Here is a 60,948-nt window from a genome sequence, read left to right on the forward strand (position 1 = left end):
CCACATTTCACAGTGCCCAGAGGCAGGAAGATATCCTCGGCTCTCCAAGTCTTCCTCTCCCCTTCTGGACCACAAGCGGGTTGAGCCTGTGATAAAACACGGTCAGGAGAAGCCAAGTGAGCTCAGTTCCCCTAGTTGCTGCAAGGACTTCAGGAAGAGGCCAAAGGCAGGCGGCAGCTGGCTCTGTGTGAAGTAGCCCATCACCCAGACTGCTTTTGGAGGGCTCTGCAGCACAAGCAAGAAAAATTTTGCTTGAACTGAGGCTGTCTATGCAGCCAGTGAGGGACAGCAGCCTTCTGGTAGGCCTCCCAGCCTCCCTCTATCCTTTCTCTTTTGACACTGACAGACAAAGAAAGTACCTGTTGCACTGGCATCCAAGAGAGTTTATAAATACGGGCACCGCCTCCAAGATGTGGTCTCCACGCAGTGTCAACAGCAGAAGCGCTGGGAAAGGCAGAGGGTACTGAGCCCAGCATCCCATCCTTCAGGCACCAAGCAGAGCTAGGTGCATGGAGAGGGTAGCAAGTGACAGCTCTAAGTATGCAGGAGCAGTTACAGTCCTCCCTCCAGCAACATTTTCCATCCCTAAACTCCCCAGCTCTTCTCCAGCCAAACACACGCATTCTCCACGCACGCTGACTGCATCAGAGGGAGCAGACTCCTCTGCCTGCATCCTGAAGCACGCACAGGAAACAAGCCGAGCATCAATAACACCGAGCGCTTTATCAGAGGCTCCCAGTCACAGCAAGGGACTCCCATCACCTCCAAAAACCCTGGTACCTCACCGATGAATGGACAGTTGTTTAGGCAATCGAACCCGAGCCAAGTTCATCACATGGAGGGGAAGGACAGCCAGAAAACTACTGTCCAGCCTGTTAAAACTGCTGGTTCCCTGAGGTCACAAAATCCAAGCCACTTTTCACTGAGGAAGTGATAAGAGACAGTGGGATGCTAAGCTGTCCACTTCAGCCCAGCGTAAATCTCAGAGCTTCTCTAAAGCTCGGCACGAAAGGGAACAGCACAGCTTGCTTGAAAAGCAGCCACTGGCCTCCTGAACAGAAACATTGCCATCTAGAGGGCCCTTGCCTTGTTTGTAGAAGGGCTTAGGAAAACTTAGGAGGAATTTCCACCCTCCCCAGGCACCTGTGCGGAAGAAGAGAGCTGTTAGCAGGGACTGGGAACTTGAATTGAGGAGTGCAGCATGGGCCAGACTAGAAGAGATTTCACTCAACACTGGATAGAGAGTTTTAAGAGATGCCGCAACACTTGGGTCTTTTTCTCCTTGAGGGAACTCAGCCAGAGCTTTGGCATGTTTGAAGGCTTGCCTTGCCCTCGGCAACCTACTTGGAGAGATGTGAGCTGGGGAATCTTCCCTATGCTCTATGCCCATCCTGACGTGACCAAGCTGTCCTGTGGGAAGACACCAATAGAGTATTACTGGAGAGTCTACGAAATGAAGACAGTTGTGAAAGCAGCTGGTTCAGCTGTGGATCTCAAGCCTTTCGGGCACACAAGGAAGTGTCAACCACCCAGCAAAGTTCTCTGTAAAGGTGGGCTCAGGTCCCAGCAACTTAACTTTGGACCAGGCCTCTGCTCCACAGCAGAGACATTCTCCAGAAGCTTTTTTGGCCCACGCTCCTCTCCAAGCTAACAGCCCCTCATATGCTACTCCCTCTCCATCATAAAAGACCAGAGAGATCTCCCGGTCAGTGGAGAGAGGCAGGTCCTCCAGAGATGAGCATGGTTCAGGCAGCAAACAAGTGTTCCCTGCAGAACCGCCTGCAGTATCATCCACCGGCATGTTCACTGCTGCAAAGATCACACCTACACCAAAGGCCCTGGGAATCCCAGGCCCAGGAAACCTGAGGAACAGCAGGGGAGGCTGGAGGCAGCTGAGCAATGTCTGCGAGTGATCACGCAGGTTGTGAGAGCAAAGAGCATGCAAGCACAGAGAAGACGCTCCCTCTCGTGCCATGAAGGGAAATGAAAAAAAGCATGAGGAAGAGGAAGAGCATGGCAGCCTCTGTCTTTTTCAATGACACATTAGACAGCAGCCAAGGCCCAGCTTTGCTCCTGTGGCTGAGATGGGGGCCTTAACAACAAGGGCAAGCTGGACATGAAGCTGGGGGTCAGCAAGGCAAGGAAAGCAGAGGCAGACTGGCTTGCACCAGTGAAGAACAGGAGTTGGAGCAGGTAGCCTCCAAGCTGAAGAAACCTCACAGCCCTACACAGAGCAGCCTGCAAGCAAGATGCAGATCTCTGCAGGCTGGCACTTGAGCTTCTGGTCTCACCCTCCAAAATCCCCAGCAATAGCAAGGGCTGTGCCGCTACACAATCACTGTCATGCCCAGAAAGTGGCCTAGACAACCTTAACTCTGCCCCACGGCGAGTACACACCCCACTGTGATCCACCACCACAGCAGTGGGACACATCCTGGTGCTATCTCCACCTTTTCACGCTCACCTGGGAATGTCCTTCTCACATACAGTCTGCAACTTCAAGCATGTCCTCAAATCCAGACCAGTGCTTAGTCGGGAAGCTTTTGTCAGCAAAGATTAATTTCCGCGGTTTGCAGCTTTCTACCTGAGCTACCTCGGAGCTTGAGCTGTCTGGGGAGGAAAAGAAAAGATAATAAAATCCCCTGAATGTGTTGATCAGAAAGAAAGTCTGGTCAGGTGTCCTGCAGTCCTCTCACATTTTTATACTGGTGAATCACTGGAACTACTAACAAAAAGAAAAAAAGATGCTCACCCTGGGCCCCAGAAATTTCATCTAGGAAGGTGAGAGACTAGAAAAACACAGGAGTATGGGTTTTGAAAAGAAACTACTCTTCAGTCGTAATTAGGGCTTGGTCCAGGCCAGACAGCCATGAAGGTGCTTGCACAAGAAGCTGCAGTTAGTACCCACTAATGGATGAGTAAGACAACACCCCAAGATTAAAGCTACCTGTGCTTCCGAGGACCAACGGAGGGGAAGCTTCCTGCCATCTTTTTCTTCCTCTCCTCCGCGGTCAGCAGGTTGATGATGGATGTCTGAGTCCCAACCCTCCCCTCCCACAGCACATTATTTGATTTGCCGCAGACCTGGGGCTGGAGGTCCTTTGCAGCACTCTGAGCGCCAGGAGAGGTCACCGTCTCTTTGAATAACATCCTCCTGGAGTGCCAAGAAGTGACATCAAGCTTTGCCCCTTGCCACCCCCTTGGCATCGCAAGGATGCGATGCAGAGTAGGGGTTAGAGGAGGTGCGTTCCCTGCCGGCTCTGGCTGCGCCCACGCATGATTTATACCTGCTGTGTCAGACGGACATTTACATACATTGGCGGGACTGCACACGCTGTCTCCCAGCAGCGGTGGCACGGCTTACGGAGCTGCAGCCGCGTGGGGAGACTGGTCTGCACCGTGCCAGCCCAAGCCCTCTCCATCCCACCTCTACAAAGGAGAGCTCATCTCCCTTAGCCTGCCAGTGATGTTAGGCTTGCCCATGGTAGATTAACCAGTTCCTGGGATGCCGCTCTGCAATGGATCATATCAGATGGCCCAAAATTATCCTGAGCCAATGCAGGAGCCAGCAACACACCAGCACAACAGATGCAGATCACGTGGAAGGCACTTACCTCCCAAAAGCCCTTTCCCAAACTTCCCTACCCACCCCTGCACAGGCTTGCAAACACGCCTTCTGCTCTCTGACCCCATATTGATAGACACAGCTGGTCCACAGATCAGCAGATCAGAAAAACAAGCGATGGCACGTGGCTCACAGAGCCAGGGAGGAACAGCCAAAACATGTAAGAGACAGACCCAGCTGCAGGGAGAGTGCAGGGGGAATCAGCACCCTGAAAGGGGGTGGCTCTGCAGAGCAAGAACCCCAGCCATCCCAGGTCCCTGGTCTCCTCCTCCTAGCATTTTCAGTTTCAAGCTACTAAATGGTCTTACTTTAAAACAACCCTGAACATCTCGTAACAGGACAGGGTCTATGGCCCTATTTTCTCCTTCCTCCCATTCTTCACCACTGCTCACCAGCCCAGACATGAACACACGTGAGCAGCCACCTACAAATATCCCGGACGGCTCTAGAGTGAGTTAATATTTAATATCTCTGCTGCCCTCTCTAGCTGGCAGGACCCTGGGATGATGAGGATGTTGAGGGCATTGCTGCAAGGCACTCAACCTGAAATTACAAACACTGTCCCACCACTGGGTCACTCACCACAGGATCTTCCATCATTGCAGCCAGCTGGGACCCTCAGTGATTTTCAGCTAAGACGACAGCATTTAGACAGGGCTTGTGCTGCTCTTCCAGCCACAAACTGCGTTTAAAAACCAAATTGCAAATAGGGAAGCGCCATGGGGGTGGCAAGGGGGTAGATGTTCACTTGTCCTTGGCAGAACAGCACCGCAGCACCAGCAAATGCTTGGCTTTGAGGGCAGAGAAAAGCACTGGCAGCTACAAATTACTAATCAATGTCGAGTAACAACAACAGCAGCTAATAATGAAGGGCTGATCAGCTTACTACAGCAGTAATTATTCCTGACACCAGCCCTCAGAAGGAGCATCCAGGCTTAGCATGCTGTCTACCATGATGATAACCCAAGATAACTAGAGAAATTTTGTGCTGGAGAAAAGGAGGGGGAGAGAAAAAAGCCCTCAGCAATTAGCAAGACTTGTGGTGCTAATTACACTGTGAATGGTGTGCAGGCTTTGTCAGAGCTCACTTGAGCCTTCCTCATGATGCCAGGGAGGGATACAAAGTGCCAGCACACCTTTCAGAAAGCGGTGGTGGCAAACGGTTTTGGCACCTGGTTATTTCTGAGAACAACACAACTTGCTGCTGCTGACACCCAGCTCAGCACCAGCCCTCTGCCATCACAATTGCCTGGGGAAAAGCCTCTCACCTCTGTAGCACCGAGACAGCTGGGCTTCTCTTCACATCACCAGGTGGTACTGAGCCCACCTAATCCGGATACAGGACCAATTCAGGCTGGGAGCCTTTTTGGACAAGACACAGCCAGCACAAGACTAGAAATCTTAATTTACCAGTGTTTGAGGTGTGTATGTTCAAAACACCCTGCCTTCACCCACAGGCGCTCAGCATCCTGCTGTGATGGTGCTCTGCAGTGCTACCACAGCCCAGACACAAAGATCCCCATCACTTCCAGCACAATTACTAGCCCTTCTGCTGAAAAAAAAAAAAAAAAAGTTTCCATCAGCATCCATTCACCAGCAAAGGAAGAATTATTGCACCCGGTAGGGGTAGCAGCACGAACGTGTGAACACAGGCGTGCTTCCTCCATGCGCTTCTTCCTGCTAGAACAGGTGAGAAAAAATATGACAGCCCCAAAGGCTTGCGATCACACATGCCTCCTCACCCACTTCTCTCCCAAGCAGGCGTAATCAAGCACATCATCTCCTTGCACCCTTCATTCAGGAGGCTGCCAAACTGCTCTCTCAGCAACAGTATGTATTTTATAGACACAAGCTTTGCAGGAAGGCAGCTGCTTCAGGGTGCAGGTCACTGCGGTAACCGGCACACGGAATCTTAAGTTCTGCGAGTCCAGAGATGAATGAAGAGGTTGCAGCATTTCTCCGCGCAGATCAATGCGGTTACAGCAGCAGTAAGAGCACGCTTAGCCAGTTCAGACCTTGTCCTCCCAGGTTGTTCTCTCTCCTCCAAGGCTCGCAGGCTTTGGCATCTTACAGGGAATGGGGGCTTTACCTCAGCCATGGGGTCTTTGGAGAGACTCCTGCACCCTGCCAGGAACATAAACCTGACATTTCATCAGCCTGGCAAGATCCACCATCAAAGGTGCCCATCAGCTCTGTGTTCATGGCCTACAAAACTTCCCAACGTATCCCAAATGTGAGTCCTGCCCCTCTCCCTGCTTGCAAGGGTGCCCTGCGCCAGTCCAGCTCCTGCCAGCCCACTTGCAATGCTGTGATACAGCCCACAATCCTATTACAGGGCAGCGCCAGGGGGATGCAGCTACCAGCCCTTGCACAAACAAAATCCTATTACAATGGAGATCCTGATTCTAGCCTTTATTTACAGAAATTATTATTACAAGGGACCTTGAGGGAAATCACGGTTCTGGGCTTTATACACCAAATTCGTCATTGCTGAGGAAGAAGCCTGTAACGCTTTGAGACACACTCAGATGCAAACTACCTCTGAGTTGTATGTCACAGAGTGGGGAGGGGAAGGGAAAAAAAACCAACCACAGACTAAGCCATTGCAGGAGGAGAGCAAGGGAACAGCACGCGTATTTCTTTTGTCCAGCCCAAGGCAATTTCCATCTGCAAGGTGTACTAAAACCTTTGTACCGCTCGATTAAATTACGGCTGACCTAAGCAAAGATTGTTGTTCTGCCAAAAAAGAGCAGTCCAGCCTCAGCATCCTCCACAGGGCGAATGGCCACGGCCCCGAACAGGGACGTAGGCATCCCGAGGAGGGCTAGGAAGGGAAGGGGGAGAGAGATGCTGCAGGGCTGAAGCAGTTCAGAGCCGCTACCACATGCGATATCGCAAGCAGCGCCAGCACCGACACTCAGTGCTGGGCTGGAGCATCTGCTTTCGGGTGAGAGAATACAGATGAGGAAGGGGAGCAAAGTCCCACTGCACCCTCCTGAAATGCCACATTTGGATGGGCAGGGAAAGTCAAGGCATTGAGCACCCTGGGGCACCCTCCCACCTGCAACTGATGTGTAGCCCAGCAACGCTCGAGCACCAGCACGGTCCAGCGGTCAGAGCGTTCCCCTGTCACATACCTTGACTGGCTGATATGAGCAAAGAGGGAAGGATTTTGATTTCCGATAGGGAACAGACAGGAGGTCTTCTTGGGGCAGATCAACCTGTCAGATGCATGTTGTTCAGGCATAGTGCAAGCAAGGAGAAGGACAACAAGGAGGCATTTGACCTATGTGTATCTACAGAAGTGGCCCCTAAAGTTTGTCAGTGCAGAGCAAATAAGGCATCAGAATAGAAGGGGAGATGGTCTGTACAGTGAGGTCCCATGACACTGCAGCATGGGTACCATAGCACCATCAGGGTTATAAATCAAAGAGCTGGCACCAGACTGACCATAGACTACACCAGGCACCAGCAGAGTGATGTACACTCACCACAGAGAGACCTTCTCCAGCAGAAAGATCTCCCTCACCCTGCAGATGCTTGGAATAAACAACCTATCATCACTTTGCTGGTACAGAGCCAGAAATTTTGACCTTAATGCCAGTTACGCAGGCCAAGGATTCTCTGACAGCACTTGACCTGCTTGCATTTTTAACAAGATCTTTCTTCAACCGTTCCTATCTACTTGTACCAAGAGATTAGGCACTCCACTTGAAAGTATCTTACCAAGGTGAAGGACCCAGGGTGGTGTCCAGTATATCACAACATCAGAAAAAGGCAAATCCTGACAGATAACAGGAAGGTCCCACCAGCTGACACCAATGGGTGACCAGCACAGCTCTCCAGGAGAGCACTAAGAGAAATGGTGTTGCTCAGGGACAGCCCAGCTATCACTGGCACGTCACAGAGGGGACATCAGCACACGGTGCAATCTCAGATGATGAACTAGACTTCCAGAAACTGAGGCTGGAAACAAACTGTTCCTCCTTTGTATCCTCAGTCAACTCTTATCTCCTGCTGCTGCCTCCACCAGAAAGGGAGGCCGTGGTCTTTCTCACCTCTACAGACTGCAGCCAATGCAGCAGCCCTGACAGTGCAGGGTAACACGGGTGCTGGCCCCTACAAAGCTGTTCACCAGCATTTCAAGGTGAATCTGACAACACAGCTGCTCTCCTCAGTGTTAAGAACATGCTTCACTCTGGCTTTTCATCTCAAACAACACGCAGTGCCAAGGGCAGCTTGCCAAAAGCAAAAATCATATGCAGGACGAAAAGCGTCACCCCTGGGAAATCTGCATCCAAGGGAAGCTGGGAGCCTCCTCCCCAAAACTGACAGAAGCACAAGGTTATTCGGATCCCTCCCCTGCTGAGACAGTCTCTTTCAATTTGTTCAGCGGATGCATTTCATTCCTCACCTGCGGACTGGCTGTTTCCTGAAGGAGGAGGAACCGTGGAAAAGTTTGAGCACAGCACAAAGCCAAACCGAGATTGTGCCTCTTGGTTTTTTACCACTTCTCCCCCACTGAGGCATGTTGGGAGGGAGATTTCAGAGAGACCAGCAGCATTGTTAGTGTCTGAGCTGCAGGACAGCAGCCCTAAGCTGGAAGGAACAATACAGCCCTCTTCACGAACCCGTCCTGCTTATTCTCTTTTCACAGCACAATGGGAGGCTAAACTCACACTCCAGTAATAGTGCTGCGGATGAGTCATCTTCGCCGCTGCCAGGTGGAACGATAAGGATGAAATTGCATCGCTTATCAGCGACGAGCCAGCAGGGAGGCGGCTGCAGGACCCGTGAGACAGGCTGAGGCTGGCATTAGGAAAGTGAGCCCAAAACAGGGACATTCTCAAAACATTTTGCCCGATTCCTATGCAATCTCAGCATAGCTTCGAAGCCTAAAACCAAGTTAAACACCTGCTTGCAGAGAGAGAGACTGCCTCTTACACCTGCCTATGGACGAGAAAACTTTTGGGGGACTCGATGACAATTTTAGCACCAAATTGTGGCAAGTTCTTAATGTTTTCAAGCTGCGAGACATGCAGGGTCAATGGAGGTGGACTCACACATCATAATGTCTCTGACTAATCACACTCAGGTCTTGGCTGGCTGCCTGGTTAAAGACCTGGATTACTCCAATGGGAAGCTGACCCTCATTTAAAGTCAAGCCCACGTTTTAACAGCTTCATATTGCAGCTGCTAGGCTCTACCTTACGTACCTTCTTTTTGACATAGCTGTTTCCTCTCCCTCTTTTGGCACACCACCAAGAAGCAGGACCACTGGCAGGGTCTCATAATTTACAGGTCTAAGAAAGCAACTTCCAGCCAGCAAACCAGTCTGATATATTAAAGAGCTGAGCAACTAAAAACACTGGTTAAAACTGCTTGTAGCAGAACATCAGCTCTTTGAAGAGGTCTCCCTAAGCAAGCCCACATTGGTATTTATTAATACTAACACCTAAAAATACTAATGCCTTTCTACTCACACACTTTGCCCTCAAGATGCAAGAATAGGAAGCCCGCTGCAGAGAAAGAGCCACCCAATGTTTTGGAGAAGACATTTCAAGAGCACCTCCCTCAGCTCCAAAAGCAGCCCCTGATGCAGCCCTTGGCCTGCAAGACAGGTGCCCATGCTCCTGTGGCACATTTAACCCTGAAAAGTTGTGACTCACCAGCTTTTTTCTCCTATAATTCGTAATGTAACGAGCTCAGGCTCAATGATTCACGACCAAGCAGGCATGCAAGAGATCACCTCGAACCCAAATATACGTAATTTTGGCTGACAGCTGTAATGGACATCAGAGCCTTGCTCTCCATGGGAGATTCAGCCAGAGATCACCTCCACGGGATCAGCTATCTGACCAGAATATAAAGGCAGCCGTTGGCATCAAGACTGGTGATTCAGGGATTGAGAGCTGAACAAGGCAGTTGCCTTCCCAAATGGCAAAGTAAAGCAGATAACGGAGCTGCGGGTTTATTTGATGATTTAATCAATAAGATAATTATATTAATTCAATAGTTTGATACAAAGCCACTTCCTTTCTGTTTGATTTAACTGCATTTCAGAATTTTCATGGCTTAGTTGATCAAATACATAAAATAGCAAATTTGTGCTAATTAATTAATCAGATGTATCTTCCTTAACTATGAATTGCGAGAGGCCTGGAAGCAGAGCATGCTATCATCCAGTGACCATGTAACGACAGCCCATAGATTTGCATTTACAGTCACCACGCAACCCACTAACGGTGCCAGAATTCATCTAAAAGGCAGGACAACCGCAGCACAAGGGGATGTCAGAACAGAGATGCTGCTGCATCCACATCCTTAAAGTGTGTGTATATCTACGCTTAACACAGAGGGGTCCAACCACTTCTGGTAATGGAATATAGAAGGACTAGTATCAGGTATATAGTTTTTCATTTACAGGGAAGAGAGTAAAGTGTCTTCCTTCAGGAAGGTGGAAGAGTCGAGGGGGTGCATATTTTAGCTTTGTACACCAGCTAGAGAAGCCAGGCAGCAGCCCCACCACCCCTGCCCAAAGGCATGGTTACATGGTGAGCCCATCCCTAGCACTAACGCTCCCAGAGAACCACTGTGAGAGGCTGAGAAGTCATGGTAGGAACCTCTACCTGGGAGATTTCCAAATTCCCTCACTGCAGGGAATCCCTCCCCAAGGCAGGGAGCAGGTATTGGACGCTCTCCTTCTCTCAAAGGTATCTTCATGTTGCTGGGCGGCCCCCTCTGAGAAAGCCAACTGGAGAAGAGCATCCTCCCAAGCTGAGGGGACTGGTGCTGTCTGCAATGATCCCTGGGTTTTTTGCCCTACCCCAGGAAGGACAAAAAAACACATATACACCCCCTTGCCTGCTACTATAGCCGTACAGTAATTCCCAGAGTTACCACAACCCACTTTCAGGCTAATTCTCTCTTTTTTTCTCCACTTGAAAATTAGCCAACCCCTGACACTGCCAGAAGAGATGCAGTAAAGGCGATCGGAGGTGAGCCTCCTTCAAACAATTCCAGGGTCTTCTTGCCAGGCTCCTGTCTGGGTAATACCATCCCTCCAGCAAGAAAGAAAAGCCTCTAAATTAAAAAGACCCAGACAGCAATTCAGCAGCTCCTACTCCTGCCCTGATCAATGAAGCTTGCTAATTAAAAGCAGTTGACCTGAGCAAAGAATGGCTTGGAGGAGATTAGCCCAAGGGAGACAAGATTTAAGAATTAAATTACTTGACTGGTCTGTTTCATTTTATTTTACAACCCTGCTTCTCCTCCTCCCACACGCAGGTAAATGGTGGTTTTGAGGACTCAGTCCCAATTTGTAAGAGCAAAGGAGCAGAGAACCTGGTCCTGCTGTGTAATTCACTGTCAAACACCACCATCTGAGTGCTTGGGCTTGTCAGAGCAGCCACTCTGTCTGATCACCAGGTGACAACTGAAAAATGGCCAGGTGGCACCTAATTTCTCCCCTTTGATTAACTAGTCCTTTGCACTCTGTCACATCTATGGGACTGGGAACAAACACACCAGCAATGCCTCAGACACTCCTTCTGATTCCACAGCCAGGGTCTCGCTGGTGTATTTATCTCTGCTTGTAATCCCCGGGAAATTTATGCCCAGCAATCAAAAGGAGATGACCATTACCCAAAAGCAATAGTGCTCACGTCAGGTCTCCATTATCTGGCCCGATTAGCGACTCGCTGGTTTGAGTACACCACTGCTCAGGGCTACAAAGCAGACAGGAGGTCCTAAGGCAAGGAAACACGTAGCAAACACGCTGGCTCTCACATCTGGGGTCTTGCAGGATGCACTGGAATAGCAAGGAAGCAAACACAGAGCTGGGCTCTCTGGAGAGCTCTTGCATCTAATTTTCAGAGTTGTTTTGCCCTGCTCACATCAGTGGGAACCACAGGAGCTCAGCGCCTCTAGAAACTCTGTTAATGGGAGGCAAAGGAGAGGAATGTAACACTTCCTTGCTTCAGTAGAATTGGTTGGAAATGTGTGGGTTTTCTCCCCCCCCATACTATCAGAAATTCCAGTGCAAACATGAAATACATTCTCCTTCAAACACCAGTATTCGAGGGCCTTCACCACAAAATAACTTTAAGGGGATTTGCCCAGCGTACATGCATTTGCACGGAGAGAAAGAATATTCTTGGGAGAAAAGAGCAGCTACCTAACAAAACACTTGGGAATTTGTGTATGTTCCACATATAATCTTGGCATTCATTTTCTTTTTTAAAAAAATCACTGTCTTAGCAATCCAATTTGTATAACTTATTAATTCACTGCTTTTTTTTTCCTCCTGCATCCTATTTCTTTCCTCATTCCAGACCCTTCCTTGCTCCGATGCTGCAGACCCAACCTGGCTGGCTGGGGAGCTCTCACACTCCCAGGCCACGTGCTCTCTCCCACTGCAATGGTATACGTATTGCAAGTGGCTTTCACATCTCCCAGACCAGTGTCCCTTTAGAGCTTCCTCCTCTGCTCACCTTACCTTGTTCCTGCTCATCATGGAGAACAGCTGATGCAGAAGGAGCCACACATCTGTGAGAGGAGCTTTTCTCACACACAAGGAAAGAGAGTGGCCCTCTGCAATCCCAGTCCCAGATAAAAAGACGTGTGGAAAAGAGCTGCTGCAGGCCTGGCTGTTCCTTGCACTGACCCGTCAGCAGGCTACCAGGTCTCTTCTCTGCTCACGCTTCAGTGGCTGCTCCAGTGCTTCAGAAACTGGGCGCTCCACCACGATCCGAAGGCTTTCTCTGCCCAGCAAGACCTGCAGGGAGAATGAAATGGTACAGCAGCCCCATGGCACAGTCAGCTGCCAGCCCGGGCAGCAGAGCCAGCCACAGGCATGTATGCCCAACGCCTCACTGCATGTGTGGTCACCAGGCATAGCCACTCACCGAGAGCTGGCAAGCAGGGCTGCTTCGGTCCTCGGCCCACTGCCACGGCGAACTGGCTCTCCTCCAGCTTCCACCTGCTCAGAGAACTCCAGCGGAGAGCCAGTGGGGTAACCAGCTTTTTTCTTTGCGCACGAAGACATCACCTCTGGATAAACTGCTGTGGGGATCCCTGGTGACAAAGCAAGTGGTGATGATGATTTTGTTTATTGCTTCCTCCAGTCCCCTTAAAAACCTGATTGTAGGATGAGAAAGATGTGACTGCACGGCACCCAGCAAAAGGAGCTGGTCATGAATTAGGATCCTAAGGTACTATTCACCAGGAAAAAATCCAGTGCCTCCTTCTGAATGCCAGACAAAGGAAAAAAAATAATTCAGCACCTGAAATCTAAGAATAGCCAAGCTGCATCTCAGTGTGGCAGTAATCTATATTCCTCTTCACCACAGAAAGCACATAAGCACGTAGCAATAGACATGGAGTCAAACACACACCGCAAAAACCAGAGATAGATCTCAGAGGCACCCTAGGAAGGGCATAAAGCTTGTAGGGCTCACCAAGCCTACGAGGACGTCGTGGCTCATGCATTGTTTAAGCAGCATCAAGAAAGATGTCTGAGATGTTATAATAATACACTGTTACTCAGCCCTAATTCCCCAGCTGCTGTCCCTGAAGTAACCCCATTGTTTATATTACCAGGAGGGAACCAACTGCAAATCCAACCACATTTCCTTCTGAAGGGAAGACATTTCATCAGAGATGCAGCAAAACATCCTTATCTGACTTGTGTAGCAAGAGATTTCTTTAAAGAAAGTTTCTCTCTCCAGCGACACCTCCCTCCTTCCTGCCCAAAGGTGAGAGAAGTACAGGAAGGCGTGAAGAGAAGCAGTGCTGGATAGTCCATCAGAGGAGGGTGCCGAGATTCAGTCCCTTCCAGCTACCTGGCTAGAATTCAAACACTGGATTAGCGTCGCTGGCACACTGTTAATAGGAGGCAAAGGAGAGCAATGCAATGCTTCCTTCCGGCCTTTCAGATCGACAAACCTCTCCCAGGTAGCAGACAGTCTGGTCCATCAAAAGGAGACGAGAATCAGAAATGAGACCCATTTGTCATATAAAATTTCCAGATATGAGGAACCAGGCTGAATTTGTATCAGGCAGAGATGCTGTAATAACACAGTAGCAGCTGGAAACTCCAGTCAGGTGAAGGTCAGGGCTGCTTGGCATCCGTTACAGTCGCGGACCTCTCAGAAAACCAAAAAGAGCAAAGGACAAACACTTCCCCTTGGCAAGCTTGCTCCTGTCCAGCTGGATACGACAGGCTTTGAAGGTTGGAAACTCAGTGGGGTTGGCTGCAGAGAAACAGGGAGGAAAATGGAGATATGGCAGAAGAAAAAAAGTTAATCTTCAAAAACAAAGTGTTTTCATTCATCTTCTCGCTGGTCACCAAGGTAGCTCCAGCTATAACTTGCGTTCTGGGACTGAAAATAAAACGCTCACTGGAGCTCTAGAGAATTGGAGTCACTTACACATCTTCTTTGTACCGAGTTACAGCTCACATAAAAATGAGGGTGGCAAGCCCTGAAGGTGCCCTTTAGCCACATAAAGGGAAAAGTGCTGCAAAAGACAGACTTTGACAAAACATGATCCAAACGGGGACACATTCAGCATCCCTTGGGGTACATGACAGCTGTGCAGACAATCATCCCAACAGCTCCAGGCAGAGTTTTGGAACTGGCTTCTGCTCAGATCCATTCAGCGGGTAAGAACAAGAGGAAGCAAAGGGACTGGTGTTACAGTCAGATTTGAGTATTTCCCATTTCTCCTATCAAATCTCTGCAAAAGCAGTAGTTTTCCACCTCCCCCCTTGGACATCTACAAGGATCAGCAGCTGTAAGCCCCTTACCACCACCATCCCAGCACCCAAGGACCTGCCATCTGTGCTGCAGTCTGCCTTTTGTACTGATTTGTTAAGTTTTGCCCTGATTGCACGCCTCGGGCAGGCGACAGTTGCTTTGTGCAGGACTTAGAGGAGGGAAGTTTTACAGTTTGGCTGCTGCCAATGCACAGATGTTACAGGCTGGGTCACGGCAAGGTGCTAAAGGCCTTCAGAAATATTGCAAAGCATTAATTATGTTCCCGCAGCTGTTCTTTAACCCTCACGCACGTCTCCTCTCTTCCAGGGGCTGCCAGAATGATAACTGTGAACAGGAAATCAAAGCAGAAGGCTTTGAAAGGAAGCAAATCAGAGACTTTAAAGGTTAAAAGAAACAGCACTCTACAAACACAGGGTTTTTTAAAGCTGCTTCTCCCTGCCATTTGCTTGAACGCCTCCTCTTCTCCCACTTGGTGCAGCACTGAACTCCAACAGCACCCAAGGAGAGATGGAAGAGGGCACCCAAATCCTGACATATCATGGAGCACATCTCAGCTAGGAGGTTGACCCATGGGTATAGAAATGCTTTTTCTCGCAAGACTGGATGAAATGGCTTGCAGGGTAGGGTTAACCAACCCTCTCGTCTGTGCAGATCCAGAGATGAGGTCTAAAAGGAGTTTCCCTGGTCAGAAACTGTACTGAGCCGGGGAGCAAACCTCTCAGACACACCACTGACCAAACTGACCTGCGAAACCAAGCTCAGAGCTTCTCCCACCCCTGCTACGGAGGCCAGGGATCAAGATAGCATTCAAGCAGGCTTACCTGGAACAGCACTGGGAGACGTAGGGACCCAACAATCTCCTGAACTCGCCTCACATGCTTCAGCCCCTTGACACCCACCCAACACACCCCCCAGAGTGAAGCAATCTGAAGAGGACCTACACACACTTCCCTGGGCCATGGGAGCATTGGAAAACCTGTAGCTACTGCTGAGAAAGCAGGTCCGTCTCTATGGCACAGTTGCCACTGTGGGAAAGCAGAACCGCTTCATTAAGGAGGTCTGCATCCAGATTTCTGAGCCCTGCTGAACATTAGGACTAACGAATGCCGACACAACACCAGGGCAGCCATTCCGGTCCAAAAGATGCAGCCTACCTGGGGAGATATCTCCATGCCCTGCAAACCATGGCTTCCCGCAGGGAAAGTCTGCCCATCGCTAATCTGTACACCAGCTGCAAGCTGAAGCCCCAGCTCAAACACAGGCATTCACTAACGCGTCTGTACCGGCAGGGCTGCAGCTGTGGCACAGGGCCATGAGTGGTCTGATGAAACCCACCAGGCTGCCGAATGACTTCTCCCTCCCCCATTCCTCCCGCTTTAAGCTGCACTCAAACAGAGCATAACTCCTTTTAAGACTCGCAGATGTTGTGTTTCTGAATCATCTGGCTGGGTGGCTTGCGTTGGTGAGAGGAAACAAGATTGTCACTGGAATCTTTTGCGCTGCAGCTCTCCGTTCACAATAAGCTCCCGCGCACTCATGGGCTAAATAACTTTTTATGCTAGAAGTAGGAGGGGAGGAAAAAAAAAATACAAGGGCAACAACAGCAAACAAACAAGCAGAGACTGAGGCGATGGAAAAGCAGGCAGAAAAAGCTACGCTGTTGTGCCTGGACACACATCACATACAATAGCATCTTCCAGCAGCTTCCACATTTAAAAAGGCAGAAAATAATAAAGACTAAGTTTTGACTGACATCTCCTGGACATGCCTTCAGCTGGGAATCCTTACGACACAGCACGCTGGCCAGGACTTGAGCTTCTGCATAATGGCCCCAGACAGCTACCAATACCCACAGCTGCTGCTGGCACAAAAGTTGGCTCCATGGCAGCCTTAGGAGCTATGATCTCTAAAAATAGACCAAAGCACAGGCCTTGAAAGGGGATCCGCAGTAGCAGTAAGCACTCTGGGCCCCAGGGCCACGTAACACCAGACCGAGCTCCCCTGACAGCCAGAGATCAAGGAGCTTCCTCCAGGTAGCTCACGACTCTCATTCCAGGTGCCCAAAGAGGACGCAAGTCCTCCCACATCAAAGCAGTGGGTGATAAAAGGGACACCCCACAGGGAGGGCACACAGCCATTTCAAGAGGGAATGGGGGATCAGCAAGGCTCACCCTAACTCAAGCTCACAGCACTCCCTCTGTCCTTACCCGCTGGGCTTGGCCTTGGCCTTGCCTTCCCTGGGCAGCTGAGGGTGGGCTGACACCAGATTCCCACCAGGATGGATCAACAGCCAAAAAAAATCAGATTGAAGGCTTTGCGGGAGCAGTGTTCGTGTTTGACATTTCTGGATATTCCTATTACGCTTAAATATCAAGCAAGGAGTCAACATTTTTAACTGCCTAATAGAGCTCTTCAGACCGCATGCAACCACGTGGCCTCGGCTGGCTATTTTAAAACAATGTTCAGCTGAGACTTTTGTTTCCAACAGAATAATTTAACACCCTGCTCGCACAGAGTACTTTCACCCCCAGATATCAAAGCGGTTTAGAAAAGGCTATGCTGATGTTACAAACCAGAGCAGGGGGGGAAATGCAGCAACACAACTCACATCACTGGCGATCCCAGGAGCAGAAACTCCTGCCAGCCCAAAACAGCCCTCAGCAGGGACGGGCAGAGAGGCAGCCTCTCCAGCAGCCTCTCCCAAACAGCAGCTCTTCTCTTTCTGCTTATTTTTCCAGCATTTTTTTTTAATATATATATATATTTTTCCCCCTGAGTCCAAGTTCAAGTTAGTTAAATTTCACAGAGGGGCTGACGTATTCTGCTGAAGATGATCCCATCGGTGTTATTGTCTGCCTGCCAGCCCCTGGGAAACAGGCGAGGCACGAGGGCGGATGCTGTTTTTAACCAGAGGCCGCATCTGACTGGAGCGTTAGGGGAGTTAATGAGCACTGTGCAGTGGGAGGGAGGGCTGGAGATAGCAGGGAAAGCTTTATTTTTATATTTCATTATTTTTATAAGAAAAATAAGCCAGGGACCTTAAGAGGGGCATAAAGAGGATTTATTTTTTTTAAAATAGCAGAATTACAGGTTTGCAGCTGGAAGAGCCTGCTGGGACATCTTGTGCCGAGAAGTAAATAGAAGGAAGGTCCCTGGGTCTCCATGGAGGACATTACAGGTGACCTTGCTCTTCTAAGTCTCAAGAAAGTCTGCAAGGGAGACATCCCTCATAATGTATTAGTGGGTCCTGCTGGGGATGGAGCTGCAGTCTTGGTCAGACTGGGAAAGCTCTGACCATCTGCTGTAAGGGCCAGACACATTCTCCCCAGCTGCCTAAGGTCCACCTCATCTTCTAGAAATCAAGACCTGCACTAATTTGCAGGGTACGAGGAACAGACCACACCAGCCATTCCTGCCGACGTGAACCCCACGGTATTCATGTACACACACTACAGCCTTAGAGGAGGGTCCTCTGTAGCTCACCCCATCCACCCAACCTCATCCTAGACACAGGATGGGTCTGCATGATGGACCCTCTCTTGAGGGTAACAGTCTCCAGGCTGTCCCAAGGAGTCCAGGCACCCTGGGAGCTCCCTCTCCAGCTCTGAAGGGTACTCATGACACTCAGTGAGTGCTTAACACCAGGCAAGTTGAGGCCAAATCCAGTAGTCTCCAGAAAAGATGGACAGAGTCAGCAAACCTGACACTATTCCCCTTAAAGCAGCAGGGAAAAGGTTAAAAGAGAAAATTTATGGGCATATATCTCTGCCAGAACCACCAGGTGATCATGTGTACACATTTCTCTACTCTAAGACCTAATTTTCCACCATTTCCCTTGATTTGCTGTTCCTTTTCTCCCATTTCCTTGATTTAGGGCCCAATTATTTCTTGTCCTCTTGCCAGTGAAACAAAATATTTCATAAGCACTCCTGCCGTCTCTCCCGACTCCCTCCCTCCTTTGGATGCTGGTTTCAATGCCTGACTCATGCCTCATGTTCTGCAAAATTTAGAGTATTTTAGTGAACATCTAACAATGATTTTACCATTTTTCACAGTGATGCAAATGAGATTTGGCACCAACGAGCTCACTGCTGGAATTTAAGTGAGTCTGTGGCCCCCTCAGCTCTGGCACGTCTTTGCAAAACAGTCCCTGGGGATTGTCACCTGGGCAGGATTTCCCTCTGACGAGACTGTGCCCTTCTCTAGGGATGTGCCACATGCCCTTGGCTGGTGGTGATACCCTGGGCTGGGATAGAGAGAAAGGCAGACAAGTCACCTCCGTAGCTCATCTAGTTCCTGACCAACACAGATACATAAGCTATGACCTGCAAGAGTTGTGCTGGCAAGAGGACTGTGCTAACACAAGGCTACTCCCTGGCTGGCCCACATCACTCCCTCAACACAGCTGCATGCCCACGGAAGAGCTGGAGACCACCATCCGTACACAAGCATGTCTGGGGTCTGGGCCTTCTCCTTAATGATACAGATAATAAATTCTGCCCCCATTAAAAGGAAATGTAAAGAGTAAGAGAATGGTGGGAAGGACAACACCTGTCCCTGGTGGGTCCCCAGTCTAAACCTCTAAGCATAATCAAATCTTAAAAGTGGTTCATCACACTTGGCCCACCCCAAAACCGCAAAGGACAGACTAAGTTCTGTCAGCACGCTGAGCACCAGCCTTTGGGAACAGTCCCAGATAAACACTCTCCTGTTCCAGTAAAGCAATGGTTTTACAATAGCTTTCCATCCTTCTTCCTCCTTCCAGCCTGATCACAGCACACAGCATTTCTATAGCATCCTCCTACTAGTTCCCATAATCATATCCAAATCTGTCACAATACAAGACAACCACAAAAAAAAAAAAAGAGAGTTAAAAGTGCTATTTCAATACTGCTAACCTTTTTCAGGGAGATATATCCATAAAGCTAGGTGAGGAGGATTAGGGGACTGACAGCACAGACCAAATTAGAAGTTCCCTAGGCTCTGAGCAGGGAGAAAAAGCTAAAGTTTGCTCCAAATCAAAGGGAGCAAGGACTCAAAACTGGGTCTCCTGTATTCTGAACTCATGTCTCAGACACTGGTGACCTCTAATTTCCATGACCACCGTTTACCTCTACCTGCACAACACAATTCCTTTCGCTGTTTCTTTCCCCCCTCGAAAAAAAGAAAACAATTCACTGGATATGAAGCCTTTACATCCAAATGCCACCTGGAAAACTTCAAACCCTTGAAAGCTGCAGCAAAATGAGGCTGTGGATTGGTTGGAGAGGGTCCAGAGGAGGCCACTAAGATGATCAGAGGGCTGGAGCATCTCTCCTATGGGGACAAGCTGAGACAGCTGGGGCTGTTCAGCCTGGAAAAGAGAAGGCTCCAGGGAGACCTTATGGCGGCCTTCCAGTGCCTGAAGGGGCCTACAGGAAATATGGGGAGAAACTCTTCAGCAGGGCCTGTTGTGATAGGACCAGAGGTAATGGTTTTAAAACAGGAGGAGGTATATTCAGACTGGGTATAAGGAAGAAATTTTTTACCATGAGAGCGGTGGAACACTGGCACAGGTGTCCCAGAGAGGTGGTGGATGCCCATCTCTGGAAACGTTCAAAGCCAAGTTGGATGAGGCTCTGAGCAACCTGATCTGGTTGGAGATGTCCCTCCTCACTGCAGGGAGGGTTGGACTAGCTGACCTTTAAAGGTCCCTTTCAACCCTATATCCAGCGAGGGGCACCTCCAGTGATTCTAGTCCTTCCAGTAGCTGGCAGTAACAAGGATAAAAGATCTCAGGCATCTGAAGAAGATCATGAGGAGGGGATAGGGAAAGGTACTCTGTCCTAGTTATTTTGAGCTATGCCCATTCTCTTCACCTAAGCAGACAATTGCCACAGCACATGAAGTGTCCAAACCTGGCTCCATGCTCAGCCATCACTGATGGGGTCAAGTGGGCAAAAGAACTGGACACAAGTTGGTAGCTGCAGAGCCCTGTCAGAAACCAGGCCCTAAAGCATCACGATGGGAAGCCCAAAGAAGGTTAAAGCAACATTCATGCCCCCGAAAGGGGACAGCAGGATCTGGCCTTCACTCCCACCACCACAGCTGCAGGCAGCTCGTTCATGCATTTCACAGAGCCTGGAGCACGATCGTGTCATGCGATGCTGTTTAGCCACATCAGACTTCTTGCCGCGCTGTTATGGGATAGGGCAACTTCTCTCCAAAACGCTTTCCAAAATAATTGACCACCAAATGCCACAAGAGTGAGAACACTTTGGTCTTTGGTAAGGAGCAGAAAACTAGCCCTATCTAGAAACAGCAAATAAAAAGGGAAAAACAAACGAGGAGGGAACATGAGAAAGGCTCTGCACAGCGCCTTGTACAAAAGCATCTCCTCTTCCCCACAGGGGCTACATAAGGCAAGACCCTCTATTTGCAGTATGCCCTGAGAAAGGCTTTTGGGACCCTGCCTGCCACTCTGTGGGGCATCAAATCTTCTCTGAGGATCAGCCCAGCCAAAATGCACCTGCAGCTTGGGGAGGTTTGGGGACTGGTTATCCCCAAATCTGTAAGATCCAGAGCCCTTAGAAGATGCTAACCAGGCCAACGTCATTCCTCTTCAATAACTTGGTCCGATCAGCTCTGCCAGCTTCGTTGGCCTGCGGTTTGCTAGATCAGTGTCACTTTTAATTCATCACGGTGGCTGTGGCTGGCTGGAAGTATCACCTCCAGGGGAAGCTGACTCACCCTAAGCACGCTGTTTTCCACAGGGCCAGCTAAGTCCTGTCCAGCAGACCAGCTTCCCTTCAAGCTACTGGTCAATCCAGCACAGGCTGGACAGGCCCCTAAAGCTAGCACAGTTCATATTCCTGGCAAGTACCACGGCAGGGCTTAACTCCCCTGAAAAGTATTGGAAATAGTAAAAGCTGGCCATTACGGCAGTTTTATATTGGACAGAGATATTCTATGTTGCAAAGCATGTTTGGAAGGATCATTACGCTCCCTCCGTTGTCCTTCCTCAGAGGAAAGAAGATAAATGTCTAGCCAGTTGTTCGTAGCCCAGGGCAAGGGAAATACAACATCCTCCGTAACAGCCAGCAGAAGTACTGGAGAGCAGAGGCATGCAGGGACTCCGCTCGGAGACTGCACGACTGGCTTGCCCAGCGCTGCACCAGCACACTATCAAACCCAAACCACCTCTGGCAAGTCCGCTCCAGAGCCTTTGTACCACTCTCCCAGCAGCCCGGGCGCTGACATGTTAGGGCAAGAGGTGCTCGTTAGAGAGTCTAGCCCTGACTCTGAGCAAAACAGCAGTGCCTGGGACTGCTCTTGAGATAAGACTGCAGCACATACGGAGCACAATGCGTCTGGGTGGTTACTCTGCTGCTGAAAGAAGCCTCTCCCACTTGATTTGACCATTATACAAGCACAGGGAGGAACTGTGTGTGGTCCCTGGAGAGCCCGCCAAGCCAGTGTTTCTGTTGGAAATGGGTGCCCGTGCACCAGAATCTAAATATAGCTTTAAAAAATAAAATCAGCCTCTATTCCATCTGAGCAAAAGTCTTCAGAGACTAAACCAAGACAGGAATGTTTGCTCAGATTTACGGGGAGGCTGAATAACAACTTGGAGAGGTCTGAACCAAATCCATCCCTTGAGTGGAAGTGTAACTACGTAACTCCAAAGTCCAGCTATAGCGTCCTTGCAAAAGAAGAGAGGAGGAAAGGGCCCTTAATGACCTTCGTCAGTGACTTAAATGACACCACACAGCACACTCTCAGCAAATTTGCAGATGATACCAAACAGAGGAAGGGGTGGTAAACCAGATGGTTGCCACGAAGATGACTAAGGGCTTGAAGCATCCAACATACAGGGAGAGGCTGAGAGAGCTGGGATTGTTCAGTCCAGAGAAGACAAGGCTCAGGGGGATCTTATCCATGTGCATAAACATCTCATAGGAGGGAGTAAAGACAACAGAGCCAGGCTCTTCTCAGTGGTAACAGGCATAAATTGAAATACAAGAAATTCCATTTTAAATGTTGGGTTTTTTTCTACGGTAAGGGCAATCTAATACCTTAACAAGCTGCCCAGAGAGGTGTCCATCCTTGGAGGTATTTAAACACTGACTGGATGTGGTCCTGGGCAGCCTGCTTCAGCTGACCCTGCTTTGAGGAGGCAGGTTGGACTAGACGATCTCCAGAGGTCCCTCCAACCTCAGCTATTTTGTGATTCTGTTGTATGCAAGATTCAGGGTACCCTACTCTAATGCTGGGACTAGCAGAAATGTGGTCAGCGACACAGCAGATCATCTGTTTCTTGTCTCACCTCATCTGATTTTTAACAAAGGTTGCGATTCAAAGAGCTCTGGCACTTTCCCCAAAAGGAGCTGTTAAAAAACATTGACAGGCTTCAGCCTTGCAAGAGCAGACATCCAACAGAGATCAGTTTTTCCACTCATCCACGGGATGGACCAGATCAAAAGAGTAGGGGCAACATAAACCCTAAAACACGCAGGGTCCTCAAAATGCTAAAACATTTCCCAGCCCTTTCTTTGCTAGATTGGGAGAAAAAAAAAAAAAAAAAAAAAAAAAGACAGCACAGAAGAAAGATGAAACTTAGTTTACTGGACCCTCCTAATCGAGCTCTAGTGCCTAGGATCAAAGATTACTTGATTAAAATCCAATTTCAAAGCTTATTAATTTTTGAATGAGAAATGCCGCTATGGTGAGCTTACTCCGGCAGGCTATTTCTGGCTTGGCAGAAGTGGCTGGCAGGGAAAAACAGCTCTTTGCTTATCTGCACCCAGCTTCCACCCAGATGAGGCAGGAGAATTTCACCTCCCCAGAGCACTTTAAACAAAGACTAAGTGAACAAAGGGACTTCCCTGAAGCAGGCTAGTAAAACTACATGGGCATTTCCCCTTCATGCCACCACAGCTCATTTGAAAGCCACACAGAGGAATTGCGTTGCATTTCTAAGCCACCCAACATTCATCTCCTCATAAGAGATTCTGGTCAGGCTAGTAACTGCCAGCTCTGTCACGAACTTTCTGGGTATCTTCAGCTCACGACCTCCTTGCCCATGTGCAGCAAAGAAGGGAGCTAACTCACAAAAGCAGAGACCTCTGTCCTTACAGCAGCTGTACCACCACAAGCAGCTCCGTCCCACTGGATGCGGTGCGGTACCCTGCCTGGCCCCGCTGGCCAAGAGACATGGTGAGCCAAGCTGAGATCTGTTTGTCACAGGGTTTTATCCTGAGGTTTATAAACCCCAGTCCCAACCTGACATCCCTCCAGGCCCCCAAAGTACGGTTTAAAGCATGCAAGATACAAGGTGGAACGGTGTCCTGGAGCTTCAGAGTTGAACACTTTCCTTATGCTAAGGACAAACGGGGGGTTAAGCATCGCCCTTTGGGGAGCCAGTTCATCCCATCCCCTCCTGTTTGAGCTACACCTCACAACGCTGATTGCAGAGTTTCCCAGCCTCTCCCCTCTTTCCCAGGCACAGCAACTGTAAAGATGAGAACTGCAACACACGATTCCATAACAAACTTTTCCAGATGCTAAGGGCCCATTTTTCTCTCAGGTACACAGTTTTTCAGAACAGCTCTCACCCAGGGAGACAGCATCTAAGGTTGTCTGTGCCCAGACAATGAGCTTCACCTCTTCTGCAGAAGGATTGAGATTATCAGCAGAGTGCAGCAGTTTTCCACACCAGCTATTGACAGGGACTCATCTGTGTGCGGCAAAGGCGGCAACTGTGAAGCACCAAGGTCTCAGTCCGTCCTGCTCAAAGTGAAACACATGATGTATTCTCAGAAAGCATCAGAGAAGCAAAGGTTAACATCAAAGTAGAGGGGAAAAGGGCCATTCATGCTATTGTACATTAAAGAGAGAAGGCAGCAGGCAATCTGGGTGACCAAATTTGCTCTGAAGAGTGGTTGGCAACAACTACATGACAAATATCTATCTTGCTGGGAGGCACCTCAGTAGCTTCTTTCCTCTGCCCTGCTCTGCTCCAGGAGTCGCAGACACACTGCCCAGCACAGACCCAACTCCAAATGGCCACAAGACCAAGAAATGACACAGCAAACAGTAAGTTGTCTCTGCTTCAATTAAGTCTTTCATCTTCAACCAAGGAAAAAGGAAAAGCAGTCTTTTACAACCTGCCTCAAATATATAGATGGGCATGAAGTATGCAGGAGCCCTTCAGAAGGAGTCCTGCTCTAGCAGATCAGGTCCAGGCTTTCAGAAGAGGCTTTCCATGGCTTTCCATGAATCCCTTTACAATCACCAACCAGGGACCCACGTGCTGGTTCCCGCTGTGCCTAGTGCCTCTAGGGAAGTCTGGACAACACAAGACAAAGGCCTTCCCCATCCCTGCCAAACCAGACAGAGCACGCAATGATGGGGAGAGGAAAGGGAACAGTGGCATACCTCACCTACACATGGGCACCCAGCAGCACACAGCTGGGATCCAGTCTCTGAGACCAAGCCCATAGAAAACTCTGAATATACAAAAAAAAATCAGTACAAAAATGTACGATAATACCTCCCCGTGGGTGGTGAGGCAGCTATGGAACTGGGGAAAGGGCAGGTGAGCACATGTGTTTCTCCCCTTAAGAGAGACCATGTAGGGATTTGGACAGGAAGATAGGAAACTTTTTTTTTTTCTATAAATGACAGGTTTTCACTTGTACTACCTCTACCAGCAGGGGCTGGCCCTCCTATTCCGCAGCCTATGCCACCACACTAGCCAAAACGGGTAAGAGTCCCCATGCAGCCTGGGCCAGGGCCAGAAAGTCAGCAGAGGGTTTGCAAATGCAACCCAAGAACTCCAGCCACACGCTCCCAAGACCAGTAACCCTGCTCCCTCTCACAAGCTATGCTGTGTTACACACTCCAGCAGCAAGCGACAACTGAGCTGCGAAACAACACTCGGAAGCGAAGACAACACCGGATCACCCAAGCAAACACTGAAGAGAGGTGACAGTAACAAGAAGGGTTATGTTTAGCCTCACATCTGTGCTGTTTGGAGGCTCTCTTCAGGGTGGGGGTAGAAATCTTAAGAATAAATCTTTTACTTGGAAAACATCCAGCCTGTTTTCCTGGATGCACATGCAGGAGCATCAGCACACGGAGAATTTGGGGAAAGCAGCCATCTTTGGGGTAGATAAGCATGCTCCTGCTCCACTTGCCTGGCTGTCCCACCAGGATCATCTCACAGGGCAAGGAACAAAGCCCTGTGCTGCCTCCATTTCTCACAGCCTCCCCTTCTACAGCAGGGGGAACTAGATCCATCCCTCCCTGAGCTCTTCCATCCAGGCAGGAACTGGGAGCTACTGGTGAAGGTAGCCCAGTGTGGAGGACATGTAAAGTCACTGAATCTGAGTCTCAGTCTGGAACTAGCTGCTTCATACAGTAGCCAAACATCACAGAGCCCACCTGCACCTCCTCCAAAAAGCACCAGTGCTTTCTTCTCTAGCCTCATTCAGCCCCACCACACCTGGTCCTGGGTCACATCCTACTGCAGCAGCAAATGCTAGCAGAGGAGTAGAAAGGCACAGGCTGTTTGCTCAGGACCAGGCTCAAGCACACGTGCTTGCGAGCACATTCCCACCTAGTCCTCCAGCGTCCCAGCATCCACCAGGAGCCAGCACACCATGGCAGGAATAAGATCCCTCCCTGCCCACTGCACTTTGGTCCCAAGAAAGCAACACAGTTAAAATTTCAGGCAACCAACCATGTGGGCCACATAGTCCAAGTCTCAACAGGCTTGCTAGGGAAATTTCCCCATTACTGCTTCAGCAGCAGGTGACAGATCTGAGCCCCACGGCATTACAGGTGGTTGCAAATCTCATTTCCTTCCCCAAAAAACTAGGCATGTTTCCATCTGCCTTGACCCCCTTGAACCCTGGATGGAGCGACTGGCTGGGAGATGAGTTCAAACCCCACTAAGCGTTCATCCTGCACCTTCAAATCAGAAATCCAAACCTCTAATTTAGTTCATCCTGAAGTCACTTAAATGCAAGCATCGCTTCTGGCCCTACTACATTTTTATGGTTGCAGGTATTGTAATTGTTGTACTAACAGTGCTTTTGCTGCATTTATGAATACACAAACTCACATGCCTAGATATGTGCAGGCACGCATCCACACATGCTCACTCCCCTACCTCTTGAGAAATGGGTCCGTTCCGCCTTCTTCTGCTACTGATAAAATATTGATTAGGGAATTTGAAAATTTGAAATGATTTAGGAGTCCCTGGATGGGAAACGTAATGTACTGTGCCGGTCGCATTATGAGCCATCCATCACCTGTCAGCAAGCAGCAAGAAAGTGACAGAATCAATACAAACGTGTCTGAAGATGGGTTTAACTCATTTTTCTTCCCCCTCGGGCAATGGCTGGAGTATCCCAGCTGGAGGTGAAGGGAGGCTTGGTAGCTAACACCAGGCCAACCTCAATCCACCCAAAGTGCAGGGGGGTTAACCTCTTCCTCAGCTATCCAACCGCACCAGGGCCAAGAGTCAAGGTGAGCAACCTCAGCTGCGCTCCCCAGGGAGCACAGCCAGGCCAGCCAGGAATTGCTAATTCAGACCCCAAGGGCAGCATTGAGCTGGCCCCTTGTCAACACAAAGCTGTTTAAGATGGTCCAGGGCACCTGAGACCTCCAGATGGGTCACAGCACTTGCATGGCTCCTACTGAGGCTGCTTCGACCAACTTGGGCAGCTTGTTATTTGTCCCTAAAGCCTCCCACAGCTGGTAAACATTTTCCACTCCTGCCTCTCCCAGCACACATTACCCAGTGGCACACTCCCAGAGACTCACATACCATTACTCTGCTTTCAGAGGGACCAGGCTGGGCAGCAGCACAGTACGAATCCCTGCCTTGCTTCCCTACCCATCGCTGCCATGCACATCCTCAGCAGCAACTTCCCTTCTGCATCACCCACCTGCAGTCAGCACAGCCTGATCCAGCTCCTCATTACACCACAGAGCTTGTTTCCTCAAGTATCTGTTGTTCCTACTAGGTTTAAGAGTTTTAAAATTAAAAAAAAAAAAAAAAAGGAGGGGGCGGAATCCATCTGTAGGGTGATATATCGTCCTCTCGCACTTTGCAGATGGATTCAATTGGCCTGTGATCCTATTTTGCAGATTCCCTTGTTCCCTTGGAGCTCTGTAATTCATCCTGCAAGGCATTTCAAATGAGACCGGACACAGCGCCAGAGAAATGATAGGAGCAGAGTGCCCTGCCTCGCTCCCTGGGAGCGGGCAGGGTGACCAGGCAGGCTATTGCTCATGTGTTATTAGAGTTAATTATTCCGAGGGCACACCGCAGGAGGTGATGGCAGCACGAGGGCAGCTCAACCAACATGAGCAGAGCAGCCCAGGCCCAGAGAGGCTGTTCCCAAAACCTGCTCCTCAACTCAAGCCTGCCCGCTGTGGGCTACGTATGGGAGGAGCATTAAGACTGGCTGCAAAGTCTGCAGCATGGGATAAGGGGTGGAGCAGGGATGCTCCACAGCACAAAACACCTTTTGACCTGCCAACCATGGGGTGCAAGACCCAAAACTCACTTGGGTGGGAGCAGCAAGTCTCAGCCCTTAACTGCCACCTCCCAGCACCTTTCCAGGCTTCAGAGGGGCAGCACTAGCCAACAGCTACAGGAGCAACCACGCATCTTCCGGGCAGCACTTTTTTCCTCTATTCTTTCTGCAAGAGTGAAGCTTCAGCCTTTAGCCAGAGTCAAGCCACCTCCTGTCATGGTTTAACCCCAGTCAGCAACTAAGCACCACACAGCTGCTCGCTCACTCCCCCCACAGTGGGATAGGGGAAGAGAATCAGAAGTATAAAAGAGAGAAAACTCATGGGTTGAGATAAAAAACAGTTTAATTGAAATAAAATTAAGTAGTAGTAATAACAATAATAAATTGTAACAAAAAGGAAAATAACAGAGAAATAAAACCCAAGAAAGATAAATGATGCAAATTACAGCAATTGCTCACCACCAACCAACTGACACCCAGCCAGTTCTCGAGCAGGAGCCCCCCTCACCAGCCTCTCTCCTAGTTTTATTGCTGAGCGTGACGCCATATGGTATGGGATATCCCTTTGGTCAGCTGGAGTCAGCTGTCCCGGCTGTGTCCCCTCCTAACTTCTCATGCACCCCCTGCCTACCCACTGCAGGGCAGTGGGAGAGGAGCAGAAAGGCCTTGACTCTGTGCAAGCACTGCTCAGCAATAACTAAAACATCCCTGCATCATCAACACTGTTTCCAGCATAAATCCAAAACACAGCCCTGTACTATGAAGAAAATCAACTCCATCCTAGCCAAAACCAGCACACCACCTTGGCTTTAGGAGGTTCAGCCCTTCTACAGGGTAGCAGTAGAAGCCAGAAGGGTGCCACAGCCCAGCTCTGCCATGTCTGCTGCTGAAGGGGCTGCATGCAAAGCTTATTGGATAAAACTTCTTCATTTATTTTACTTTTAATTCCATTATTTAATAGACTGCAAAACCCTTAATGTAGGAGTCTCAACTACTGTGTCTGTGCAGTTCACTCCGGATACGTCCCCTCTCCCTTACCATCCCTAATAGACTCTATAAATGGTTTCCAAATCCAGCAGAAGTGGTCTATTTGCTGCCTAGTATAGCATGTAATCTTTTGCAGAGCTGGTATTGATCTTATTAAACCTGCAGCCATTGAGTCCTCAGATGTGTCTCAGCATTCACTTTCCCGCAGCAAAAGCAAAGCACCTCTTCTAGCCCCACAGCAACACGCAGGTGACAGCACCAGCCTACACTGACCCGGAGACAAGATGATCACTGCATTTCTGAGAACATTTTAACAGTCAGCAGAGCCATGGCTGTAGGGTACTTAGTCAGAAGCAATACTCCACCTCAAAAAGAAATGTCTGAGTCATTTTAACTGTAGGACAGAAATTAGGGACTAATTCAGCCCGTAACAGGTACTGAATGCTGAGCCCAGAAGCAGCTCTGCTTGTGGCTAATGGATTTTGCACAGTGAGACTGGCTCGGGGCTCTCAGCTCACTGCTCCAAGACACTCACAAGACTCATTTGCAGCCACCTTGCCAAATTTTCCTCATGCATCCACAAAAGGAGAAACTCATGCGATTATCTGCACAATCCTTTCCAAAGAACTAACCCAACCCACAGCACGCAAGCTGGCTCTGGGCAAGAGAGGAGGAGAGACACACAGTGATAAGGCTGCAGGAGGCCAGGCAAGGGAAGAGACAACCAGCCACAAAGCACAAAGTCGGAGGCCTCCAAAAGAAAAGAAATATATATATATATAGATATATATATATACACACCTATATGTGCAGATACATGAAGCAGCTCACCTTTTTGAAGGAAAAGCAGCACCGCAGTGTGCTGGGAAGATAGAGGTGTAGAGCACAGTCTAATCAGATGCTTATCTTACAGAGCATCAGCACTGGGTTACATTCCCTGGCTGGCCTGGCAGCAGCATCCAAGGAGAGAACAGATGGCAGCTCCACAGAGCAGCGTTAGGACCATGTCTAGTGTCTGTCTTCTAGATGAGGCTCTCATGCCACCATCTTACAGCAGTCACTGAAGGAGCTGGTGATAAGTGGCCACCACCTGGCCCAGAGGCACTGGGGTGCCAAGCACACGGGAGACAAGAGACACAACTTCCACCCCTTCGACATTCCTGCTGACCCAGTTGTGTCAGCCTGGCTTGTCAGTCCATCTGTCACCATGCTGGTTCCTGCTGGGGCCTCAGGACCTGCCAAGGTGGCTGCACATGTTGGACTATTTATCTTCTCAGGTTGTTGGGACAAGGGGTCTGACAGCCCTATTAGTTATCCCACAAAGCAGAGTCCAAACACATCCTCAGAGAGGGGGCCAGGGAATAACCCCAGGGAAAAGGGGAACATCACAAGTCGCACAGCTGCCAGCTCCCCGGGCCTCAGGGAAAGGCAAGGCAGCATAGCCTGAGCACCCAAATCCTTGCAAAAAGTACATCGCTATGGAAGCTCAAGCTTTCACTCAGCATCTCCCATCTTTCCTTAGCCAAGAGTAAGTTACCACCATTAATGGGCAGGGATCATCCCCACTTTTTGGACTGACCTTTCAAGCCCTGTCCTGGGATGTGTCCAGGCGGGGAGGTGGGACAGCAGCATTTTAAAACCACACACTGCAGCCTCAGCGCTCTTCCAGGAAGAAGCACAGGCCAACACTCATTTGGGCTAGGACCAAGCCAACACTGTGCCTTCGCTGGACTGGTGTCATGCAGATCCAGACTATTCCTGCACCACCTCCAACTAATCATAGCCTGCAAGGCAGCACATCACTGCTCTGGGAACCAGCCACCCACACACACACTGCTGTCTGTGAAGAGAAAGAAATAGTGCTACAACAGCCCAAAGAAAGAAGTCATCCGTACCTACACAATGCCCACATGTCCTGGCAGCAGCACTTCAGGACCTCCATCTCCCTCTACCCCAGAAGAAGGAGGATGTACACAGGAGCTTATCAAGGCACTGAAAGAGCAGTCGGGTGACTGAGAACAAGTGTCCTACGAGTCCTCAGGACACATCAGTGGGCAGCGTTGCTTCAGTAAGACAGCAAACTAAGTGCCCCACTCCCAAAGAGAGAGAGCTCCTCCAACCAGTACAAGCATTCCCAAGTGACACACACACACCCCCCCAGGCTGTGCAGCTCCTGACTCCCCCATGTCTGTGCTTGCTTTTGGGTAGGGATCTCCACATGAGTGATTATGAACCAGCTACTCACCGTCACCCAAGGCTGTCCACCTGCCCTGCCGACACCTCCGGCAGAGCAGGAACTCAGCCAGCACCAGGTCCAGAATCCACCCCACAGCAGCTCAGGACCCGGTCAGGAGCTGGAGATGAGCAAAGGCTTAGTGAAATGGAGTGCGTCATAGGTGGGGAGGAGGGGAGACAGCTCTTTAAGTAAGTCATTTCAATTGCCTTGAGAAAACAGGTCGCTAAAATGATGGAAATAAATGAGTTGTTCGAGCAGCCTCAGAAATCTTTCAGAGAAAGCTTCCAGGTAGGAATGTTGATTGCAAATACTTATTAACTGCTCCTTCATTATCAAAGAGATGTGATACATATGTTTACACATTTTGAAATGTTTTTATTAATCCCACTTACTGTTAATTCTCTAAACCTGCCCAGAACTGTCACCAAGCAACCCCCTAAGCACAGCCTCAACTTCTGCACAGCCAGGCGTGGGCATTGGAGAAGTCACTCAAGCATCTGCCTGTTCCAAGGAACATGCGTCACCAGCATTAGACCTGAAATGGCTCTTTGGATCACAGCCTCGCAAAAAGAAGGGTCTTGCTTCAGGTGGTGCAATGGTAGGGTCATTTACCCCCCTTTGTCCACTCATGACAGCCATCAGCCAAGAGACCACAGGTCCCTCTGATTCAGCCTCCTGTCTCCAACAGCAACCGAGCTTGATGCTAACAGGAAGAGCTGAACAGAAGGTGGAACATGGAGGTGTTCTCCTAGGACATTTCTCCAGCTCCCAGCAGCCTGGTGCTTACAAACTCCCAAGCTGTAAATTGCTCTAGGGCTGTGTTTAGGCTCATTGTCAAGAGTTATATGCCATGAAATTGCCAAATTCCTTTTTAAAGGTTCATGATATTTTTGGCTTCCACATACCAGGACAACAAGTTTCTAGGGTTGAAGTACTGCCCCTCTAGACATAGCATGTACTGCTGTTTGGTTTAAACCTGCAGCTCGCTATTTTTGGTGTGGAGCTCAAGCTTCTTGCCCTGCAGAAAACAACAAACAATTGCCTCCTAATCACCATCTTGAGTGATTTCACAGGTCTCTCTCAAGTCCTCCTCACTCACATCTTTTCCAAACTGGTGAGTCCCGATCTAGGCTATCCTCAGATGGAAGCTGTAACACCATCAAGCTACATAAAGCACAGCTCCCTGCTCCAGCCAGCATCTCCAACAGCAACATCAGCCTGCACTGTGCCGGGACAAGGATTCTCCTCTGGGGCTCCTCACTGAAGCTGTTCTTGCAATGGAGAACCTGAAGGTCTGTTTATTTTAAGCAGGGCTTGAGTGATGCACAGGCAGAGGATGGGTGAGGAGGATCTCTGCCCGTACGCAGCCGCACAGCCTGCCACAGGCCACTGCTTCAACAAGAGATAAGATTTTCCCCTGAGGCAGCCCGTGCTGGAGGGACACAGAGATTGTCACCTCCTGGCCGCTTGGGCAGGGGTTTCTGTCCAAAGCAGAAGAATCACGCTGACGGCCAGATCCCTACAGGCTTCCACAGATTCCATCATCCCATTGGAAGCAAAGGGCCCCGCCAGCCCTCCCTCCAGCAATCCTGCCCAGGGACTGCACTGTTCCAGCTAGAAAGTGCCCATCAAGTACATGAGAAGCACAGCAATGTTGGTATGGTCTGCAAACTCCATCTGCCACAGAGATCACATGCAGCCCACAAACACATTTCTTTTTCAAAAGGAGGAAAGTACTGCCGAAAACCATGGCGTGCCACCGAGTGGTGGATTCTTCATCATTAGCACCTCACTTTAAGACTGCACACAGCACAGCTGGCGTTTGCAAGAGAAAATGGGAAACATCCTCTCTCTGCATACAGCCATTACAAAACTCTTCATCAGAAGGGTAAACCCAGCAGGGCTCAAAGCCGATAGGCTCACAGGCACAAACTGGCAGGCACGGCATATCTGATGGCTGTCATTCCCTGGCAAATACTGCTTATCAGCTCAAGCACTGGGGGGGGAGAAAAAGAAAAAAAAAAAAAAAAAAAGCAATTGCAGCTTTGTATACACAGCAAGGACATTGCCTTGGTGTTGCAATTTTCATACCATTAGAGCAAACACACTGGGTCACAGCAACCACATGTGTTTTGGCATCCAAATGTGAGACTCACAAAGCTCCAGGCCCTCAGCATCTCCAGAGTCCCAAAATGGAACCAAACTCTTTGGCACAAAAGCCAGTCCCCAACTCACCTGTGAGTAAAACCCATATTCTCCTCCCAGCCACACACCCTCCACGGACACCTCCACCAGACAGGCCGACGCATTAGTCCCAGAACACTATACCCTGTTTAGTTCAATCCTAATCCTGAGCCTGCAAAGCCCGCTGAGAAGTATAACAAAGCCTCTCTTTTACCAGCATCCACGTAGCGCCCAAAGCTTTGCGCCTGTCTGTATAGCCCCTGCAGCATTTCCACCGCAGAGAGAAAACAGCAGCAGGACTTTCTACCCACACAGACTTTACCCTCCCTCACTGCAACTGTGCGGTCCCGGGGGCCTTAATTAACTGGCATGCCTTCTCGCAGGGAGCTGCTCTATGGGAACATTTACATGTCCAACTCCTTTGGACAAGTTCACAGGCAGGCGGCTAATCCTCTCCCAGGTCTCGATGTCATATCAATTTCCTGTTCGAAGTTGAGCTCTCTCCATCAGGGTTTTTAAATTAACGAGATGCACCGAGGCCTTCAACTCTGGGAATATCAAATGAAGTGGGATTAAATTTCACTTGATTTTCATGTGGTTTTCCCTCTTGTAATTAACACCGGAGAGTATGCAGCTTCTCTTCATCCTACTATCAGATACTATCTCCGCTCAAGACAAACATGTCAAGAAAGGTGATGCTTTTACCCTACACCACCAAAGGCTTCTAACAATTTCTTTCACTTTTTTTCCCTCCATAAGTATAATCCACATTCTCAATGTCATATTCAGAACATTAAACCCGCAAGAGCAGTGGCATAGATCCCTGACAGCTCGCAGGTAGAGCAGCCCTTGCTCCTTTTAGTGACATGGATCATATCCCAGAAACACTGGTGCATGGGCACAGAGGATTTTGTAGGTCAGTCTTTCCCATCATCAGGGGCTAAGGATCTCCAGTGTGCCTGAGCAAAGATGGGGAGGTATGAAACCCTCCTGCATCCTTCTCAAAAGCAGCCCATTAGCCTTCCTGCCACAGCAAACGTCCTTTTTCCTCTTATTTCTGCCACAACCCTCCCAGGCCATGCTAACCAGGTCACAGAACTGATTACCAGCTCCACAGGCACATAACGCTTCTCTACCAGCCAAGGTCTTACACAAGTTTTTGGGGAATTGAAGTGCAGGATCAGCTTTCTGATCTGTTCATACTCTGCTTACTGTAACAGCAAGCCAGTTTGACTGAGGTTGCTGGACACTGTGATAACAATTAACGTAGCTGTGCGCTTCCACCTTTGCATTTCATCCCTGGGAGGATGATGAAGGAGGCAAGCAACTTCACAGGACACAGAGTTGGGCCCTGAAGGCTTTCTACGCTGCTAGGATATGACAGCCTGCAACAGCCATGAGCTCAGAGACAACACCCACCATTTTTTTTTTAAACTTGAATGAGCTCAGCTGTGCCATGACACTGCCAAAATCCTACATCCCTGATCCAGCAAAAATCCCTGCAGAAGGGCCCCTGTGATCTCTATGGCCAGGTAACATCTGAGGTGGGAGGGGAAGAAGATACTGCTCTAAACAAAAGCAGGGCAAGTCTGGTCTGCTTTACTCTAAGAGTGAAGTGGATTCTTCTCCACAGATAAGAAAATAAGAATCACCAACCATCTGCCCCACATGGCTTGACCCTGGGCTCTCACTCCAGGAGACACATAAGAGTTCAGAGCAAGATCTAGCGTTCTACCTCCCAATTAATTTTTTGGGGAGCAATTTTGCTCCCATTCTAGGACAGATATTAAATATAACCTGTTTAAAGGCCTAGTACCCTGTGTAATATATTCCAGATTAGTAGGAAAAATGAGGCTTTTTACATAAGACAACTGTTTTATTTACAAGACCTCAGTTGTTACCCCAACTCTTCCACACAAGGCAGCAGAAACTGGAAGGGACTCGCCTGGATTAATGAAGCAAAAGCCCACCTCCCGCAGATTCAAAATTATGCTCTTCCCTTGCACATATGTAACAGCCACCATTCCATTCCTTATAGTGATTTCCAGCTGGTACCAGCAGCTCAGAAATGCTGTTTTAATAGATGTTGTGTTGGATCCACCCTCACCAGGTTCCAGCTCAGAGCCCTGGAGAATGTTAGGTTCCACTAACCGGATCGTTTGCCACCTGAAGCTGCAACCGAACTGCCCCATACCTGCAGCACCCAAAATGTCCCCGTGAGTCCCTCCCCTGCTAATGCTCACACTGCTGGGCAAGACCCTGCTTTAGGAAATGCCAAGCCGGTTTAACGGCGCTGTGCCAGAGGCCTACAAGTTCAAAGTCCTGAGCAGTGCCTCGGAGCAGAGTTCACAAACGCTTTATTATCACTCCATCATGGAGTTCCCCGCACTCCCTGGCAGCTCCAAATGAGCCCTCCATGGCCACTACAGTTAGCGCCACAGGACCACTGAGGTTGCATTAATATTCATGCGCCATTGACACTCAGGCAAGCAATGAAAGCTTGCTTTCTACAGCAGATCATTAAGCAAGGGGAAAGGAGTGACCTCTTCAGACCAGCTGCATCGCAGATGTCACCAGAAGCTGAAGGGACAGAGACAGGGTCATCACCTGGCACTTCTTTTAATAAATAACAGATCTAAATGAGCATGGCCTTGCCGTGCCCAGAGGGACTCACATGAGACTGAAGGCATCCAGGAATCACATGCCTGAACTGAGAGCTGAGCAAGCCAGTGCCTCTCTGCAACCCTGCCCAGGAGAGGCTGGGCAGCAGGTCACTGCCATGCAGCGAGGAAGCGAGGACAGAACGTCTCACTAGCAGATCAAGTGTGTAATTCTGAAATTCATCAGTGTTTTGGGCACAGTTAGTCCAGCTCAGTGGGAACGCACTCACCTCTCTCTTGAAGCTGGTTACATTTAGGAGCACCCCAGCATTTCCTCGAAGCATCCCAGCTGAGAGTATTTAGCAGAGAGCTCCTCCAGGCAGCAGTTACAACACTTCACATAGCAGAGACCTCCTCTCAGATTGCAGACCCAAATTGCTGCTATCAGAGCACCATCACCACCCGGTTAATGCATTTCCAGTGGAGAGGCTGGAGAAGGAAAAGGGAGACAGTCTCAGTTTACCTCGAGTTCAATGGGAGGCTACAAGAAAGCAACCCACCAGCAAACTTCCCAGGCACTCAGGCTCCCCAGGATATTCACCACCTCTGAAACACCCAAAGCCACACAGAAAAAATAAGCTCCTCCAAACCTCCTAGTCCAAGCAGACAGCTGCCCTACCTCTACATTTCCACAGAAAGAAGCTAATGGAAGGTGACATCTCACCCAAAACGAGTTGCTCTCCCTACTGCAAGAAGTCACAGCCTCTCCTTTTTTTAGCCCTTCATTGAAGCTTGACACCCAACTCATGCGCATCAGGTGTGCACCAGACACAGCAGATTCAACCTCTTAACTCTTTCATGCCTCTTGATCTCCATATCCCCATGGTACTGAGACTACAAACAGTGCAACAGGCTGCATGCAAGCAAGGAAACTCCTGTACCCCCCAACACGCATGGCTGCGCACTGAGCTGCCTCTCCTAAGGGGGTCTGCAGCACACTTCAGAAAAACTTTGCCACCTGACTCCTTACAACCTCAGGGCCACCAAGAGTGGAGTTAAAAACTAAGTCTGAAGAGTCATCCCAAAACTACAAGATTTATTTCTACAAGTATTTGCCAGATCTGCAAGCTTACATAAGCAAGAAACCCTTTGTGTTTATCATTTTCCTCAAAAAAAAAAAGAAAAAAAAAAAAAAGATTGCCCAAGGACAGACCATGCTTGATCTCAGAAAAGGAGGATGTTTAAGGCCCAAGGTGAGAGCTTTGTGTACTACTCAGCCCATTTAAACCAAGTAAAATAACTGGAGAATAGCAAAAAGCCCTTACAAAGCCAGGGAAGCCACATATTGACCCCACAAAGGGTTGCCCCATAAGCACTGCTGCTCAAAGCGTCCCGCTGTTGCGACCGAGGGGCAGAAAGGTGCACGGGCACAGGGCTACAGCACAGAGCTGTGAGGACATTCAGGAGGGCTGCAGCCCCAGTGCAGCCTGGGGGTCCCTCTCCCCACACCCAGAGAGACAGAAGCATCCCAGGACTAAAATCTCCATCCCCAGGAAATCTGCTGGATCTGTGTGCTGCAATCAGCCCGACTCACCCCAGCGCAGCATCCCGGACCTCAGCCGGTCGCTTCCACCTCCGCAGCCCTGTGAGCCAAACACAGAGGCACGGGGTCCTGGAAGGAGGGAGAGGCTGGTGAGCGGCACCCAGGGCACGTGTTTACAGTGTTTGCCCAGCCAGTAAAGCAAAGCAACCCCAATGCCGTGGAGGCTCACGTTTCTGGGGGTGTTTTCCAGTAAGCCACCCGCGTTCGTGGGACAGCAGTGGCGAGGGATAAGGGCGTGGTGGTTCATTGGGCAACCCCGGGCACCCCGCTCAGCCCCAGGCTCCTCCAGCATGGCCCGGGGCGCCCTCACCACGGGCTGCAGGCTCACCCAGCCCCCCGGCCCTCGCTGCAGCTCCCCAGGCCTGCCCACAGCACACGGGCAGGGCGTCCCGCCACGAGTGGGCCCCAGTCCCGCAGCCCGGCACGGGTAGGTCTGTGGTCCCACAGCCTGCCAAGCGGGTAACGGCCTGCCGTGCTCCCCGCGTCCCCCAGCTCCGCCTTTGACGGAGGGGCGGGTCTAAATTAGCATGCGGCGCGGTGCACGCCGGGCGGCTCACCCTGAGCTAGAAGTAGAGCGGGAAGTTGAGCGGATATATAGGAGAGCCGGTGGTTCGGGCTGCGTCCGGGGGAAGCTCACCGCCGAGGCCACGCACTGGGTGCCCGTCACCCGCGGCCCCGCCTCGGGGAAGGTCTGAGGGAAGGGCCGGTCCCGCGGCTCCAGCAGAGCCCCGCCCGCGAGGGGCGGGTGAGCCACCAGCAAGGAGGGCGGCGCCGCGGAAACACAGGGCCGGTCTCGGGCAGGAGAAGCCGAGCAGGTTTCGGCGGAGCGGGGGTGACCCTGCTCCCGCACGGGACCCCGGCGGATGCTCATGGCCCCGCGGTGCTTTGAGACAGACTCACGGCCGGCATCGCTGAGTCCAATGGGTGAGGTGGGGCACGGCCCTACAACCCAATTCAGACTACTCTCCCCCGGACACCCTTTTTCTCCACACCTCCCCGCCATATTACTGTGACTTTAACACCCACAAAACCAGGAGCAGAGGCAGGGTCAAACCCCCACCACCACCCCCTCAAAACAACACAAACACCATTTGGGTTTAAAACTGTCCATAAATAGGTCACCACTGTTTATTTCGGCCTCACAGCGGGTTGGGGTAGCGGCGCTGGGACAGCAGCTTGGGTTGGTTGGGTCGAGCAGCAGCAGCGAGCTGGGAAGCAGAGATGGGTATAAGAGGGTTGTAACCCCAAAGTGTAGGACCTGCTGTCGTTGGGACTGAGCCACAAGCATCCCACCTCCCCCATTTCTCTCCTCCCGTCACTGTCCTCCCCCAATTTATCTCATTATAAACACCTAACCCTTATACCCAGGGCTGGTATCTCCTATATCCCCTTGCCCGTAGCAGATTGCAGGCAATCTGGCATCACCCCAAAAGTCAAAAGTCATCTCCCCTCCAAAGCCACTCCCCCCACAAGAGTGCTCTTACCTGAGACACCTGGATAGGGTTGAAGAGGGGGACTGTCCCCACCAGTGGGGTAGATTCACGGGAGCTGGTCTGGAAGGGACAAAGGAAGAGAAACTTAAAGTCCATTTCCCCAATTTCAGAGCCACCCTGAGCAGAGGTATCCCAGACCCTTCCCATCGCACAGGAATACACCTCCCTCCTCTCCTCACCTGCTCTCCTGCTGACTCCCCACCATCCGCATCCCGCAAGCCTTTCATCTCAATGGACACTGGAGCGACAGCAAAGCTATTTTCACCTTGCATTCCTCCTGGGGCACGCGACCAAAAAAAAACCCGACCCCTTAATTTTAAGAGGAGCAGTTTCTAAAAGGCTGACAGGGAGCGGGGACCCGCACGGCATTTACCAGGGTTTCTGGAGGGAGGCAGAGCTGAAGAGCTTGTCTCAGCAACAACCGAGGCATCTGGTGGGGATGGCGATGTCCGTTCCTGAAACCACATCCACCCATTCAGAACAGAAGCTCCTTGCATGGTGAGAACTTCGCACTAGATACTACACTGCATTTGTGGGGTACTGCTCTGCACCCACGAGCTGCAGGCAACCAAGCCAAGAGGGGCTAGAGGGTCAGGGCAAGCAACTCCCTGTCACAAAGCTAAACCACCCCAAGAGCTCAAAATTAGGCAGGAGGTTGGACACAAAGCCTGTGTACAGTGTAAGGGGCCATCATGGTCCATGGGTCCTCCTCTGTTCCTCATCTCCTGTTAAGTTTTGGAAGGATATCCCAAAATTTCCTGCCCTAGGACTGTAGGTCATTCTCAACCAGGAGAAAACTTCCTGGGGAGGATCTTCGCTCCAACATCTGCCTCCACGCCCACTGTCCAGCTGCAGCTGGGGATGTGACACCCCAAGGATTGGGCCAGGACAGGGATAACCACGCATGGCTGCTTCCCTCTCTCTACTGCTTCCCCACCTTGGCTGCTCTACAGAGGTTTTCCTTCCCTTCAGCTCCTAAAACCTGCTGGAGCGGTGCCACTCACAGCTGCTGCTTGCCACTCCAGCGGAGGGCAAGCGATCCCCAGAGTTTGCTGAGTGCTCAGAGGACCTCCTGGATCAAAAAGGCTTTATAAATTTACTATTATTAATCAAGGACTCCATTCCAGACTAAAAGGGCTCCTGATCCTACTCCCTCACAGAGCAGCCACAGACATGAAGAGCTCTGCAATGGCACAGCCCAGGTGCCTACACAAGGACAGAGGGAAAAATAGTGGGTGATGGGAGGGGACATGTCACCCATCCTTGTAGCTGTACCCTGGGTTTTACCCAGGGACAGGAGAGCCTTTTGTCTCCTACCTGCAGTCCCAGCGTGGGGGAGTCTGGGGGTGTCTCAGACACAGCTCTAGATGTTTCCTTGGCAGGCTTTGACCGAAACCAGCCAAACCACCTGAATCCAGAGCTCTGGGAAATGGGGGTTGTCACAAAGGAAAACAGTGGAAACAGATGAGAAGGGGAGGATGCCATGGCCACCCGGATGCCTGCCAAGAGCAGGCACCATTTTTCCAGGGGCAGGGGAGGCACAGCAGGCCTCAGGGACAGACAAGCTCAGAGCTCGAGGCTATAAGCCAGCTCCGGCATGCTCACCTTGTCCTCACCCTTCCTCGCCGTCTCCACCGGTGCCAGCTCTTCCACAGTGTCGTCAGCCTCGCTCTTGGAGGAAGGACGGCTGTCATCCTCCGTGGAGACAGTGGAGCTCTCTGAGACAGTGCGAGCCCTTGCCTTTAACTCCTCCTGGCATCAGAGATCTGAGCTGCCGTGTGGTGTTCCCAGAGAAGCCGCCCCAAGCTCAGTCAGAGCATCCCAAGGACTCCTCCATGCCAGGCTTAACGGATAGCATCCCTGCGGACCCCCGTGTCCCTTACACAGCAGACCGGGAGGGATAACACCCACAGAGGGGTGCAGCGGGCAGCCCATGATCTCAGAGGTAGGAGGCCAGAGAGGGCTACCCTAACCCATCAGGTCCCCCAAGGGGACAGCTAGCACCATGATGGGGGTTTCCGTGTGAGCTAACTGCATGGAAGGATGAGCCAGCAAGTTCCCAAATCCCTCTGGGACCCCCAACGTGATGGTCTCCTTGACCCCTCTGACTCACTTGCTCTGCTGGGAGGGATGGCTGCACCCCACCAGGGGACACTGGGGTGCCCTGGCGCTCCTCAGCATCTCCTGTGGAGCAGAGGGAAGGACATAGTCAGGGTTTGGCCAGAGGAGCTCCCGCCACATCTGTCAGAGGTATTTGCAGGGCTTCTATCATCCCACCCCAGCGCAAGGGTGCATGACCAAGATGTCACCCTGAGAGATGCAAAGGCCACTCTGGTCCATGTCCATGCCAGGAGAAAGCCACAAGGCTGCAGTGGTGCATCTCAAACGCCTGCCCTGCACACTGCTGGACATGAAGCTGGTTCTCCTATCTGGCAGGGAAGCAGCAGCACTGCCACCAACCCATGGCTGCCCTCCCTTGCCGTTTTGGGCAAGGTCTTCTGAAAATGAAGATCCCATGAGCTCAGGGCAGCGAGGTGGACACTGCATGCGTGCCACCAGGGCAAGCATGGCTCCACATCTGGGGCAAGGTTGGAGAAATACAAGGTGCTGGGTGAGGGCACTGCTGGCAGGGAGCAGCATCTGAAGTGATGCATGTGCCGTAAGGGCTCATGCTTTCCTGAGGGACATCCCACCCCACTGCTACTAACTGGGGACAGGTGTTTTTGCAGAGAAACAAGGCTGGAGCATTTACCTGCCAGTGGCACCACCTGCAGAGGGGGCTCAGCAAAAACCCCTCCCAGAGGGGAAGCTGGCCCTGGGTCGAGCACAGGGAGCTCCAGCTCTTGCCTAACACCGAGCGGTGACGATGCTGTGACCTGAGCGGGTGCCAGGGGCTGGAAGGACACGTCCTCATGGGAGCTGGGTCCTTGGGGTGGCACAGGCTGGTACCACTGGTTGTGCTGGTAATCTTCACTCCAGGGAAGCTGCTGGCCAGGCTCTCCATCTGAAAAAAACCCAAAAAACAAACTGTCATAGTTCAGCCCCAACTGGGACCAGACTACGCAGTCTCTCTCTCACTCCCCTCACTCCCCAAGAGAACAGGGGGAGATAATATAAGAAAAACGGCTCGAGGTTTGAGATAAGGACAGGGAGAAATCCTTAAAGTTATCATTACGGGCACTAGGCCCGTCCGAGTCCACTGAACAAAGGGGAGCAACTTCTAGCAGTTTCCTACAGAAGCTGCCACCTTAGGCCCCCTCTCACTAAACAAAAGCAGGACACAAAAAAAAAACCTAACCCCACACAACGGAACACCTTGGGAGTTTACTCCAGTGCTTATCATTTCATTGGGGTGTTGCACAGAATTCCTCCCTTTTCCATGGGGGTGAGGAGGGACCCCCAAGGACCACACACAGGCAAGGGAGGAGGTAGGGCACAGTGCAGCAGGGGGGACCTGTCAGAGCCTTCAAGGAAGGTGGGCTGCGAAAGACAGGGGGGAAACCTCCTGGGAACATGCCTGAGGTTGCAAACAAACTCAGAAGGGGAATGGTATGGAAGCAAAGAGACAAAGCATGAGCAGCACGCGCCCGGCAGTTCAAAGGAGCCCAGGGCCTCCAGCCTTTTCTTCCACTCCTGCAGCACACCTCAAGCAGGAGAGAAAATTCACCGAGAAGCCGCAGCCTTCGTTCCTGCTCAGCAGGAGGACCCACAGATGAGTTTCTTGCTTTAGGCAGATTTATTCAGGGTTGGATTTTTATGTTTGAAAGGCAGGTTGAGCAAGTGGGGTTTGTTTTATTTAACACACAGGCACACTGCCCTGTCTGATGTTAGACACAGTGCAGGCAGCACGCTGCCTTTGGTCCCAGATGCACGTCCTGCTTGTTCCAGCTCTGCAGCCTCCAGCCAGAAACATGCTGGGCACTGGGAAGTTTCTCTTCCATTGTCGTGAGACGTGGCCGGGCAGGACCCAGACCACCTGGGTCTGAGCCTGGGAACAGACTATGGCACCTCATGGATGCAGTGCTACAAAACCCTTTGCTTTGCCTGCCAGCATCCCCTCCAGCCTGCTCATTGTTGGCTTTGCACCCATGAGCTGCTCCCACGTGGCCTGGAGATGCTTGCAGCAGCAATGAGATCCACAGAGAGGAGGATGGATGCTCGACTCCCAGCAAGCTCAGCCAGGGAAAGTCAGGGAGGAAAGCCCAGGCTGCAAGGACAGAGAGGGAGGTTGCTGTGACTGTGTGGATGCCAGCTTGGCACCTTGATTCGGGTTTTGTCTTTGCAACATGGATGAATTCAGCACCAAGCCAGCTTTCCCTGCATGCAGGTCCCTCAGATGGTGACCCTGGATGGCCTTCTCAGTGAAGAAAAGTGCCAGGCATCAGGAAAGTGAGCTGCAGGGACCACATGGAGCAGACCTGGCCACCCAGAGAAGCCATCCCATCATATCTGTGACTTTTTTCCAGGGAAGGATGATCATAGCCTCAACCCTGATAGCAGCAGAAGGCAATCAGGATTGATGAGCCTTTTTACTGCCTGGGAGAGCTCTTTGAAGAGGAATTTGACAGCAGCAGGGAAAGCTGATAGGAAGAAATGGCTTGGAGAAATTTGTCATGTTTCATCCTGTCTGCAACTAGCCTTTACTCTCCACCCATTGGTGCCAGCATTCCCAGCAGAAAGCTGGATCTGAGCAGGCAGTGAGAAGCGGGCTGTGCTGGGGTGTCCTGCCGACAGAGGTGGCTGTGAAGCAGCACTGATGGGTAACCATCACCCTACTTCTCCTCGGTGGGACATCTGGATGGACACGCTGCCTGGTGAAGGAAGGGAAAGCTCTCCAGCCCTTTCCTGGGCCCTTGACGGCTGCCCAGGGGAAGCTCACATCCCTTATCTTGATATCTCTTGACCCTCTGGGTGGACCAGCATGGGAAAGTACTCTTGGAGTCACCAAGAGGCAAAGAGATGAAAGAGGCAGTGGGAAAGGGGAAATGCTGGGGCATCAACAGGCATGCTGCAGCCCAGCATGCAGAAGGACAAGCTCCTTCCCAAACCTTTTGCTCTGCCAGTGTGAAATCCCCTTAGTTTAGCTCCAATTTGCATCCTTGTAGGACTTCCTAGGAACAGGGCCATCCCCCCCGAGGCCTGGCCGGGAGGCATGTGCTTCCTCCAGCCACCCACCTCCAGCCCCGCTTCTGCTCCCACAGCACCCACAGGGACTCCTGAAGCTGCAGTAATAACGCCAAATTACTCAGACCTCATATGAAAGACACAAGCATCAACCCCTCAGTTTGCAGCCCAGCCCTGGCAGCCCCACACTGGAGGGAGGCATCCAGGCAGGAGAAAAATTTCAAGATTTCTGCAGGGATGTACAGAGCAGGGAGCTGCCTCCCAGCCCACGGCAGTACAACTCCACATTCAGAGAAGCCAACTGCAGCAATTGCAACCCACTGCTTAGTTTTCTTTACCTGCCATTGGCGCAGCAGCCCAGGAGAGCCCTGGCTGAGCACGGAGGTCATCTTCCATCTGCAAGGAGTCAGAGGGAAAACATGATAAAACATGGAAAAAGAGATGGCACAGGGCAAAGACTAAGGAAAGCACAAAGCCCATGTAAAGGGAAGTGTGGTGCTGGTGGGTCTGGGGCTCATGACGCACCCCAGGCTGTGGGAGCCCAGGTTATAGGCGATACCCATACCAGTGCCACCACAGCTCTTTCCCAGCAAGTGAAGGGGGCTGCAGCACCACTGCCCTGCTGAGAGCAGGCGGGAGGGGAAACTGAAGGCAGAAAAGGGCACAAAACCCAAACAAACAGGATTAATCCAAGGACCAGACCACAATTAAGGGACCTGAGAGCACACATCTACAAGATGATGCCCCACGCTGTCGTCTGCAGGAGATCCCAATTTGCCAACCAGCCCCTGACTGCCCTCCTTGAGCCAAGACAAGGAGCTTTTGGTCCTGTGCGAAGCTCTGCAGCCCTCACTGCTCACACCCTCGGGTGCTGCAACCCCCCTGCTCCCACTGAAGACGCAGGTCCCACAGCAGAGACCATATCTGAGCACAAGCTAAAGGGAAAGGCACCTGGGTAACAGCAGCCTTCAAACTTCCACACCCATCCCCTGGAATTCAGAGCAGAGGAGGAAGATGCCCCAGCAGACAAACTATAACGCAGACCAGCTGCCCCAGAGCATGCCCGCTCCTCCTTACCTCCCACTCCCAGCAGCAGGCTCGGAGCTGTACCAGCCAGTCGGGCTCCAGCATCTGGTCCTGCTCCGGCATCTCCAGGAGCAGCGGGTCCGAGAGCTTCAGCCGCTCGGCTAGCTGCAGAGCCAGGAGGGCAATGGGGCTTGTCACAACAGGGCTCCACAGGGAAGAGAGCAACCCCCACAGCAATTGCATGTGGCTGGGCACACAGGGCCAGGGGAAAATAGCACCAGAGCTGCACTTCATAATATGGGGGTTAAATTAACACCAGACACTCTGCAAGATTATTCCCTCTCCTGCATTGCTGCAGAGAGGTGCTGGCCTGTCCAGCTAAGGCCTCCCCTGGCCATTTCCTCACCCAGCTTTGCAATAAGCATTACCAGCACTAAAACCACACGGAAAATAAATACATGGCTGGGAGGGACCTTCTGAGGTTACCTGATCCATCTGCCAATACTCAGGAAAATCTCATATCCCCACACCAACTAGTGTTTGATTTGCACTTAAAAATCTCCAAGGAGAAGATTTCACAGCCTCCCAGGCCCATCCTGATGCTTAATGTCCTTAGAGCTAAAGAGTTTTTTAATATCTAAGTAAAATCTTCCCTGCTGCAAATTAAGCCTCTCGATTCCTGCTCCTGTGGAAGCTGCGGGGACAGCCAGGCACCATCCCTGAAAAGCAGCCTCCTGCGTGCCAGAGGGCTGTTATCACATCCCCCCTACCCCTTCCTCCCCCAGCATATCTTGCCTGGAAAAAATAACACTGAGGCACTCTTCAGAGGTCATTTTCCCCTCAGTCTCTTATCACTCTGGCTCTTCTCTTCTGCACTTGCTCCAATTTGGCCCTTGCTCCGAGTGCAGCATCCCAAACAGGGCACGGTGCCCCAGCCAAGACCCTCGAGACCCAAGCATGAGGGGATTTATCACCTCCTTGTCTCACACATGCCATTCTTGCTCTCACAGCCCAGAATAACATTATAAAATTGGCTTTTTTTTTTTTTGCAACAGCATCTTGTTATGTCGCTGCTCGGTATTTTTTCCATGCTCCACTATCTCCCCCAGGCCCCTCTCTGCAGTATTGCTGCTGTGGGTTTAATTTCTCCTGCAAGAAAGGGGTCCATGCCACCCTAGCTGCACCTGTCTCAACATGGGGCTCCAGCTACCAGCAACAGAGCAAGAGGCTCTGCTGGGGGAACCCATCCCACCAACCCAGGGTGAGATGAAGGGCTCCCTGCAGAGCTATATCCCAGTCTGGAGAAAATGCTGAGACAAGGGTCCAGTTTTAAGACACCTGGGTGAGGGGAGATGACACAAAGCAGTACTCTTCATCTGAGTCTTTACTGAATTTGCTCTTACTGGGATCAACCCACTTCTTGGGGATTTATCAAGCTCCCTCCCAGCTCCTTCACACTCATTTATCTTCTACATTTTGCCATGAGGCTGCCACATTGAGGGCCACCGAAAGCCATCCAGAGGTGACTTTGCAGCTCAGCCACCCTTCGCAGCCACACAGGTCTCAGCTATCCCCCCCCACACCTGTCCCCATTGGCCGTTTCTGTCTATTCCCAAACTTTTTTTTAAGAAGTCCAAATCAGCACAAAAAACACTTCTCAACTCCAGGAGGTTACAGCAAGATACAACCCACTCAGCCAGAACCCAGCTTGGGACAGGGACTGGCCACGGAGAGCAGAGTAACCTAGCACCCAGCCAGCAGCTTGCACTACCTACAGACCCACCGTCCCGTCTCTTTGAAACTCACGTGTGTTCATCCTAAATCAATTGCAGGAAAGAGGAAATTATAAGCATGATTACTCCTAAACGGGGGGAATGTTTAATCCAAAAGCTAATGTGCACTTTGATCCAATATTAATGAACCAGCACCTGGTTGTATATCGTCCCCAGCTTCAAAAGAGGGAAGTCTTAATCAAACACTAATATGTATCATAATTTGTAACACAGTCCAAAACATCAAAGACAAGAGCGTCTACGAATGCACTAGTTTTCCAGATGAAAGTGTTTTCTCCCAGGAGAAGCATTATCCCCAGCAGAATGGCAGATCTGAGAGGCTGTTAGACAGTAAATAGGTTTCAACGACGGAGGGAGTGGGCTGCGTGAGCCAAGTTTTGGGCAATTTCTGCAGCACTCACTTCAGACGGGCATCCTTGCTGCCCCTCATCTCGCAGCACCACAGCTTTTGTCCCCTTCCTCACGGATGTAGGCTTCGAGCAGCCTCAGCACTGCCCTGGTGACGTGCACAGAGTGGGCAGACCCATTCTCCAGAGAGCCCAACCTGCTCAGGGGACCTGGAACACTTTGCTTCACCCCTCTCTGCCCCAGCACCCCGCTCAGGAAGCGGAGGAGCTGGGCTCAGGGCTACGAGCTGGCACACGCTCCTATTTACTGTCACCCCAGAAAAGCCCCTGGCAGGTAAACGCAACCATAGGATGATGTGCTGGAGAGGAAATGTCAAACACTGACACTTCAGCTTAAGTCTGTTGCATTTAGAAGTTCAAAAAGCCCCTCTAGAATAGAAAACATCCTTTGCTTCCAAATAACTCTGCTCCTACTTGGCAGTCAACACAATTCCTTTGTTTTCTACCCTAAATCCATAGGTATTAGAGATCCTGCAGAGATGTTGGCTTTGCCATGCTCAGCACGTGCCGGGCAGCAAACTCTGCAGTGGGGCTGCTCAGAGCTGCCCAGCACCCTTGGCCATGGGGAAACCCAGAGGATGCTTCCCAATGCACCAGGTCCTGAACAGGTACCACCCTGCAAAGGATGTAGGGCTGTACAAGACTCACCTTCATCACTTGCTGGGCCAGGACAGGGTGGCTGGCTGGATCCTGGTCCAGGAGCACAGTGGCAATCTGCTCGCAGTATTGCAGGGCCTGTGCTGGGAGCCCATAGTCGGCCAGGCAAGAGGCATAGAGGAGCTTGTACACCTTGGGAGAGGGAAGCAGAGCAGATGCAGGTGAGTGATAAGACACTCATGCCTGCGAGTCCCCTCTGCCCTGGTGCTGGCACATCATCCCAGCATGACTTAGAGCACCCCGGGTCACGGTTCTCTTCACCCAGAGATCACCTGCAACATGGGAACCCTTCACCCATCCCCATGGGGCAGCCTGGCCACACTCCCCAAACCACGGTGCTGTTGCAAATCCAGGCCACCATCTTCATTTATCCATCCGATTCATGCAGCACCTCAGGCAGCAGCAGCTGGGTGCTTATTTTCAATATGAAAAGCCTATCCATTACCCAGGGGGCAGGAGGGGAGCCAGACCTGAGCAAGCACCCATCAAACACACCGTGCCCCAAAAACCTGCCCAAAAGCCCTGTCCTGGAGGAGGCCATCAGCCAGGGCACTCTCCTCATGACTCTCAAAGCCCAGCAAGTGGACAAGCCTTGGAGAGCAGCACAAATTTCTGGCTTCAGGGGGATGGATGCATGTTTTTGGGCAGCTCTGAGCTACTGCACCAGATATGCTTGTGCATCTCTGCTACCTGGAAGGGGAGCAGGAAGGATTTGGGCTGTCGTAGCTGCTGGCAGTACTCAAAGGTTTCCATCCACTGGATGACTTCCGTCCTGGACAACTGGGCGAACACCTGACTGCAGAGGAGAGGGGTAGGTTCAGCACGCAGGAGCAAAGCTCTCTCCCCAGACAGCCCCACCCTCATGCCAGCCTGCAGCTGGAGACTCCCACAGCAAAGCTCATATTAAAAACCCCAGAAACAGGGATTGCTTTTACATAAAAGTGAGATTGCAAGGGTGGGGAGGTGGAACACATCACCCTGGCAAGAGCATCACCTCCTGGGCTCACTCACCGGTGGCTGCTGCCCAGAGCCATGCCATCTGCCTTTGCCCCAAAGTAACCGAAAGGGATATCTGCCATCACGTAGCAGAAATGAGCCGCTTCGACTGCTCCCTTGCCAGCTGGATGGGAGAAAAAAAGACAAACACTTAGTCCTGAGAGAGAGGTCATCATGTGGTCAGCATTGCTTTGGAGGCCTCCAAACTCACATGAAAACCCAAACCCAACCACTCCACTTTTCTTCCCTGTCCATGCAGACTCTTCTCCCTGTTTTTTGTCTGTTTTCCCTAACCGCTGCTTTCTGTACCTAGGAGGGGGTTTCAGTTCAGTGGTGGGAGCAGGGAAGCCTGAGCAGGGTCCAGGCTCCAGCTTCAGCTCCAAAGGGTGCCATTATTGACATGAAATCCCCAAGAGTTCCCACCACCAGGAGCAAGTCTCAGTCCCTGCAGTTGCACATGTGGGTCCAGCTGCTCCAGGTGTCTCCAAAAGATCAGCTAACAGATGTGCCTGAGCCTGAATCATCTACCAGCACAAAGGGCAGCAGGACCCATCAGCACATCATCCCTGTCACCACACAGCACTGCAGCTCCAGGAATACAGGCACGCACACCCCATCTCAGCATCAGCATACATCCATGCCAGCATGGACAAGCACGATGACAACGCAGGTGTCCACCCACTATTAAAAGACAGCAGGAACACAACTGCTCACAATGGCCTTGGCTCACCCAAAGTGTCTCCCATGGTGACGATGGCTCGGTGGTTCAGCTCCACATCTCCAACCTTGTTGGACAACATCACAGCCAGGTGGGGCCTCCAGTCTCCCCATGCAGGATCCCCGCAGCACTGGAGGGGGACAAGAGGAGAGGAAAGGTGAGCAGAGATGGTCACCACAAGGTGGGTGTCACAGGCAGGTGACAGCACAAGGGTATGTGTGCTGGGGCCAGCTTCTTGCTCACGGACCAGCGCTGCCTGGGGAATCCTTCCTGACATGAGCTGGAAGAGAGTCTGCAAGGGGTCATTGGTGGCCAGTGTGCTGGTGAACCTGTGAGGAGATAGAGATGGGGCTGCCACACCAGGACCCCAAACCCTCACTCACCTCCCAAGGGCACATCCCAAATGCCCCAGAAAAGCAGTGTCCTGAGGGGCTTCCCAGAGAATGCAGAAAGCTTCATCAGCCCACCAGGCCGATCTGCATTACCTTCAGAGCAGGCAAGTCTCCAGGACAACGCTGGATAAAATCTCCTTAAAAGGACTGGATAGCATAAGACAAAACTTATGCTTAACTCTTCCTGAAGGGATCAACCCAATCCAGACTAAGTATGTTAATTCCACAAGAAAACATTCATATGAGTGGGATGAACAGCTCAGACTAGGCTGGATCATGATGAAGATAGCTCCCCCTAACCTGACGGCTGCCTTTGCTAGGACAGCAAGAGCAAAGCCAAAGACTCAGAATAAATCCACCCCACATCTCCAGGGAATGCCTTTCCTTCTGCTTTCCAGCCCCTACCTGGTTTCTCCTGTCCATCAGGAAGCCTGAAGTACTTGGGTCCATCCAGATGGATGCCACCTCTCCCCTTTGCCCCCCTCTGAAAGGGTCTAACTGAAATCAATGCTTTTTTCAGTGCACTGGGGCTGAGGGCACCTGAAGGGATAACAGGCTTGGCACAGCCAGTCGCAGAGCATAGTACCAGGCTTTAACCTCTCCAACTTACCCTGTGAGCACCCAGCTGTAGGTTCGAGGGTCCATCTTGCTGGAGAGAAAGAGAGCATGGCCCCACAGCTCATTCCTCATGGCCCAGACCAGAGCATCCTGTAGGCAGGGCGAAAAACAAAAAGGGTTTGCCCAGACTCTGCTTCCCTGCCCTCCTCTCCTGCCAGCAGACCCTCTGCTCATCCAGCTCAGAAAAAAAAAGCCCTGATAACTCCCTAATACCCTCAAAAAAACTCTTCCTTTTTCGTATAGATCTTGCACGATGTTTCCACCTTGTATGACAACAAAAACTGGGACCTTTCACAGCAATATTGTTCCAGGTCAGTGCTGTCTGTTAGCCCTCAATACCACCACTGAGGAATCCCAACCTGGGCACCCAAGCTTCTCCACATCCAACCCTCCTCTCTCCCTGTGCCTTTGGTATCCCTGAAGATCACATAGCTGCAACTAAACTCATCATGCTAGTAAAAGCCTCTGCATCTTGTCTTCACTTGGGGCCCCATCCCAATTCCCAGTGGTGGGAAATCACTGCCGTAAGCCTTGTTGTACAAATGCAACTTGACAGGTTGATCTCACAACTGCAAGGTGCCTCTTGACCACTCTTCCCTTTAAAAGCTGCCTGAAGAGGGCAAAGGGGACAAGAAGAAAGCCAGCCCTGTGTCCTGGATGCCGCTCACTACTTACTTTCTTCCTGCCATAGTAGAGGAGCTTGGTGAACTTCTCAACTATCTGTGCCTGTGTCTCCACGACAGGAGGGACCTCCCCCGTGATGAGGTCCAGTGTCCCCGGCTGACGTGACATCCACTCATCTGACAGGCCAACGACCTTTGCTGCAGGGTTTTGCTTCCTGTACTTCTCCTGGCACCTGCAGTCTTGCATCAGCAATTCAGCGGTGTCCGAGCCCACCACAGACTGCAAAAGGGAAGAGGAGCGAGGCCTTCGCAAGCTGCCCCATGAGCAAAGGCTGACAGCACTTACAGTCTGACACCCTTACACTTGTATCCTCATCCTAGCACATCTCCCCAACAAGACCAGCCTTGGCCACCAGCAAGCAGTTCTGAAAAGCAAAGGATTCAGCACAACTAGTAAGGCCTTTACAGCACTCACTCTGAAGATCCTATTCATCTGCTTCCAACAAACAGCCACAGCTTAGACCGGGCAGATTTCATTGGAATAATCCCCTTTTAGGCACAAGTACTGGCTCTTTGATGAAGGCGGCACCAGCCCCTATCACAGCTGCTATAGCTTTAGGTTGAGGGTAGTTCACAAGGATGAAAAGCAATCCCGAAGGCTTTGCTCCAAGTACCCAGGCAGCACCAAACAGATTGATGGTACTGTGGGAATGGGATGCTTTCAAGGTACACTCCCCTGAAAATAGCAACTGGATCAAGAGGCACATAGGAGCATACAACTTGTCTCACTTACAAGATCAAAAGGATCAGCCCCTTCCACAGGACACTTACCCCATTCTGCTGGCAGAGGAGGACCAGGAGTTTCCAGAGAAGAGCTAAATCTCTGCCTCTCTGGGTTGAGACATCACAACTCGTGGCTATCTTCTGCTCACAAAATGTCATCACATCCACCTTGTGCAGATCTTCCCTACATGAGCAAAGGCATCAAAAGAAACCAAAAGCAAAGCAATCTAGGACATCAGACTCAAAGCATCCCCAGGTTCACTGACAGAGATGCTAGAGATTTAAAGTGAGAGATGGAGGAGTGAAAATCCCCGGTGCCAATGACCACAGACCACATTGGCCACATCAAGCTCAAAAATGCTTACATTACTGTTATTACGACCCTGCAGATTTCTGTGTTTTAGGGATGCAGAGTGCATCTCAAACCCTCTCGCTGCCCTCATGATATTTCATCCATCCATCTGAAAAGACCCTCAGTTTTGCTTTGCCATGCTGCTGTTACAGCCGTGGATGTCTGAGGCTGCAGGCACACACACAAGCAGTATCTTTTATTTAACTGGCATAGCGCAGGAAGAAAGACACGCTTGTGACCACATAAACCCTTTGGGTCTGAAACAGAAGCAGAAAACTTTAAGCCAAGTGCAAGTCAGGCAGAACTGCTGTCTTACACTAAAATAATCAGAAAATTGGAAAGAAAGGGTGGCTGAGACACAAGATCAGGCAGGGGAGAGGGACTGGGGATGGAGATGCTGATCCTGACTCAATCACACCGTATTGTATGGAGATTCCCAACAACCCCTTCAGTACAAGGGGCAGACTCCAGGTCTTCTACCCAGCTTCTGGGCACACACAGCTCTCTTGCTCAGTAAATTGCTTTCCCCAGTAAATGGTTTTCCTCCTTCTGCACACTCCTTTTCTCTCCCTGCTTCAGCTGAGTGACCAGAAAGCGTGCTGGTGTAACCAGTACAATACAGAAACAACCTGATGCAATATGCCATGATTCATCCCCAGACTCACACTGGATGACAGTGCATGCTGGGTCCAACTCTGTCTCAGGGGACAAAAAAAACTTCAGAAAAGCTAAACCACAGGCTGACCCAGGGCTTTAAGTAGACAAAGATATCTCCCAAAAATCAGTTTTCTACGACATGAGTACAAAATGAGGTCAGACAAACAACACAACTCACATCCTATAAATATTCAAAATACCATCTCACACAATCCAAACCAACCTACACTGCAGCAAATGGGCTGGGCTCCCAATCTAAACCTCAACTTGGCCTTTGCAGATCTCAAAACCATGGGGATCCTAAAGTCTGCCCCAAGCTCGTGTCTCCTCCCAAAGGAGAGGTGCTCCCAGGCCAGCCATGGCAGCACAACCAGGAGGACACAGCTCCTGGACCAGTCGGTGCGGCATACCTGGCCAGGGGCCCCGGGAAGGCCTGTAGCTCCTCCTGCTCTTTTGTGTCATGAAGGATTACCTAAAAAACAAGACTAAATTCAGCAACTGGACTCCAGCAATCAGGCCAGCCCCAGTTGGGCTAGCTAGAAGTCAGTGCCTTGGCCAAAGGTTCAACAGTGCTGGAGAACCCATTCTCCATTCTGTCTTAAGGTAACCCCAAAACATAGACCCTAAATCATCACATGGACCCCAACACTAAGGTCTACGAAAGAGACACCTGTTGAGACGGCATCTCCCTCCTTTGGGAGGCAAAATAGAAGACAAATGCTGTGGTAGACTCAGGGATGGATACAGCCTCTGTATCGGAGCACCTCAGAAAGGTGAGCAGAATTATCCTTCAGAGAGGTATGGGCCACATCTGTCCCTAGCAGAAGGGATCACTGAACAGGTCACAGATGACAAGGGTTACGGAACTGAAGGAGCAGGATGTGGGGCCTGAAGGCTGAAAGCAATGCCCAGGCACAGGCTGGCACGATGCAGACTCAAGAGTCTGTGTGGGCTGGAGATAAGATGGCGGCAGAGGATGGGAAGGCTGCTATGGAGGCTGTTTTGGTGACAAACGGTGTCTGCATCCCTCAGGGCAAAAGGAGCCACTCCAGCAAGGGGACTGAGGGCAGTCTGTGGCATACCTCCAGGCTGTGCAGCTCAACACAAGCAGGCTGCCCCTCAGCAGGGTGGTGGGGACACACCAGCACCAACTGGCCTCTGGCTCCAAAGCACACTGCCACATGCGCCCGCGGGAACTTGAGGGGTACCACAGGGGCTGGGGTGGACACCAAAGGCTCCCCTGCAATGACACAAAGGCCACTGTGAGTCCACTCACCCTGACTCCACACCACTTTCATTATGGAGGACACGACCAGGTCCCAACCTGGCCCTCCAACTTAAGTAACCCTCCACTGACCCCTCTATACAAGATCTGTCCCCTAGAGCAGAAGGCAGGCATGGCAGCTCCTGCACCTACCAGGGTAGAGCCACCAGACCATGCACCCATGCCGCAAACCCCAAAGTCATGCCTTGAGCCTGCACAACCTCCTCTAGGAAAGGACCAAGCTATGAGACAGCAAACCTTCTAACACCAACCATTTATTTCCTTGCTCCTACCTTGTCAGAGGGGGCCAGGACCCCATCACACCTCACCTGCTTGTGCTGGGCTCCAGGTCCCTGAAAGCACAGGGTTGTACTGGTCAGCACTGTCACAGATGTACTGGCTGAGCTCGTAGCTGCTGGAGCTGAGCCCCGAGTCGCGGTACTGCAGGAGCAGGCTGGGCTGGCCCAAGATCTGCAAGGAAGAGAGAAAACACAAACCTGGCTGAGAAACTAGAGACACCATTGCTTTTCCGCTCCCAGGGCAGTGGGACAGGCTCTGCTGCTCCATAAAGTGCCCAGCAGGAGAAGCACAACATAACTGATCCCCATCTGAGCAGCTCACACCCTTCAGCATCTTCAGTTCACCATGGCACATACCCTGGTCATACCCAACTGCTTTTAAAATAATTTACATCAGCCACCAGTCTAGACCAACAGCTTTCCTAGCCCTAACACAGACTTCTCAACACAGCCAGCAGACAGGGCTTGGGAACCCAAAAAAAGAATTACCCAGGAGCAAACCCACCACAGCAGCCTTGATTTGATCTTTAAATTCACCCTTAGCAAAACACAGTGATCAGGACACAAGTGCGATGGAGCAGGACTTGGTGAACAGAGCTGACAACGACACACAGCTTTTGGCTGCCTAGGGAGGATGCAGAAGAGCACCCTACCAAGCCTGGATTTCTGTCCTGCTCTTGGCCCCGTGCAGAAGCACTGTACAGCCCCATGCCTGGGGGAACAACAGCCCAGCAGATGAGGAGTTCATAAATACTAATAACCCACTATAATAATCCCCAGATACTGTTAAGCACTGACTGCAACACAGCAGAGCAGCACTTTTCTCCTCAGCCTCCTTCCCAGCTGGAAGAGGAACATAAGGATTGCTCCCAAAAATGTCTGGGAGATCCCCGTGTCTTTTGTCCTCGACTCCTGCCCATCTGAAGGTTACCTCCTGGGGCTGGTCACCAGCCTCCCTTGGATCGCTGCTGAGGATTTCTCCCCCTGCCCACTCTCTCCTGGTAGCCGAGATGTAGCTCTCCTCATAGGAGTTGTAGGTCTGTGTCCTGCAGAAAGGGGCAAAAGGAGACACCCTGAAGGTCAGAAATGTTGGGACCAGCCACAAACTCACTATTTTTGGAGCAGATGGTTGCACCAGGTGGTGCCCAGATTCCCCACTCTTACCTGTCCTGCCCCAGAGGGGTCATGGCAAGGTTGGGGTGGTAACCCCTGTAGTAATGCGTGACCTGGTAATTGGTTTTCTTGCCATCAGACTCTCCCTGTCTCAGGTCTAGAGAGAGAATTAAGATTTAGCCTTGCCCCTCCAGAGCAACAAGCCATAATGAATTTGCAAAAGAAAAGCAATGAGTCAGGCAATTTGCCATGCACACCCCATTTGCTTCCAAATTAGCCCAACACATTGGAGGTATGATAAATCCCTGTACACATTTGCCAACACAGCACTGACGTCCTTTCCTTTCCTCTCCTCCCTCCCCTTTTCTTCAGGCTAGGAACTCCAGAAACAGCAAAAATGAAGCCCCAGCCACCCTGATCAGCACCACATTCAGCCTGGAACCAGGAATGACACAGGTTTTTAGCCATGGAGATCAAAATCAAACATTCCCTTGGGTGCACCAAGTTCCTGCTCATGTTTCCCAAATGCAAACTGAGAGCAGTGCTTCACAGAGGGAACAGCACCAACAGCCCAGGAGCATGGGCAGGAGAAAGCCTTGGACACGTGCAAGCCCTGGGGGAAGAGCCCATCCTGGAGAAAGTATCACTTCTCCTGCAAGTTGCCTCCATCCCCAGATGCAAAGGATAAGCCCGTACCTCTGTCACCCCACCAGGCCACCGGCTGCCACTGGTGGCTTTGGTAGGTGTAGTCGTCCCTGTAGCTAGCTGCTGGATACTGCCAGTGGTGGTCTTCATACCCTTGCCTGAAATGCAATACGATGTACTTAATCTGAGAAAGAAAGGGCACCACTGCAGGTTCTGGACTGCATCTAGGGTTAGACTCAAGCCCCGGTGGAGGCAGAAATGGGAATCGAAATCAAGCCAGGTTCCCTGCCTGGAAAAAGGGCAAATCAACCCAAATTTGCCCTGAGCACTTGCAGCTCTTTCTCAGCAACATGAGCATCCTCTAGCCCACATTTTATCCTCCCACCCTCAGCTGTTGCAGCAACTGAGCTTGCAAGCTCCCTTTCGCTCCTACATTCCCATCTGTATTTTTACTGTTCACCTTGCACTTGGTAAAAAAGAACTGCATTTAATCAAACCTTCAAGAAAAATGCACCTTGGGACAGAGACGAAGCCTGTAAAACGGCAACCAGTCACAGCTGTAAGAAGAAATCGGAGCCACAACTGCTAGGAAGCCTTAAATATAGAAGCCACCGGCTGCTTTAATAGCTGGACATCACACCCTCCCTCTCTGGGCCTGCAGCTGGGCCTGCTCACCGCTTTGCCCATGCCAAGGCCAGCAGCCGTGTTGCAAGCCCTTGAGAGCCATGAAGTAGCCAAATCCTATTTTAAAAGGGTTTACGAGGAAGGGGCTCAGGGTGAGCGTTGCAAAGCGAGGCAGCTCTCACCTGGAGTATGGCCTGGTGGGGCGGCTGCTCTCGTAGTACTCGGCCCGGGAAGGTGGTCTGCGGGCGTCCTGCCGCGGGTGGTGGCCCTCATCCCAGGGGTCATGGCCCCTGTCCCAGGAGCCCGGCCGAGCAGAGGGCCCCGGGCGGAGGAGCTGCCGTGGGGGGCCACGGTTCGCCTCTCCCCACGCCCCCCGGGCTGCCTGCCTCTCCCAGTGCTGGGGCGGCCAGGGAGGGGCCCAGGGCTCCATCACAAGCTTGCCATTGACGGCCTCTCCGCTTTTGGGATGGGAGAGGGGGTGGTTAAGTCCCAAATGGCTTTAATGGCCTGCAAGCAACGAGGTAAGTGACAGTGCAACCGATCAATGGCTTTTCACCTCCCCTCAAAGCCCAGCCCCGCGAAGCCTGTTGCCACCTTCTCTCCGTTTCTGGGAGCCTGCTGGAAATCCAGCATCCTTTCTAAAACGCTCAGAGGCAAGGAAAAGCCACCTCCACATCTGCCTAAACTTAAAGCTCCCCTTCAAACACCGGAATTAAATGGTCCATTTTTGAAAGCAACAGGCATCTGACTCTTCCCAGAGCGAGAGGTAGCATCCTCCTGCTCCCCCAGCCAGCCCTGCAAAGCACCACCGCTCACAGCCTCCCCAAGCAGGTGAGAAATCAGCCCGACCTCTACGACACGCTGGTGAAACCCCATTTAATACATGGTAGGGGAAGGTATATTGACAAAGCTATGAGGAAAGGGAAAGTTATTTTCAAATAAATGAGTAGGGACAGAGGCAGGAAGAAGTGGGGCTTTGCTCATGTGAGATGAGGTGGAAATAGGGATTTCCTCCTGCCTTTCAGCTTCAGCAAGAATATAGCAGTTCAAGTGGACACCAAATTTACTTAAAATGGTCCCACACAGAAGAGGAAACCCTAAGGAGAGCCCAGGGCAACACATGAGTGAAGCCCCCGCTGCCAGGTGCCACCCTCAAGACCCCTGCGTCTCCTCTTGCAGCATTGGTACCCAAACTGCTCCCAGAAAGGCTCAGGAACCTCCCCGACACAGGCAGATAGCCAGATGTTGTCTGAACCTCTTGTCACCCCTTTCACACTCAAAGTTTAAGGCATTTTGGGGTCACGTCAGGGCTGCAGAGGGGGACACACTCAGGTCTGAACAGAAGCACTTCAGTTTGTGCCTACTCCTAGGTGAAATCAGGGTTAAATCCTTGCCCTAAATAATCCTCATCCTAAAGAGCGCTCAGGCACAAGCATCCAGGGGTCCATCATTTTGGTCCCACCAAGGGCCATCCCTAATTGTCAGCCAGGGGTTCCCACCACCATCCGCCCCCCACGGCAGCCGCACACACCTGCTTCGAGGCCGCTGGGACCCTTCTTCCGCTCCCCGCGTGCTGCTGCCAAAGTCCACTGCCACATGGGCCGCCGGCCGCCGCAGGGGGCAAAGGGCAGCCTCCGCTCCTCCGCCCCAGACCAACTCCCTCAGCCGCTTGCTCGGCTCCTGGGGGGATCTGTGCTGCTGTTTGCATTCCTGAGGGTCACCTTCTCCATCATTTGTGCCTCCTCTCACCCAAGAGATGGAGCACGCAGCCCTCCAAGCTCAAAAAACAGCCAGATATTTCTCCAGTGTTGTTTTTGTTTTTTTTTTTAATGCCATAAGTATCCTCCTCTATACATGCTCACACTTCCTAAAAAATATGAAATAAAATCTGCTGGCTGAATTGTTGGGCTAATCCAGTCTCAATCAAGGCTCAAGCACATAACCATCTCACCAGCCGCTGCCCTGGGTACAATTTCAGTAGGATGGAGCCAGGGTCCACCCCAGCACTGCCACGTCCTTATAGTGCAATAACAGCCTCATTCTATAACTAACTGAGGATTTCCAACTGGAGACCCTCTCCCAAACTTCCCAGGCACATTAAAAACTGAAAAAAAAAGGAGTCAATTAAGGCAAATGGCATTAGAGAAAATTACAGTTCCACCCAGCAGCCTAGCAACATGCCATTTTCTCCCCCTTCACCAGGGAAAGCACACACGGCTTCCTAACCCCCAAAGGCTCCAAGTAGCCAGATTTCAGCCCGAGGGCAGCACAGAGGAACATGGGATGAGTGGCATAAAAAGAGCTTTTTTCCTTATTTTTTTTTTTCCACACCCTCTCAGTCCTGTCTTTCCCTGGCCTGGTGTGAGCATCTCCAAATTACCTCCACCATGACATCGCAACACGGATTGATTTGGGATTCACAGGCAGGACTGGATTCTCTGCATTGTGGTGGCACTGTCAGAAAACCCCTGTTTTAATGATGTTGGAAGACTACATATATTATAGCTTCAGAACTTGAAATTTCCACCCTACTGGGAGAGTAAGAAATTTTCCCTGGTGATCCTAAGAAATAAGCACTCAGTCTCTGCAGAATTCAAGGTTTCAAATAAAAAAATATCCTCAGCACTCAGCCAAACCAAGAGCCGACTGGAAGAAACACAAAGCAGGGAAGCGCTGTCTTCATGCTGCCAAGCTGCTTCGGCAGAATTAAATTAAGCATCTCCCATCCGTTTCACAGCTGCACTTCAAAACTTTGGGAAGCTTTGAATAGAGGAAAAGATCTCTTATGGACAGGTCAGCTCTTCTGGGAAAGCTCAAAAGGATCCATAGAGACCATGAGCATCTCACTTTTTAAATATATATCATACTTCCACTTGGCTGCTCACTAATAATTTCAGGTTTCTAGCCAAGAGGCGACTGCTGGATGTTCCCAACCTGGTTTTTAGCAACCATACAAATTTATACTGGGAACCTGCTAGGGTTCAACCAGCACCAGATGAAGAGGCAGAGGGCAGGCCCAGCACTCTCAGGCTGCTGTTGCCAGCCATGGCTGGGGTATTTAAGTAGCGAGGAAGGCTCGGGAGCTTGGCTTGCGTAAAAGCAGCTGCAACTGGTGATGCTTGTGTTCAAGAGGAGTGGAAGCGCTGTACTGGTCTGTGCTAGGGAAGGAGATGCAATAAACACTACCAGCAACATCAGGCTTTGAGGAAAAGTGGCTTAAAACAGACAGCTTGGGAACACCAATTTAAAGGGAAAAGCAGAAAAGTGTGTGGGAAGAGGAGAGAGCCAGGGGAAGGAGCTGGGAAATGAGAAGTGAAGGAAGCAAAAACAAAGCTAAAAGGACCAGATGGGCTAGAAAGAGGGAAAGAAAAGGGTAACCCTTTAACTATATCACTTCTAGACAAGAAATTTCTACTTTAAAAGGTTTCATAGCTTTCTTGGAAACCCAAGCTGTGTGCCACAGGACTGCCATCGAGCTCACAGCACTATGGCAAAGCAGGCAGCACACACTGCTGGCAGCACTTGTCAGACAGAGCTGAAGGGACAACAATATCTTTAAAAAAAGTATTTTTCCTGCTTTAAAAGGTTTCACTGCTGTTGTCACAGTAACAAGATTAGGTGGAAAACATCTTTCTTCACGCCCTCCAGGTGTCTGCACAGTGCACTGGGGCTCTGATCGCAGCCAGCCCCAGGCATTCGGACCAGTCCCCTCCTCACAAACCCAATGAGTGAGAATAATTAGCCACGCCTCATCAGAAATCTTCATAACCCAAGAGGAGAAATCCAGGTGGCTTCAGCACCTGAAGCTATTTTCAGGTGATT

The 60,948-nt window shown here is 51.0% G+C and overlaps 1 protein-coding gene and 1 non-coding gene across 2 annotated transcripts; one reads left to right on the forward strand and one right to left on the reverse strand.

The window, feature by feature from the left end:
• The first annotated feature begins 38,163 nt into the window (after window positions 1-38,163).
• LOC147599926 (Nuclear RNase P) lies at window positions 38,164-38,516 on the forward strand. The gene has a single exon (XR_015259292.1).
• Window positions 38,517-38,632: 116 nt separating this feature from the next.
• On the reverse strand, window positions 38,633-58,689 carry SEC16B (SEC16 homolog B, endoplasmic reticulum export factor). The gene is made up of 26 exons (XM_086753546.1): window positions 58,658-58,689; window positions 57,309-57,633; window positions 56,554-56,660; window positions 55,909-56,014; window positions 55,676-55,790; window positions 54,775-54,916; window positions 54,264-54,421; window positions 53,592-53,653; window positions 52,221-52,356; window positions 51,442-51,669; window positions 50,759-50,856; window positions 50,004-50,085; window positions 49,769-49,886; window positions 49,054-49,162; window positions 48,733-48,838; window positions 48,034-48,174; window positions 45,237-45,350; window positions 44,498-44,555; window positions 41,788-42,039; window positions 41,149-41,219; window positions 40,641-40,787; window positions 40,353-40,457; window positions 39,409-39,490; window positions 39,215-39,273; window positions 39,027-39,095; window positions 38,633-38,750 (listed from the first exon to the last, which is right to left on the reverse strand). The coding sequence occupies exons 2-26, from the start codon at window positions 57,554-57,556 to the stop codon at window positions 38,682-38,684; spliced, it is 2,982 nt and encodes a 993-aa protein (XP_086609672.1). The 5' UTR covers window positions 57,557-57,633; window positions 58,658-58,689; the 3' UTR covers window positions 38,633-38,681.
• Between the last annotated feature and the right edge of the window lie 2,259 nt (window positions 58,690-60,948).

This window comes from Chlamydotis macqueenii, chromosome 8 (genome assembly GCF_036417535.1).
Source record: "Chlamydotis macqueenii isolate bChlMac1 chromosome 8, bChlMac1.mat, whole genome shotgun sequence".
NCBI lineage: Eukaryota > Metazoa > Chordata > Aves > Otidiformes > Otididae > Chlamydotis > Chlamydotis macqueenii.

Bases quoted from the DNA above. Each gene is read 5' to 3' on its own strand.
- SEC16B (XM_086753546.1), bottom strand. From the start codon at position 57,556: ATGGAGCCCTGGGCCCCTCCCTGGCCGCCCCAGCACTGGGAGAGGCAG. The intron at 54,422-54,774 runs GTGAGGTGTGAT...GTGTCATTGCAG, and splicing joins CTGGAGCCCAGCACAAGCAG to GGGAGCCTTTGGTGTCCACC. The intron at 51,670-52,220 runs GTAAGTGTCCTG...TCCCTTTTGCAG, and splicing joins TCCTCTGCCAGCAGAATGGG to TCTGTGGTGGGCTCGGACAC.